General features: G+C 43.2%; 4 protein-coding genes across 4 annotated transcripts; 3 read left to right on the forward strand and 1 right to left on the reverse strand.

Moving 5' to 3' along the window:
* Positions 1-20,813: 20,813 nt before the first annotated feature.
* LOC128710981 (DNA excision repair protein ERCC-5) lies at positions 20,814-25,186 on the forward strand. Its single transcript, XM_053805848.1, has 4 exons — positions 20,814-20,901; positions 20,973-21,148; positions 21,212-23,089; positions 23,156-25,186. Exons 1-4 carry the CDS (start codon positions 20,814-20,816, stop codon positions 25,184-25,186), a joined length of 4,173 nt encoding a protein of 1,390 aa, XP_053661823.1.
* An 8,946-nt stretch (positions 25,187-34,132) lies between these two features.
* On the forward strand, positions 34,133-44,766 carry LOC128715962 (sodium- and chloride-dependent GABA transporter ine). The gene is made up of 10 exons (XM_053810886.1): positions 34,133-34,592; positions 34,678-34,906; positions 39,506-39,693; positions 39,780-39,914; positions 42,745-42,967; positions 43,030-43,297; positions 43,367-43,708; positions 43,782-44,123; positions 44,195-44,371; positions 44,452-44,766. The coding sequence occupies exons 1-10, from the start codon at positions 34,133-34,135 to the stop codon at positions 44,764-44,766; spliced, it is 2,679 nt and encodes an 892-aa protein (XP_053666861.1).
* Positions 44,767-45,758: 992 nt separating this feature from the next.
* Positions 45,759-47,226, forward strand: LOC128713765 (uncharacterized). The gene is made up of 4 exons (XM_053808631.1): positions 45,759-45,857; positions 46,014-46,526; positions 46,595-47,032; positions 47,098-47,226. The coding sequence occupies exons 1-4, from the start codon at positions 45,759-45,761 to the stop codon at positions 47,224-47,226; spliced, it is 1,179 nt and encodes a 392-aa protein (XP_053664606.1).
* A 1,549-nt stretch (positions 47,227-48,775) lies between these two features.
* Positions 48,776-50,338, reverse strand: LOC128713843 (solute carrier family 17 member 9). The gene is made up of 4 exons (XM_053808714.1): positions 50,271-50,338; positions 49,390-50,170; positions 49,108-49,324; positions 48,776-49,023 (listed from the first exon to the last, which is right to left on the reverse strand). Exons 1-4 carry the CDS (start codon positions 50,336-50,338, stop codon positions 48,776-48,778), a joined length of 1,314 nt encoding a protein of 437 aa, XP_053664689.1.
* Between the last annotated feature and the right edge of the window lie 21,751 nt (positions 50,339-72,089).

Raw genomic sequence — 72,089 nt, forward strand, 5'->3', positions numbered from 1 at the left:
TAGCGGCACCGGCCGCCACACGACAGGGTCGGTCCAAAATCCCATCCAAACTATTCGGTCTATTCGGCTACGTAGTTAAATTAAGTCTTCTTCTTCTTTATCGGCAACAACAACCTCGAGAGGTCTAGAAGCCTGCCATTTCTGGCTTTCTGTGACATTATTTACCCGTAGCTGGATAATAAGTTCTGCGTACGGGGGATTGGCCCGGATGGGATTTTGGTCCGGTCCGTTCGTGTGAAGACCAGCGCTGTTACCATTATGCCACCAGGCCGCTCTAAAAAATAAATTAAGTCTAGTAAATCTAAAATGGCAGACATGACCTACAAGGCGTTGCACTAAGAAGAGAGAGAGAGAGAGAGAGAGAGAGAGAGAGAGAGAGAGAGAGACTTGGCACTACTCGAGCGTATCACAAATGGAAAGATAGGAAGAATTTGTTTTTGGAAACGAGAATCGTTTTAAAACTTGAGAATTAATTAACATAAATTTTGTTCTATCACCTATAACTATCACCTATAACAATTAAAAACAAGAGTGCTGAAATGATGATGTTCTAATAGACGATGACTTTGATGTTCTGATAGACGTTTCCTAAAATTCAAACCATTTAAATATTTTCATAAAGGTATTTAAGAAAATATTTGAGAAAATAATGCTGAAAACTATATTATTAATTGGCTCACAACATGAATGTGTGATAATGGCGTTCAATTTTTGTTTCTAGCTTTACCAAGAATCATTCACGTGGTCAGATGTAAATTAACTAAAGTGGTCACAATGCATTTGTACTCCAAACTCCGCGTAATTATTCGTGATGGTTTTATTTGCAGGGTGCAAAAACTAATGTTTGCAAATTGTTAATTGTTTTAAACTACGCGTGCAGCTAGTTGAAATGACATGTGAGCGCGTATTAAAATGGATTGTATACGTGACACGCAAATACTATCGCTGCTGATACGCCATTGTTTTACGAGATCAAACAAAATACCCCCTGTGTTGATACGTTTTGATTACTGTTAATCTGCTAACTGTTGATGTTAACTAATACACTATGCGACCTGTTCACTCAATGCGTAATGCACACGAAACAATAAAAACTCTTTTCAAGCAAAAGAAATTGTATTGCAGTGACCCAAAATTAAATCTGATATAATTAATAAAAAAATGGTCGCCGAATGTCCCCCACTTTACCGTGTGTACTTTGAATCATGACAAATAAATACGCAGCACAAAATGTTAAAATCATGTAACCATGGTTCGAATGCATTACAAACGAACCCGAAATCAGCTCTCAATATCGTTCCTCTTATTGAAATTGGGCATATGGATAGGGTACGGTTCGCTTTCATCGCAAGGTACTTATAGCCACTCAGCCAACTTACCAGAAAGCGTTTCGACCGAACGTAAAATAAACCTGTGCAATAATTTTCCACCCATTTGACTAGTGGATGCCCAGAGCGTTTTCCCTTTTCCTTTTTTGGCTTTGTTTCACCACCAACATTCGGTTTGCTTAAATTTTGCGAAGCATGAAAAATCTCCCCAAGCACTGATGAATTCAGGGAAATGTTAAACGACTGGTCCGTAATTTACGCGACCGTCAGATGGAATAAAGTCCCCCGGCGGGGGAAAGAGGACCCAAGCTGTCCAGCCGTTTGAAAACGGAAGGCCGGAGTAGGAGAAAAAAAGCCTGATTAAGTAATTTCCCGGTTGATGCTGCCATTTTTGCAACCACAAAAAAAAGGTGTAAGTGGAGATTCGGTGACCTGGATTTTACCTTCGATTTTTTGTTGAGTGTGTGTGTGTGTGTGTGGGATATTTTTTACGACAAACCCCGACAAGAAGTATAACGCTAACGTACTGAACTTGTAGTCTTGGGTTGTTTCCTGTTGGAAGTAGATTTTGCAACTCACAGTGGAATAGAAATAAACAAAAAAACAAAAAACAAACGAAAGGAAGCTAACGTTATAGAGAAATAACGAATGGTTGGTTCTGAAGCTGGAAAATATGTGTGTGTGTTAAAACTGATTACGAGAATGTCTCTGTTCTTTGCTGGCCGTATAATGAAGGTTCGGGTTTTGATGTGTTGTTCCGTTCCTCTTATCAGGCATACGGCATGCGAGATGGACAAAGGGTTGGAACCAGGCTGGACCGGTGGGGGATGAAAATCCCATGAGCATGTCTGTGGCCATGACGGTAGCGAATAAAAGATCTGCAAATCTGATTAAGAGCATTTAAATTAATTTCCCGAACCATCCGAACCGATTGTGGGCGCCCGCGCACAGTGGCCCAGGCAAAGCGAGAACCCGCCAGAATCCGGTTCCGGTTCGATGCGATTCATTTGATTTGCATATATGTATATTTTAGCTGACCCTCCACAGACCTCCTGGGAGGGGACGAGAATATCACCGCACGTCCCGCCATACTTCGATACAGGGTAGAGCTTTTGCGTATGCCACCTATCACGGGCTCTTCACAGCACATTTCCATCACACGCATGCAGGCATGCGGTGCTGCGAAAGGGCAAGTCGGGGGGGGAAATAATTTTTCGCCAGCGGTAAAAGTGTCCATGGGCGAGCGATATGCCTACGGACATCGCATAAACATGAGCCGGGCAGGCACTGGCGCACAACCTTAATCCCTTCGTCCATATTTCCCATTTCCGCCGTAGCTCAGAATGGAGTGAACTCTCGAACTGAAACGATCACTTTTAAACGGATGGTTGCCATCTGAAGAGCGATTTCACAAATGCCGCGACGGAAGAGTAACGACAACGGCAATGGAAGCAACAACAACGGCAACGGAAACGGAAGAAAAAAAAGGACACCCACCCCGACGGAATGACTTGTGGATGTGCTGCTTCTGGTGGTGAAGTGGTTCGATTATCTGCGGCACGGTCCTTCGCAAATATTGACATCCCGTAGCGATTTTGCATATGCTATTTCAAACCGCTGCTAGCGTCAGTAGTCTTGCCAGGGTCTATCCTTGGTTCTTGGACGGTGGCTGTTTAGCAGGAAAGGGAGTGCTAACGGAGCAGACCAGCAGCAGAAGGACTTCAAGAGACGATGAAATGCGATCTAATGCAAACAACGGTTGCGCCGCTTTAACGATCCCTTTTTTTGAGTGAGGAGTGTTTGCGAGCGTGCGGGTGATAGTTTGTAGAACATATCGTTTAAGAAGCTTTTCTTGCGAAATCTTTAAGCTTTCAACATTTTTCAAACACTGATTGTAATCCGTCATAATTCGATACTGCGATGCGGTACTGGGGTGGAGCAAATGTTGTTCGAGATTCTAATAACAAGTTGATGCAAAGAAGGTAATCGATGTTAGAAGCTTTTAATCCGTTGTAGCACTTATTTTGTAAGTGCTTCTGTAGAATTAGTTTTAATCTATCAAGGTAAAATATCTATTCTAGACGAGCGATGTTCCAGAAATTGCGACCATCCCTACTTCATCCTTTTGGGGGTAATCTAGACAGCTCAATTTCAGTAATAAAATGTAAACTTTCCTCCCACGCCACACCACCGACGCGTGTGCAATGTGCTCAAACAAACAAACTCATCACAATGCTTCATTCTGGTCGCTCGTTTCACCAAGCATTTAATAGTCGAATGCGTAGACCAAAAAAAAAAAGCTAGTGAAAGGATCCCAACCCCGTTGCTGGACGTTGTTTACGATTGATCCGGTTTCATCCGAATTCGGAGAACCTGTACCGCTAGAATGTAGTGCTCAGCAAAAGGCATCCAACAGATTTCGGTACCTTGACGATGCCATGACCGTTGAGACCGGTCGTTGCATGTGGGTGACCGACGGGAGATACTGGCGGCCAAACCGCACACCGACAGCATTTGGCTATTTGAGGTAATCCTTTCAACGACCAACGAAACGAAAATGGTTTCCCATCGGTTGATTGTAGGCAAGCGTATGGAGCGTGCTGGGCCGCAGTTGGGTAAATTTATTCCTTCCTTCGTATGGTTAGTCTTGACTTCGACACCACACTACAGCTCGGGAGGAAGGAAAGAAGAAACAAAAAATGGTGGCACAAACATCTGTTCTAATGTACGACACATCCGGAAGGTCATCCGGGAAGCATCAAGCTGTGCTGATCGTACAAATTCTAATTCGGGCTTAAGAAGAGTTCCGGCAAAGACTCTCCGTGTCCCATCCCCCGGTCCGGTAGTGGCCGGGGTCGGTGCAATATATCGTTTAATAGCTTTTCGAAGTAGAACCGGTATCACAATTGAACGAACTAGCACGCCGTGGGAGAACGAGAACATGCCCCGAAGTGTCACGCCGCAATTTCATATAAAACCACCAGGAACACCTGCGTCACATAGTTCACCGGGCACTGGAGTTGCCTGCAATAGCGGTACGAAATCGCGAGACATCCTTCGAGCAAGCATGAGTATGTGTGTGTGTGTGTGTATATGTGCCGGTGGCATGGAAAAGGCCGAACAAATAGATTCGGCAAACAAAAACATAAAGCAACCCGGGGATATGTCACCATCGCAAGGATGAGTATCGATCGATGGAATTTGCTGATTTTCTTCGTTCACCGTACATCGGCACCAGAAGCCGGAGCATAAGGAGCGCTGTTTTTTTTTTCTTTCGTTCCCCTGGTGAGTGTTTCTTTCACCACGGGGAGTTTGCGGGAGCATGGCGAGACGGTGGGCGGTATACCTATTGGATGGTTTCTTCGCCTTTACTTTATCTTGCTCGCTTGAAGTGGTAGGTGAGTAAAATTGGAATTCGCACAATCCATACTCCTTAGAACCGGCGATGCTTTCGATCTATTTGCGTATCAAATTGTACAGTGGCATCCCAGAAAAAAGCTCCCACTCGAGAACTTTGTGTGGTGGTTTCGTGTTACTTTAGAGAATTGAAAGGAGTGGAAAATTATTTTCGATAGCTTACCGTTTCTATTCACATTTAAAGTTATTACTTTTAGTACGAACATCATCTATACAAGATTGACGGCATTTTCAACAATAATTTGTAGCAAGAATCGCAGGCACCAAGAGCATTAAAGGCAAGCAGCATCGTGTAGGAGCACACTCTACTCCGTCGCCAAATAAGATACCTCAAGCGAAGTTATTGATGAGGATGAAACAAAGTTAACAAACTGTTTGGTGAGCCTGTCTTAACAAACTTGTTGATTTACTGGAGGTACTTTGCAAAGCAAACAGTGTTGCTTGCTCGAAGTTTTGGAGACATCTTGCTGACATGATGATATCAGATTACTGGGTTAGTGTTTCGTTGTGTCTACCGTTGTCTGTTTGTTTTCAGTTTGTACGTTGGCGGATCAGATCCTTCATTTGGGCTTACACCGCAAACAATGTAAGACAAATCGCATCTTTAACTCTTGTACTCATCGATGAAATGCAAAAAATATGTAGCGAGTGCAACAGTTGATTAATAACATGGTACGAAAAACTCAAAGGAAGATGAAGCTTGAAAGAAGAGTTTAAAAATGAATATCATTAGTTGAAAAAAATATGAGTCAAGAGAGAGACAGTTAAGCAAGATATAATATAAAACTGAGAAGTCTCCAACTTCGTTTGGATTTACAAGATCAATTTTAAAAAAAAAATAGTTGATAGATAGGTGAAATAGGAGTGAAATTGAAAACTGGAAATACCTCAGAAAAGATGCAAAATCATTCCTAAAAACAATATTGTACACTAATTTACTTTTCAAAAAAGTTAAATTGTTGCAGTTATGCCACTGAGAATAGACAATTATTAACAAACAATAATAATTTGGAATATAACATACAATTTTAAATAAATTTCAACCAGTGTAATACAACTATTGTAAACAAATAGCAATTTCTTTTTATGTTTATTTTTAACAAAATGAATAGATGAAGTACCGCAGGTACCAACTTTTTCGTAGCTTTGTTTGCATTAGAACTTAAGAAAGTGTTCAGCATTCTTCGTTCAAGTTCAAGTAAAAACAAGTAACACATATTTACAAACAACTTTCCTTCACTGTGTTTTCTGCCCTGTGATTTCTGATGGGAAATCGCAATTTCGTCCTCCAAGCAATCAATCGCTAGAACAAGGAGCAAGAACACTCCAACAGATAGCACAACTTTCACGGCAGAACGACGTGGATCCTTCGGGAGCGGGAAAGGGCAGAGTTTTAAGTCACGAGATCACGTGCACCGCGACCCGCTTCCACGAACACAGGAACAGGATGCATCAGAAAAGTAGGTCAACCGCACCGGGAGCGGAATGTTCGGTTTACTCACCGAATCACGTTAGTGACCCCACGGAGGCCACACTTTCCAATCGCTTTTGCACAGTTTAGACTCCAGAAGGAAACAGAGCGTCACTTACTGTTCGTGGAATTGTTGAGCGTGTGTTCAAGCATTCAAAGCGGCCAAGAAACATCTTGGCGCGTACGCAAATGGGTCGTTAAGCTGCAGTTGGTGTGTGTGTGTGTATGTGTGTTTGGTAAACAAGCGATTCAACGATTACAAGTGATAAAAGTTGAAAGAAAAGCATTTCCCTCGCCGCAGCCGCGTTTCACTCGCGTTACTACTGAATTATTTTCCCATTCTCTTTTGTTTGGCTTTGCAGTCGAGTGGCAAGGAAAACAATTTACCGTAAATGTCAAATGGTAGATTTACTACTACTCGTTACAATACTTTACGTACCCTTTAACATTCGGTTTTTGCATCAGTTCCATTCTCCCAAGCAGCCAGCCCAATTGGCTGAGTGAAAAATTGGTTTTTGGTAGTAGTGTTGGTAGGGAAATATAAATGGAGACATTCTAATGCTAAGCATAGCTCGCACTAAAAACTAACACCGGAATGGTGAGCACAGGGAAGGCGAGGGGAAAACACAAACAAACACAAGTAAAAGGCAAAAGAAAAGCCAAAGAAATAAAACACGCTGAACCATGAATGCTGACAACCATGAAAACAGTCCAACAGCCGCTAACCGATGGGCAGGAGCGACGGGAGCGGATGGCGCGAGGTGACAAATCGTGGATCGTTTTCTGGTGTACGGGAGCGGGTTCAATGGGGTGCAGATTCGGACTATATTTAACCACTACCACACATCTCGCGCCGGTCGCACTGATGATGTTGCTGGTTCGTTGGTTCGTTTACGGCACGTCGGAAAAACACGCACCGGTCCGTCGCTGACCGTAACTGACACAAATTTTCCATCTTTTTCTCCGCTGCCATTAGAGATTCTGTGCTCGCATACGGCATATCATCCGGTACGGGGGTGTGACAAGGGTAGAAACATCTTCCCCAATGATGCTCCAGTGCACGGGAAAAGTGAGAGACCGAGCTAGCAGCTCGTCCGCCAAAAAGGAACATGTGAAAAGCGGGACAAGGATCTGACACAGAAAAGTTCAACAAAAGTTATCCGTGCAGCCCGTTAGTCTACTCGTATATTGCCACACGGAGGAATTGGAACGGAATGCAGCACGCCACTAGCAAACGTATACGTATACACGTATACAATGAGATGGAGGGGTTGTGTTGGAGGGAGGGGGGACCTGACCGATGTGCGATGTGTGTAAGCGAGCGGGCGATACATTGGACGGGGACATTCCTAAGCGGCATCATCATCTTCATCGGGTTCACTTTTCCTCAACCGTATACATACAGTGTGTCTCACAAATTTTGCGTACAGCGCAAAGATATAAATTATACTAGAAATGTACTAGTAAGTAATATGAGTAATATTATATATATATAAAATTAGAAAAATGACTAATGAATATCAAATTCATTAAATGAATAAAAGGTTAAATTAAATGGTTACAGTTAAAATTCAAATTATTAGAAATATAATGTTATATATATTAGTTAATGAATTGTAAACATTAAAACTGAGCATTGTTCTGTTCGCTCGTTAGATGTCGCAATGAAACTTAAAAATCTAATTATTAAAAAGCAACAAAAACGGGGTTTGAAAGCGATGTGTAATATAGATTTATCGTAAATTTTTCTCTCAAACGACTCGAGTAGATAAATTTTCCTGTAAAATATAATTTTAGCTGACGGATCAATAAATCTCAGCTGGTGAAACAATTAATCTACTGATTGCACTTTTGGGAATAAAAAGCTAAACTAAAGAACGAAATAATAATTTTGGACTAAAGGTGATCAGGTGCTTCAGTTGATTATTTAAATATTTACTGGAAAAGATTGGGATAAATAATGTGCTATACTCAAATTTCTATTTAATTAAATTTATTAATGGTATTTTGATATTAGAACCGAGTGACTACACGAGCATAGAAAGAGGAAAGAATTCGGAAACAGGTTCGGTAAAGTTCTGAGCCCTAACCAAAAAAGATTGAATGTTCAGTGTTTAAACATTGTCATTACGAGCAATAAATTCCTGATTTTACATAAAGTAAATAACGAACTACCCACGAAATGTTTCACTTTATAGATCCTTAAAATTATAATGAGAATCAAGTATAAAAAATAAATACTTTTTTTTCTACTAAAGCATAATTCAAGCTTCATTTTCTTGATACATTATAGATCAAATTCCAATTAACGATTCATTATAATTAAAACAACAAACAACAACGATTTTATACCAGCGCATTTCTTTGCACCACACTGTTAATGTGCGTGCGCATGTGTATCTGTGTATATATAAGAGTGCGTGTGTTGGAAATTGAAAAATAGCACACGCGCTCATGGTCAGCGCGATTTTGTGTACATTCTCCCTTTGCCTCACATTATTCGCCTGCTCTTCTTCTGTACCCACACACACACACATAAACGCACAAACACATGCACAAACATAGCAAAGCAGCTCTGCCTCCCGCTATTGCCCTTCAAGCACGGTTGCATCTCCGTCATTTGATCCATTTCCCCGAAACAGTTTTCCCTGACCTTTTACAGCGTCTTTGCTTCCTTCCTTACCGTTTGGTTCGCATACCACCGTTCGCTAGCAAAGCCGAGAAGAATTTATCGATAGTTACCGACTTTGCAAGGATTTTGTCCGCAACCAGACGATCCTTGCAGGTGCACGCGAGCGCAAAAATCGGAAGCAAAGGTCACTCACTGAAAGGGAGGTGGGAAACACGGGATTGTGTATAGCCCCCCCATACGACGTCGTATCCGACGACGACAGTGTTAGCGCGCACTGTATCGAATCGTCGTTGGTACGTCGTCCAAGCAGTCTGACAGATGCGAGATCGACCTACAACAACCAATACTGCCCACACGTACGAGTAGTAGATCAGTGCGGCGCGTTCGAACCGAGCCAATCGGGAAACGATGTGTCTTTATCGTTTCTTTTTTCGTACCCGTCACGCAAATAAAACAGTTGGCAATGTATCCATTTTCGCAAAAGGGCTTTCCCTAGGAAAGCGTTTCGCGCTCATACATTGACATACACACACATCGCAAGGAAAGCGAGACAGACGGTCTGACCGTGAACAAATCGAGGGCTTTGAAGTTCAAACTGTCACTTCCCTTATTTCTTCCGCAACTTGCACTTGACCAGCGTGGCAGGACACACACACCATCGGCACGAACATACGTACGGTTACCTTTCAAGATTGTGCCAGACAGGAAGCTTTAATTGCAGATTAGTAGCCACACGGTTCGCGTCACCGAGTGTGTCGCCGAGCGCTGACTGCACATTCCTGCTGCAATGGGTAATAATTAATTTTGTGATTTTTTATCTTTCCCACCACTGTACCCGCAGGTAAGATGGCGTTCCGTTTTTCCCCCGATTCATGCCCGAGTTTGTATGGGTAAGCGCCATTCGGTCGTGTTGTGTGTAAGAAAGGCGGGTGACCAACATATTTATAAAAATAAAAATAATCCCCGAAAACAAAAAAAAGTGCTGCAAGTCAACGTGCCGCCCGTCCGTTTAGCTGTGCCGTGCATGGTTGAGCACGCGCACCAGACAACCTTGTTGAGTCGGTTTGACCATAATGCTCACCGAAGAGTGCCGTACCGTTCTGGTAAGAATCCGCGATGATGAGCACAGCGATAGGTAGTAAAATTAGTATACCATCGCCGGTTCGGTTCGTATGGCTGCCGACCGACCGAATGGCATTGGTAGACAAATTTGCTTAATGATCGGCGCCATCAACCAACCATACCGAAGCGCACGGACGTAAGCCGGACGGGTTTGTTGCGTACGTCCGTGGCCAAAATATTACCAAAATATTGCCCACCCAGTTTTGACACCACATCTGCTCAACCTCAAACACAAACCGTGGGAAAGACCGAACAAAATGGGGAGCAAAAGAAAATGGGAGTAGACATGACAAATCTCAATCGCTCGGTCGGTGGAAGAAGCGATTGTTTGATGGATTTTGTGGAGTACCGTCGAGGGTCTTCGGTTACGTACCGCATGTTTACATTGCTTCCTTCTCTATCCCGTAGCACTGACGCCCGCTGGAACGGTGGCTATTGGGCGAGAACCTATACGAACTCCAGAATTTAATCCCAACCGAAGCTCTAACACGTAGAACCCGTATCCTTGCGTGTAAGTTGTCTTTTTTTTTTTAGCTAGTACCTATCACAGCTCACATATCCCCGACACTAGACGGGCATATTGTTCCAGAGACTACAGCACCGAGGCACGATGTCCGCTGTGAGCGCTCAGCAAACACATCGAATGACAAATCTATTTGTCCAAACCAAACAGTCGCGTCAAAGGCGAACGTTAGCCGTCGCTGGAGTTCCAACGTATTTCATCGACGGGATGTCCACTCCCGGGGGGGCCGGGACCGCTTTCACCGGCGATAGTGTCTGGCATAATCGATGGACTAAAGCGATTGACAAGCTAATCGGTCGGGATCCGGCGAGGGAGTAAGTTTGCGCAACGTGAAACAAGTGAAAAGCGTACTCTAATCGTCTGTATTTGGAATCAATTTTGAAGGGTCGTTTTTCCAGTGTTGTACACATGTCAGTGTCAAATTGATTTTTGATGCTTTTGCGTAGAGTGTACAACAGGAGTTTACACAACACTAATGAGCAGTACTTAACGCTTGCTAGTTTGTACGCGTGTTTTTTTTTAAATCTCTCTCCCCCATCTCCAATGGTATTGGGAAGCATTCGTCTTAAAATATTAAATTTGACATCTGCGTCTGCGTGTCTGGCTGGTATGGTGTGGGGTTTTATTTATCCTGCGTCTAGTCCGAAACCTTTTTTGCCTGTCAAAATAATCTTTTTCCCCTTGCTCGAATCTCTCTTTTGGCAACTGAAGCATCGGCACGTTATTTTGATCCTCATGACATTACGTGCGATCGCGAAGAATAAGGCGTCATGCGGTGGAGAAAATAAAAACACGAGACATGCGAGTCATGAGCACGGCCGAACGGAGGAAAACCCGATCCAAGACCCGACCCAATCCATGACCGCTGCGAAACCTGGGGCTGGCCATGACCGAACCGATAGATCAACTTTCCGCCACGTTTTCCGCCGGGTGTGTTGGCTCACTGTTTCCATGTAGCTCGCAACCCGCGCTCGTCGCGCTTCAGGTACGCTAATGAGCACATCATTACGCGCCAGGGCAAACCAGTAATGAACCAGGTGGGAATAGGCCGGCTGCGCCGTACGTACATTGAAGCAGACGACGCTCGTTTCCGACGCTCGGCAGCCACTGCTTTAACCAATAAACGGCTCTGCTCCTGTGGCGGTTAATGTTCGCTTTGGCCTTCCGTGCAGGTGCTCCAAGCTGCCCCCAGCAACGGCGGGGTCTTGCTATGGCTAACACTAAAGAATTGAGCATATTGGCGTTCGAGATGACAGGTTTGGGGATGATGTATGTTTTCGGAGAAGCATCACTTTTGCTATGTCTTAACGCGCATAGACAATCTACCTAGGTCGTACAAACGGTCGAACGAGCGTCAATGTTAACCCTTGGGTGGTTAGCAGGTAGTTCGAAAAAGATAACAGTCATTTTTAATTTTTGTGATCCATAAATGTTAATAACTGATTTGAACTTCAATAAACTAGAAATGTTTTTCAATAGTAAACAATAGTAGTTGCTATCAAAAATAAATTACGGTTGAAGGTATAAGATGTTCTAAATAGGAACAAAAGCCTTGAATGTTCGCAATATACTTTGAAAATCCTAAAATTTGCTAAAATTTTACGGTACTAAGATTCGTACTGTGCATCTCCAAGGATCTTTAAGATACAACCCCTCTAAAGTTCGTGTACTTCAACCTCTCTAAAGTGTCGTACGCTCTCTGTATATGAATTTCTCTCTGAAGTTCTGCTTCTATAGTTTGGAAGCCTTCTAATACCATATTATAGATAGATTAGTGCTTATTCAACTCAGACTATATGTGGGCCACCTGGCAGTCAACGCCCATCTCATGATGCTCGGCTTATGTTTCTTGACGTGTAATAATTCTACGATATTCGTTTAATGGTTCACCAAATATCTGATGATGGCCTATTTACTGGGAGTATTGACTACCAAAAGGCTTGATTTATAAGCTCCTACAAATCCCTTGCGATCTCGACCTTTGCCTTCCTTCCTGAAGCTTCCTGTAGTCGCATTAACCGTTATTATCAACGTCCACGGCTTTCAATGGAAATGATTTAACTAATATTTATAAATATTGTAAGAATTTTGAAGAGTTAGATGAATTATACGAAGGATTCGATTTCGAATGACAATTTGGGAAAAGTGCTTGGAATTGTAAATACCATCACAAACGACAAGCTGTAGCATGCCGCAGTAATTTAAGGGTTTAGCCTTTCCAATGGTCAATTTGTTAGCGTCCTCAGCAAGTACCTTCAATTCCCGAGCAAACAAGGCAGATTTGTTTGACGGCAAACGCTCGGAACCGCTGTGCATACAAATTCTCGACCCCTTCGACATATTCTCGGCAGAATCGCATTTGCATCAAGGCTGACCACACACGTCTGCAAATTACATAAACTCGGTACCAGCTGAACGACGCGAGAAAGAGTGCGAGAAATGGCGGACGAAGTGGACGGAGAGGTTAGCAAAATTTTGATGGATGCGCTTGAAAAAATATCCGAAGGCCGCTTGGAAAACTGAACATAATCTGATTGAGCGTGGCTCGCAGCAACGGCGAACCAGGACGAATTCCCGCCCAAGCGTGACCATCTATTCATCTTTAATCTTCATGAATCTATTCTGGCGAACCACATCTTGCCGCACGTCGATGCCGCCCCATGTGTGAACTGAACCGTACCGCACATCCCCGGTGTTGCTCGAGAAGCGCGGTTTTAGCCCCCAAAGGGGCGGGAATCGTAAAATTGGAACGTGAAGGAAGAAAATGGCCCAGGAAAAGAAGAATCAAATATTGCCTCTCGCATTCTTGCGGAGCATGATGCTGGGTGTATGTGTGTGTGTGGCAGCAAAAGTGGTCATACCAGCATTCGAACTTCAGCAGGATCACTCATCGTTTGTACTGCGCGCCGGGTTTCGATGAAGTGGTGCGGTAGGTACACGGTAGCATAATGTTTAATAATAGACAGCCATAATGCGGATGATGAAAGGATATTTATTTACTTTTATTACAGTTTGCGGTCCAACTGAGCGGGGTGGGTTGCGTCGTTGTGCACCCCAGCAAAAAAAAGGGGGGAAAAGAAATAAAGGGCATCGGCCACACGGAACCGGGCTGTCGAACTCGTACGGCACGGGCAATGAAATTATCCCTTCCAATTTTGCCGCTTTACTATTTTCCGTTCGTGAGCCCATTTTTCCTTCCTTCCCGAAGCACACCGGCAAAGAACAGACGGCGTACGGCGTTCTTTGTTCTTGGCCGTGCTGGTACAGAACTGTTGTGTTCACTTATTGACCTCCGTCTTCTTATGATAAAGGATGACATTTGAACCGAAAAGTATGTCAGAGTCGTTCGGTGGGTAGATGAAGCCACTTCTGAAACTTTCTGACAATGGGTGAGCAGAATCTAAGGCGGTACAAGCTGGAAACAACGGTCAACCTTCTATTATGGCTCATGGCGAAGCCTCATCGTTCGTTGCTTACCGGGAACAGTTGTGCAACGATCATTAATGTTTATGTCGGAAGGAGTGAGTGCTCTACGGGAATGGGTGGTATGGTATAATAGAGATGGATTGAAGACACAACAGTGGTACCCCCCTCTTCCCTTTTCCGTAAGTGTTTTCCTGTGGGAAGGTTTTACAACGTTTTAATCATCCTTTTAAGGAGCAACCGTCCTGTTTGGCATTAATTTACTGTTCCTTTCCATTGTTCTACCGTTGTGTTCCGGTAGCTTTGCAAGGAACTCAACAAGCCAAACATAAAACGGGAAAACATAATCGAACATGGGTAGAAAGGGAAATTAAAATTGAAAGACGGATACCAAACGTCAATCAGCCAGAGCCGTGCAGCTTGCTTAATTGTAAAGTTGATGCAAAACCCTTATAACTGTTGAACTCACGCTTCGGAAGAATATGTTACAGTACATAATTAAAACCCGCCCCCTGCGAGCAAGTCCGTCCGTCGGGGGAATGAACGGTAATTGTAATTTCATAATCCGCTTCAAATTAATTATTGGCGATGGATCGACAGAAGCGAAGGAAATGACAGCTGAGTGGTACATAATGCTTGAAAAGTGATTAAACAGACAAGCGGCTGCATACATGCTCAACACATGCAAGGCATTCTGTGTCGGTTGCACGATGACGATTCCCGATGATGGATGCATGCTCGAATGTAGATTTTTTTTGCTCTCTCTCTCCCTGTTTGTTGCATTTATTCATTTCCATCCGGTTTTCCCCATTGCGGTACCGCCACTGGAAGGGGGCTTTCCATGGGGTAGTGCTCTCAGTAGAATAATTAAGCGCATGGAGTGGAACTGAAGTGCGGAAGACCAACATTCGTTCGGAATAGCTAACCTACAGGGCGTTTGCATAATTGTTAGCACCCCCGGTTAGATATGCCGGGAAAGCCGCAATAATGTTGGAAATGCGTACGTACCCGTGGCTAATGATACTAACGATGCTTTGCGCCCAGGGTAGCGGTCGTGTCTGTTTCAATTGAAGCAACATGAATAACACTCTAGCGTGCTTGACATGGATTAGAGAATAAAGGGGGTGCACGAGTGCTCGTTTTATTGTATTGTAAAACGGGGAATGATTTTTACGAAACACTAGGCGCCTCCATGTCTTCTTTGCGTGACTGTATGTACTGGGCGTCTCCATCGCGTTTTCGGTACATTTAATTGATTTGTTTTAAATGGATAGCGTAATATTATACCGATGCAAATATAATTATTTACTCCCTGTTTTAAAATACTCCTTCTGAGACGATATTTAAAATCATCCTTCAAATAACTAATGATTGCCTACAACCTGTGAACCCTGTTCCTGTTTGTCATTACCGATTTTAAACAACATTCTTCCTTACTCACCTAATTTATTCAGCAGAACCGTAGACAACAGTGTGCCAGTGTGTGAAGCACGAAACGAGAATTTAATAGCAGATCTCGTTAAGGTGCAAACCGAAGATGCGTCCTTTCGTTCGTACGTCCGTTTTTGGATGACGTTAGTGTTGGTGCCTCGATTGCACTTCCAGCGAAAGGACACCGACGAACACGTACGTTCGTTCTAGGTGATGGCTTGATTGATGGCAAAATTTCATTTCTTCACTTTAACTAATTTTCACCCCTCGGAACCTTCACTTCCATAAGCAATGGGGCTTGCCCGATTGGACCATGTTAACCTCTACACGCTATTGGTATTTTAAACACAGAGACACACACACTTCTCGGGGATGATGGTACACGGCATGTAAGATGAAGCCGATGATTATTATTATATTTCTTAAGAATTTGATTTAATTTACTTCCCACTTTTCAACACAGCTCTCGGTCGCCGGGCAACCGAATACCGTGTTGGTATGTTGGTATTGCTGCCGATGCCTTTTGCTCCATTAGCTTCATACGGGCGGTTTTTTTCTCTTATTTTCACCACTACCACACACATGCAAGCACGCACACACTTACCACTACTTTCGACCGGTAGAGCAATTTGTGGCGAACGGTTACACAGCGGTGAATACGCACCCGGTAGCACATAACACACGTTTCGCTAGCACACCAACGCCAACATATTCCGTGTGTGCACACTTTCTACAAACGAGATTTTAAGATTTTTCTTTAGCTTATTTCTTGTTAGGGGGACGGGGGAAGTTGCTACTTTGCGTACCCTAAGATTCGCCTACACACTCGTTTCGCGTAGCTCGCGCTGCACCTCGAACAATTTGCCCGATCGTCGTTATTATTGTTCACACATCATTGCACGGCTTACCACACTTTTCATTGCCTTTTCGCACTCTTTTTACATCTTCCTATCAACACTCACTCAAGTACACACAAACGCGCACACAGAGAAAGAGAGAGAGAGAGAGACACATTATTCACCACGGTCGTACGGTAGAGGGCTTACGGTGGTTGGATTCGCTTCGCTGAAGAATTATTCATAATTAGAACATTAAAAATCAGCACTGCGGTGAACTTTTCCACCGCGACGAGGTGATTCTGCTGGTGAGCCAAAACTTTGTACAATAACACCCCGAACAGTGGCGCACGTTGTTGTTTTGGTTTCCCCAATCCCACGTTGATCGTGATGTGTTGTCAATGCTGAATGAACTCAAAGTGCTCTGTTATGCTGTTCCTTGCCTTCCCAACAAAACACAAGATGTCGCCCTCGCATACAGCACGATGATGTGCGGGGTTCTGTCCTGTTTTGGTTTCGTTACATAATAATAATCCAAAAAACGCGCGCCATGCCCGCCCGACTGTCGCTTCCTGCCCGTTGCGCCCAAGTGAAACTATTTTCGGTCTCGCACACCTAACCCGTCGTGTGCGCGCGTCAAGTGGATGGCGCTGTGCAAAGAATGAAGGTGACAAACGGGGCGAAGCTGTGATGTTGTGTTTATTCTTTTCCCATCTTCCGCCCTGCTATATTCTTCCACGCGGGAAAAGCCTGCAGCGTGTGTTCTACTGTCGATCGGATAGAAGAAAAAAACCGTTCAACAGAGCGATACGGCCAGGTGTTTGAAACATTGATCTTAAGTGAAACATTGATGATCAGCGCAATCTTTTAGAACGAAGTTGTAAAATAGAATTTGAATTAAAATGTATTTGCGAAACGAACGAGATTGGTAAAATGGAAATATGTGCGATGAAACGTTGATACACATTAACGCTAACGCATTGTACTGTCTGCTTAAGTACGTGCAAATGGCCAAACCATACACCCTCACTTAACACCTGCTGAGCACACCACCGGCACTAACCGGAGCTAAAAACCGTTCCACCCATCGTTGTATCGCGCCCGTCTCCCCGTTCAATTACGCCTTGCTCCATCAGACTAACAGGTGTCGAAGGACCAATCCTACGGCCTTTAGTTGATTATTTTTCTCCCTGCCTTGTTTTCATCGCCCATCCCGCCACTGCCAGCGCGATACCTCCAAAGAATACGTAATCAGTAGGAAATTGATCATTTGGAAACGTTGCCGTTCGCCCACCCGGCAAAGGAGAGTGCCTTCGCCGTTGCCTGCATGTTATATACGCGCCGGACTGATGAAGAAACAGTGCGCTCTGGTTGTGTTGCGATGGATGGGACAAAAAAAAAACAACACACACTATGATGATGATTCCATCATCCCCAGTCCGGATGTGAAACGCAGATTGACGGACGAAATGTCAACAGCGCGTCAGTTCCTGTGACAAGATGGAATATCCTCCGGGTTTTTTTTTCCTGTACTTCTTCTTCTGTCGCTGCTTTTATGGTGCACAATACTTTCGCGAAAGGAGAAATGGCAGTACGAACCGTGCGGGAATATAACGAGAGCTTCAACAAAGGTAAACATCTGAGAAGAGGTGAAAAATGGCACTTCAGGCGTTCTTTTGAGGTGATATTCTTTATACTGTTTCTTCGTTTTCGTCTTTCTGCCACTCAGCGAGCTCAACTGGGGGAGGGATGGATTAAAAAGTGTTCTGGGTATTTAGGGGGTGACGAAGAGGAGGGGGGGGGGGATACATTCTCCATTCCTCACCAGACAAGTGCGCAACGGAAACAAGAGATGCTTGCGCTCGTTTGCGTAAGTTTTGCGCGATCTCGTTCAAATTGCTGCTTACTCTTGCAGTTTCCAGCGACGGTTACCATGGAGACGCGCGAGAGTAATAACGTGAAGGTGTCTCGCTACAGTAATCTCTGATGAAAGGTACTGCAGGCAGCAACACAAAAGAATAACATCAGATAAACATGAAGGTACTCCAGCGGTGGACATCCTTGGACAGGATATTGCATTATGGCGTTGTTCCTGTCATCTACGGCACTGGGTTACTTTTATGAAGATAAAAAAAATTACAACAAAATGGCGCTACGAGGATCATGCTACGGATTAACGTAGGATAAAATTGTCCAGTTTTGCCGCAAAGCAGCAGCACCTTCTTTGTGATATGGCACGCGGGCATCGTTAACATGTTGGCAATAGCCAAACCAAAAAAAAAAAATCACGCCCCACAACACAATAGCACAAGGGATACCGGACGGAAGCTGTTAAGATTAGCTCTTCCGTTTGATTTTGTTCACCGATAGTGGCAGATTTTATATTCAAAACAAACCATCCTCAATGTCCGGCGCGGTAGTACTTGTGTTGTCCACCGACACGAACGTTGGCATTCGATTTCGATCTTCCTTTTACGTCCAACTCTCCCAAGTTGCTGCGGGGCATTTTGTGTCTCTTTTTTTTTTGTTAATATTCCGTCCACATTCTTTTCGGTCAACTTTCCACACGCAATCACCGCACATATCATCATCAGCAAGCCATGAAGTTGACACACACCGCACCATTATTAGCTTCCGCCTTTTTTTTTTGGGAGCGAGGTATGGGTAAGTTTCTTCCGACTTTTGCTGCCGTGTTGGTGCGCGGCCGCCTCCCGGAGACAGATCGTACGTACGCATTAGTAAATAATGATGTTGCTAATGATGGCCCCACGCTGGCAGTGCTACTTGCCACTGTTTGGAGATTTACACACTAGCATCAAACGGCGTTCTATTCGGGTTTCGGTTTCGCTGTTCGCGTTACGTTTATTTCGAGGCTAGCACAACCCTGCTCCCGCCATTCCGTGTCCGCCGACGGATGGATGCTGACCTCTCGGCCTTTTTTTTGCGAAGAGGAGGGGAGGGGGGCGAGAATATTAACCGAAACTGTCATACTCACTCTCGCCCCAAACTGGTGTTCTCTCACCGCACAGCTCACACTCGCGCTCACGTCTCAGGCAGCGGAATAGCGTGCGATTCTAAAATAAAAAAGTGGATACATTTTCTCGCTCGGACACGGTCACCACTCGGATTGCACACGTTATTGGTACGTTTTCGAGCAGAAAAATGGAGGAAAATATCACTGCGATTACTTTAACACACCAGCGAGAGGGTTGTTCTAGCTTGAACAGTGTTTCACTTGCCACTTGAATAAATAGTTCAAAATGTCCATTATCTCACTAGCGTTGTAATGCGCTAATAGCTGGACTCATATTTTATTCTGCATTTTTAATGCCGTTCACTGTAGCACCGATAGTAGACACAATTAAGATCCCTTTTTCATGACACTAAATACATTACAATCCACCAGGGCGAAACAACATTAGTAACTGGGGGAGATTTTTGCTTACTTCACCTATCCATGCACTTCTGTGTGTTGCTCTCGCACGGAAATTTGCCCGTGTTTGTGTTGTGCCCAGACTACACACCAACGAGCACTTGTGATTGGTGCTGTACTGGGACGACAGTGCCGTTAACGTTAAGGACACACAGCGTCTACTTTCCCGCACGAGAGGCTATACACGTCTGATAAATCAAGACACAGCCGGACCAGAGCGTTTGTGCTTGATCTGCTCAATCGCAACAATCTCTAGCTTTTGCACGCGAGAGGAGAGGATGCTGTAAAGTAGCAGCTGTTTTTTGTGGGAAATGAGCATCCCTTTGCGAGAGTTGTCATGTGAAGTTAGTTGTATTGGCTTGGTAAATATGGTTTCGTGTGTAGATGAGATTTTCACTATGCAAAAGTAGATTATGAAAATGGAATTTATGTTTTAATATATAAAACAATTTATTGAGCATAAAGAGTCGCATCTTCTCTGCTGCTGCAGCATTCTAAAAGGATTTTTGCATGTTATCAATGAATGTGTTAGTTGAAACAATGATAAATGCAACGTATTTTGAATGATGAGGATGAACGCATGAATGAGATCAAAGAATATTAATTAAAGTTACTACGAATGTTACACCCACCGTAACAATTTGAGTTGATACGCATTTTAACGTTATGAGACCTTGGTTTACAATTTATTGATTTCCATTTGTTATATTATATTGATTTTCATTTTAAGTTCAGGTAAAAACTCATCGTCATCTCTTGAAAGTGTGCTCTCATTTGAATTTGAAATGTTTTGCATCTGTTATCACTAGATTTTGAAAATATATAAAGATTTCTAAACGATAATGAAACGTCATAAATGCGTAATATTTTCTAAAAACGAAAAATAGAAGAACAATCAAATTTGTAAAGTTAATTTATAATTGAAACCAAATCGCTTGTCCACATTGGTTACAGGGAAGCCCACTGTGCATGATTTCAAATTGGACACAATTGCATCACTCAACGTGTGCGTATAAACGCATGAATGTGTGTTTCACAACGTTTGTTTATTGTGTTCGCCGGTTGCTGTCATTCGTGAATATTCCGGTGTTAGTGCCAGGTGCGTGAAGAATGTTTTACAACGAGTCGACGCGAAAAACCTATCTCAATAAATTTAACGAGTTTCTTTTGCTGGATCGTGTGTAAAATTAAGCAAATATGGGAGTTTTAGGACTTTGGAAGTTAATCGAACAGTCTGGTAAGCCGGTTCCGTTAGATACTTTGGAGAACAAAGTGTTAGCAGTAGGTAAGTAGCGCTTTTTGTTATTGCGTTGCTGTATCGAGATCGATTGTAAATATTTCGTTGTACATCGGCAGATATATCGATTTGGTTGCATCAGGTGATAAAAGGATTCCAGGATTCGAAAGGTAGCGCATTACCGAATGCTCACGTGCTTGGTTTATTTCACCGTTTATGTAAACTGATGTACTATCGCATCAAACCGATCTTCGTATTCGACGGAGGTGTTCCAATATTGAAGAAACAAACCATTGTAAGCGGATCTAGCGCGATGCAAAGAAAATGTTACCAATCTAACCCACTCAATTCTTTGCAGGCAAAGCGTCATCAGAGCAAAAACAATTACCAAAATGAGGCTGATCGTATACAGCAACTATTGCTTGAAACACTGGCCAAGGAAAAAGTTGTCCAGCAAGCCTTGGGATCGGCTACAAACATTCTCATATCACCTTCAAAGAAAGCAATCACTAGTGGTGGTCCTAGCACTAGCAAGCAACCCGATCGTGAGGAGGATCCTGATGCGATATTCAAACTGCCACCGTTGAAAGCACCCGAAGAACCGATCGACTTGGATCGTAGCGATAGTTCGATGGATGAAAAGTCATCCCGGCACTATTATCATCTGAACTTGAACGCAATCGATGTGACCAGTGTATACTTTAAGAATTTACCGGCCGATGTAAGGCACGAGATTCTGAACGACATTAAGGAAACTCGCAAACAGTCTTCTTGGGGTAGGCTTCACGAGCTACCAGTTGAAAGTGATTCGTTTTCGTCTTTCCAAATGAAGCGCTTGCTTAAGAGACGCCAGGTGCAGGTTGAGCTCGAGGAAGCTGAGAAGGAAATGGGTGGAAAGTGTCTTTCACTGGCCGAGTTGGAATCTTTGCTGACCGAAGAAGGTGTAGAAACATCTTCGAACAGAGCAGCACAACAGATCGCATCGGATGAAAATACCCGTTTCTTGTTGGTGCGCGACGTTCAGAAAGCAATCGAGAAAGCAAAAGCACGCGAAGAAGCTGAAAAGCTAGCACCAAAAGCACCGAAATTGCCAAAGCTTTCTAAAGAGGATTTGGCGAGACAAATGCCCACGGACGAAGATGACAAAGAGATGGATGAAGAGCTACAGCTGGCGATCAAAATGTCGTTAATGCAGGATGAAAATCCTCACGCTGTAATCGAGCTCGACGATGATGAGTTGCGCATGTCGAGGAAACAAAAACAGACACTGGGAAATGCTGCACAAAGCTTAGCGCGTGGTTTTATGCTCGAGTATGGTGGGATGACTAATGAAGAGTTTAACGAGCTGTTGCATCAAACGCAGGATGTCGATGGAGGGGACATTAATGATTCGATGTCGCAAATGTTTGCATATAATGGAGATTCCATTGTAAAACATACCTCCGTGACTATACATGAAGTGGAAGACGAGGTTGAAAAGATAGCGGAGGAAATAGAGGCTCCAGAAAAGAATACCAGCGAACCTGACACAGAATCCGATTCGGACTTTGTCGATGTGCCGGAGGATAATCTTAACGATTCGCTAGAAGGTATTTCACTGCCGTTGAACAGTACCAACCATTTCAAGCCGCACTACAAGCCAATCGTTGATTTTACCATTGACGACTTGAAACAGTTATCTGAAGCAGGTCCATCGAAAAAGAAGGAAGTCGTGGAAGTGATCATTAAGCACGAGGATATAGGAATGTGCGGTAAGGATGATATATTTGCTGATATTTTTACAGCGAAACAAGAAAATTCGGCTGAAGCGGTAGATGCTGAAAAGAAAGGGTCTTCTTCGCAGAACCAACACACTCAACCGATGATCAGTATACCGAAGCTACAGGTGAATGATCTTTTGCAAGAAGAAGATAGCTCAAATAATATCAAACAACCGAAAGTTAAAGAATCAAACGTTCCGAAAGCGTTTTTGGGTTTAAAGATAAAGAAAGTAGATGATATAAATGCGCAGCTAAAGGAAGAACTAGAAAATCTAAAGAAAGGTCCATCGGTAATTGATTTGGAGGATATTGCTAAAACACCAATCTTGTCCCAGCCTGATTCAGTTGCGCCTAGTACAGATTTGAAAAGTATTAATGAAACACTCAAACAACAGCTGGAAGAATTGAAATCGAGTGCAAATGCTTTTAAATTGGATGAAATTAAACTGGATGGTGTGGTGGATCTCGTCGGGGAGGTAATTTTAGCTATCCAGATAACTATTCTTCAATGAAAAGTAATGTTGATGTTTCTTCTTTTGCAGCCCCAAGCATGCAACAACGATGAAGATGCCGATAGTGATGCGACGATTATTTATGATGCTGATTCTAGCATCCAAAAAACTCCCACTAAACAAATTGTGCCGGACAACCAACAAAAGGATGAATCAAAAACTTCACCGAAAGTTAGTGAAGGTGCTACGGTAATTGAAATTCTGGATAGTCCTGCCAAAAAAGGAACTTTGGAACACTTAATTGTTGCACGCACACCCGGAAAAGATTCACAAAAATCGAACGAACCGGAAGAATTGGTGCCACACGTGACGAAACCATTCTTCGTGAATAAAACTCCTCCTTCGGCGAAGCAATCAAACCAAGAATCTTTCACAGAAAAGCAAACTACTCCAGCGAAAACTGTTTCGAAGGAGTTGTTCCCCGAACCCGAGCCAGTACCTTCAACTAGTAAACAGATGCCACCACCGGATCCGAAACCTGTCAGCGCGGAAAACCTCATCACCGAAATGGCGGACACACTGAAGGAAACTCACACGCCGCTCGAACTGAAACGAATGGCGCTTAATCTGGCACAAACGGAACGTGAGCTGGAACGTGAAAAGAACAAACAGTCACGCTTGGGCGTATCGATAACCGACCAGATGCGTAACGATTGTATGGAACTGTTGCAGCTTTTCGGCGTACCATACATCGTGGCACCGATGGAGGCGGAAGCACAGTGTGCGTTTTTGAATCAGATCGATATGACGGACGGTACGATTACGGACGACAGTGATATCTGGTTGTTTGGTGGAAAGAAAGTGTACAAAAACTTCTTCAACCAGCAGAAACTAGTGCTTGAGTTTACCATCGAGGGTATCGAGCAGATGTTTCACATGGATCGCAAAAAGCTGATCCAGCTGGCGTTGCTAGTGGGTAGCGATTATACGACGGGTATTCATGGTATCGGTGCAGTAACCGCACTGGAAATATTAGCTTCATTTCCACCGACACCGGAGCAAGCAGGAGAAACATCCGAGCTGATGTCGATGTTGTCGGGATTGCGAAAGTTTCGTGACTGGTGGCAACACGGTAGGACGGGAGCGTCCGGAACTAGGATGGCATTGAAATCGAAGCTTAAAAACATCGACATCGGTGATGGATTTCCAAGTACGGGAGTGGTCGATGCGTACCTGCGTCCAACAGTTGACTTTAGCGAGGAAGAATTCACCTGGGGTTATCCAGATGCGGATCGACTACGTGATTACGCACGTCAAAAGTTCGGCTGGGCACAAACGAAAACGAACGACATACTGTTGCCGGTGCTGAAACGTTTGGACGAGCGTAAATCGCAAGCATCGATAAAGAACTACTTTAAGGTGCAGAGTGCCATCGGTCAAAGCAGGCTGAAGGTCAGCAAACGAGTGCAGCATGCCGTCGACACGATGGCGGGCAAGATCGATCCAAATGAGGGGATAAAATCGAAGAAGAAAAGTGCAACGAAACCAAAACAACCTGGTGGTCGGAAACGGAAACAACCTGTCGGGAAGGGCACTATTGAAACGATCGAACTCGATTCGATCGAAGAAGACAACGAGAACGGAGATGAAGAATCGGGGAAAGTACTGGACGGCGCAGAAGAAAATAATGTTGTTGAAGCAACAAAACCGACCAAAAAACGTGGCTCTGCTCGAAAACAAGCAACTGGTGGCGCAGGTACGTCAGCAAAGCCAAAACGTGGTCGTAAAAAAGCATTAGATGGTGGTATCGTCGATACGACCTCGACTGATGGCAAACAGCAGTCCGATCCGGAATCATCTCCTTCACAACGACCCACACACTCGCTGGCAAATATTGGTGGAATCATTGCCAACATTAACCATCAATCAGCCGGTAGTATGGAACCGGAGGTAGACAACTCCTTGGAAGCACGAAGAAAGCGAATTGGAAACAAAATGCCGGACTTTAATCCGGCCATACCGCAACGGGTGAAGGACGAACAGGAGATGGTGGAACGAAAGCGACGGGCAGCCGAATTGTTCAAAAAGCTGAAAGCTAACGATAAGCAGCAACGGCAGTAGGAAGGCAGTGTTGTACACAAAAATATACAATTTTAAATTGTTTTGTTTAAGTTAGGTGTAAGCAATTTTTAATATTTGAAATAAAATTTTGCATTTGAAGCTCTAATTTCGAAAGCAGAACACATTCCATTGGAAAAAAAACGAATATAATTAGTTATCTTAGGAGATCCAAACGATCTAAATCATTTGTAACTTATTTTTTCTGCGTTAGAACGGTCTTGGCCACGCAGCCGGATAATGAGTCCTTGCTACGGTCCGTTCGTGTGAAGACCGGCACTGCTTCCATCATGCCACCGGACCGCCCCGCAAATCACTTATAACTCCAACACCAGCAATCAATGGTCGAAAGGTCAGCTTATCAGCCTGTACCGAACGCAAACACCAAGCGTCTCCATGTAACAACACCGAAAGGAAGGTAGCAATTTGTAGTAATCGGCATTAGTATGACTTTGACAGTGCCTGGCAGTACACGGTACGATAGAACCGTGATAGAATGGATGACACAAAATCTACCCACGTTGATACCGACCCCGCCATACCTTCGTTTGCCTTTTGCCGGTTGGATGAAGGAAGAAGCACGATTTGAATTGTAGATTGCAGAAAATGAGTAACATCCGAAGACGCGAACGTCGGCGTATGATGACACGGGATGAGCACATTCTCACATTGTGGTTAAGAGTTTGAACGCCAAATGTCTCTATTACGTCGCACTATACAAGACCATGACGCAAGGTTTTTTTTCTCCCCCTGCTAGTCCATTTACCTTCCCATCCTACCGTCTGGCTTAATGGGGCGTATGCTAATTGTTCACCGTCTGTTTGTGAAAAAGGAAAATGGCAATTAAGCAATTTAAAAAGGAACAGAAAACTTTTCTCCGTTGACTGCAGTGACTCCAGCTTTGTGTATCAAATGGAGCTGAAAGGGCAGAGAGAATGCTGGGGCATGTTTAACGTATCCGCTGGCAGATTTACTTCCCGACATGATCGGACCGTTTTCTAATGGAGATTGATGAGTTTCCTTCGTTTTTCTTCTATCCACCTCGAAGTGCAACTTACTCCAAGCGTTAGTCGTTCATCTTACATAAGTACTTAATAATAGAGCAAAGTAGGGTTTTTGTATTTTTCGAAAAAGCTTTATCAGCTTTGTATAAACTGTTTTTCATAGTGAATAAATTGACTGCTCCTCGCAGCTCAATTATTGCTTTTAAACGTAACCTTTAACAAACGTTCACGCGCGAAAAATAAAAGCAATGTATAAATTGATAATAATGACTTTATTCACTTTGCTTCAGATAATAAAGACATATTTGCGCTGTCTCTTGTCTTGTCTTAAATAATCAAAATTGAAATGTTTTGCTGTTATTTATGGTTTTAAAACAACGCATGATAAGCAGCCAAACTGTAGCATGTTTGTTGGCGATTAACTTATGCGAATCTGCAACACAAGGCAAGTCAAACTGGACGATCGATCATTTTTATAGCAAAACAGTCGAAATGAATTTCATAATTAAATAGCCAATGGGCAATAACATGGTATGGGAGATAGTTAATTTTAATGAATTTGGTGATAAGCGAACTGTATTAATTGAAGCTTGATTTTTAGTGAATAAAATATAATGCCATGCTAGTATTGGCATAAACGCTCTAGAGTCTGCAACGGTCCTTGCAACCAATTACACAAAGGTACTATAGTACTACTATAAGTACTATAGTAAATGATAAAGAAAGAGAGAAAGTTATGAATAGTGAGTGAGAAGAAGAGAATCATGTAAACAGCACAATAAAACATCGACTAGCATAGAACGGTGCAACAAACAAGCAAGCGGTAGAACGAGAGACACTTAACCTACTAGAGAGTGATCGGGGGAGAAAAGCACTAATCAGATCATGTGTCATTACAGTGCGGGTTGCAAAAAGGCAACAGACGATGAACGATGTTTAGCATAATCATTTATATTTTGAGAATAACACTTGGGTTAAAGTTGATCGTGAAAGCATAACAATGTGTTTGAAGTGAGTTAAACGAATTTCCTATGCAACAGAAATAATACAGAGACTATTGATCCTCGAATAGAAATCTGAACGGATAACCCGATTCACTGGAGAAGGCAATTTGTCCGCTCCGTTGTACGCGGCCCATCGGACTCTCGCGAGGAGTCCGTCCGGATGCGTGAGAATGATGCGATCAGATGCGGTTGCCCGATGCGAGACCACCTTCCTCGCGCACGGTTTGGAGCGGTTGTGCACACTTGGTCGGCTGTTGCCGTTGCGGCTAGTCGTTCCGTTAGTCGATCGTTTAGTAGCGGCTGCCAGATAGAAGCGAAAGCCCGGACCGAACGGTACGCGAGTGCGCTCATATAAAATCCCAACTCATTGCGGCCGACAGAGTGCGGGTAGGTGTTCGATGTTAATTAACACACTAACGCGTGTTAATTAGTCAGTTCCTAGCGGCATCCAGATAGTGTAACAAACCGGAGTTTGGGAGACCGCAAAGCACGGATCAGTTTGAAATTGTCAATGGAATTTGTGACTTCTGGCTGTAAATCGGTTAAAACCCGGTGACATACGCGCACACCCGAGCATGATTTGATAAGAACCCGATATCTGGCGGCAGTTGTCACCACCAGGCCTTTGCACACCTCGATAGGTGGCTTGATAAGCGGGCAAGTTTCTCACAAGACGTATCCATAAGTATGAGTCAAACGCAAATGGACCATGTGCCGGTGGTGGGCATTGATAAGACGGTCCCGAAGTTCGCAGGTTCGATTAGATAGAGCCACTCTGTCAGTCTCGTGTGTGATGCGCGCTGTCGCAGAATTGCTCTAGCTGCACGGCAGGCTCACCTGACCCGTGTGTGTAAAGCGGCCCGTTTATAACATTAGCTACTAAAACTTAGTTTGCGCTGATATGGTCTGATGCGACAATGGTGTCGGATTTGCCACTTTGCGTGCGGTGATACTCTTTTATTGAAGCCAAATTCTAACCGTGTGTGAATTGTGTCTGCACGTTCCTTTCATCGTATCCGGCTGGTAAGCAACAGGTAGCCGACAGAATGGTTTGGTGCTCGATAGGACACATTCACGTCCAGGGTGAGCCTGTCTCAGCTCTCATCGCCAGTCTCGTCGGCGTCTGTTTCGTGGTTCGCTTGCCTTAGAATGTCTCTCTTCTCGCGGGACATTATTTTTGTTTTATTCTGTTCTTCAGTTTTTGTGCATGCGTGCGCCGATTATCATCGAGAGACCGATTTCACGGTCGCTTCGATGTCCATCAACCAGTCGGACCAGTCGGAGCTGACGGACGGCTGATTGCGTCGGTCAGTCTGCGTGATGCGCTCACGATGATGGCATGACATTGTGTCACCGGACAGTCGTACGCACACACCCCCACAGCTGGCGGGTGGTTCGGGAAAACTCAAGCGCGCTCGCGTGTGTCTGTGTGTGTGTTTCGGTGATTAATGTGCGCGTGCGTATGTGACAATTGAAAGTGCGCGATCGTGGGGGAAGAAAATTTGAAAAGTGAAATCAAAATCAACCCGGCAATACCCACTTCAAACGATGTAACGCGCGAACCGACCGCGAGGTTCGCATTCTAGCATGATCGGGTTAGGGAAGCAACAGCGGGTGAGAAATGGAGCGAAAGTGGGAAAGATAACAAAAAAGAAAAAATATCACCCCGCAATTTAATAACAAGGTTCGTAAAAATAGGAAACAACAAAACATATTGTAGTGTTGGGAAAGGAGCATCGAAGCCAAACGGAGAGTAGAGCACCAGGGGCGGTAGATCTTCATCCCCTGGATGTGAAAATTTGACAGATGAAAAAATACAGCGCCTACTAAAACCGATGCACAGTGCTCACATCTGTCAGCTGAGTGTATCAAGTGATCGTGTTATCTGGAGCATGTGAGAAAGAAGTCATCAAACAGCTCATAATACCCGCTGTGCGACATTTAATATTGAAACAAAACAAAAAATGAAATAAGCAATATAAGCGAGGTACCACCGCCAAAACCGCACCTCGTACGTGTGCCGTGTAGCGCCTGTGTACCGATGTATAAATTAATGTCAATTATGGCATGAAAATTAGTGACCAGCGAGTATTTGTTTTACAAAAGGTGCATATGTGTTGGGGTTTACCATGCGACGGTCGCAGGAAACGGTTCGCCCCAACTGTTCTTACAACCTCATCATCGTGAACAACAGTGACATCGGAATCGATTCGTAGCGCGGCGGGGCATTGCACGGGTGGCAGAATAGTTACACCACCGCGTCATGTCATCAGCAGCAATGTTCTAATTAATGGTGCTTCTTCCTCCTCGTTTGAACCGTGCGTGGAGGTCCCCGGTGTAGGTGGGTGTGTGTGTGTACGGTGTTTGTTTGGTACTGGTCCGCTGTTCGAGCTCCGGGGAATGCTCGAGGGTACGGGGTGATATGCGTGCAAAGATTAATGCGAACTTTAATTCCAAACCGTCCAGTCACCGGCCGAGTGGTCTAGGGCAATGATTAATGATAGATCTGGACTGGTCACTACAACGACAATGGGAGAGGTTTTTGGGAAAATCGTTGCATTCCTTCGTCTTAAAGCACCTGTCGACTTCCAATATTTGAGTTCCAATACACGCGGACATTCATACTCAGAGCCGAATATCAATCAACTTCTGCCACGGGTGTGATGCGTATGATTCGATTAAAGTCTTCACTGTCGTACTTATCGCTAGTTATCACTGAGAAGTGCTCTTATCATCCGAAACACTCGCCCGTGTCTTGTAAGACCTGTTTGGTTCACCTCTTAAAGACCTCAAGTGCAAGTCTGCACCAGGAACGCTGATAATCGCTTGGCCCACCTGTACCAAGTTCTTCCAACAGCGTTGGGTCAGTTTATGCCAGTTTGCCCAGTGCCGTGACATGAAGTATCCGTAACAGAAATCAAGTTCCCGAAGCAAAAAAAAAACCGTCTGGTCCGGGATATTGATAGCGGCGTTGATGTATTTTGCTCTCTTTTTTCCCACCCCCGCCGGGTGGACCATTTGTTCTCTCCCATTTCTACCACCCGACAACGTGCAAGGCATTGTATTTCACTTTAAAAACACACAAATTCGCTTCCTTGGTTTATCCGTTTTCCCTCAAGACATTCTAAAATTAGCCAATCTCTTCTGCTGCTGCTTCGGCTATTGTTATGGCGGAACGGTGTCGCGCTACTGCCGCCGGATAGCGTTGATTGGTGTTTGGTTGCGGTTTGCGGAAAGCAATGTGGTCGCCACCGAACTTGACACGGCTCGCACTCGGCTCTTGATGGGTCTGACGGATCGTGACGGAAAGATTGTCTTCCGAGCATGTTATAGACCACTTGCGAACTGCCACCGATGTGTTAGTTAACACCAATACACTGCTACGGTGCTATGCACGTTGGGTTTGTCAGGATTGGCCAAGAGTTTGTTTTTTTTTTTTGGCGGAAGAATATTTTTATCGATACAGTATCTCATATCGGTAGCACGGCGTTGTCGCACGCGTTTTCGCAATATACAATTAGTGCCGTTACTGGCGCATTTTGGGCTACATAAGTGAGGTGAATCATCGCGCAGTGACGTGTTGGAGTCATGCAGATAGATGGAGTCATGCAGATACTGAATACAAAATCATGAATAGATGTTTAGAAATGAATTTGGACACTTATTGAAGGACCTAGTTATTCAAAAAAAGGTGTTCGTTTATTGGGAGTTATTGGGAATCCACCAGAAAACACGACTGGAATCTTCCCAAGATTGTCCCAAAACGAAAACAATCAGTGATTGTGATAAATTACAAGGCAGATTGCTTTTTCTCGCAAATAGACCATGGTCATATAATCGTCGTACGTCATCTTCTGCTAGGATCTCCACATCTTAGGCATATAGACATTGAATTATGAGGGTTACAGTATAGAACTGATCGGATGAATATTCAGGTGGTAATTTCGTCGATCGCAGATGTGGCTTTATTGTCAAACAAATAGTTCCAGTACTAACATTCTCTATTGAGACTTGAATTCAACTGGAGACTTTATTCAAAGCTGATATTTAATAAAAAAGGATGAAGTAGCTTGGAAATATATGTTGACCTATTTGTGTTGAAGATCATGCTCTGCAAACTTTACTTCGATATTTTTAAGTGCGCTGGAGATGCCCTACTTTAAAATTTGTGAGTCACATCAGAAGAATGACTTCGAACGATCTGCTTTAGATAAGTTCTTTTAAATTATCCACAAAGACACATAACACTCTGGAGGATTATTTTTGTGATTAAATCATAAACTAGTTTGTAATATATCCTGCATTTCATTATAAGGTTGGGATGCCTAGTCAGGCTATTTTCATTATATTGTGTTTTACTTAAGCTGTGTCTCGTAAAGTACCGAAGCCAAACAAACCCCCAGTTTTAAATGTTGTTCTAGAATGGTAAGACAGACACATGGACAAACGACAATAAAACTTAAAAAAAAAACATTTATAACGTCCGTTTTATGTCCCAGGATTATATGAAGGTGAACGCCTAGCGGGTTGTAAAAAGCTTAGCTTTTATACCAACGTGATTAATCCACTCTAGATGTACTGGCAAATGGCATAGTTGCTGTAGATAGTCGCTTGACCTGGACGCGGATTCCAGCAATTTTTTTTTTACGTAACAGTAACACTTGTGATAAGCACAGCTGCGCTTCATCGTGCTCGTTACACGACCGTTGCCAGTGCTGCAGAAAAGTGTGCCAGGCGATGAATCAAACTACACCGTCAGGCCGACGGCAGGCAGCTCGTGCAAGAAGCGCAGGAAGCGTCATGTTGCCGTTAAACTGTCCATCAAACGCCAACACCGATCATATATTCCCAACTCAAACACACACACACGTCACGCCTCAATGCCGTTGGCGATGGGATTCACGTGCCCTTTAGGTTTGAGTGTTTAAATTCTTATCAGTTAGCGGCTAGTGGGGGTATGGAACTGATCGCCCCAGGAATACCATACACAGGACGGTTCCCCGGCGGTTCTTAGATTAGGTAAAACAGAGTGCGAATGTCCGCCTAGAGCCAACCCCCAGGGCAATGAGGAGCGGTAGTAGTAACAGTGTTTGGTCGCCAACCATCTTCACCAGCCCGCTTGCACTTGTGCCGAACCCCCGCTAGTGTTTGTGTTTGTAAACATTGATCCGGAACAACACGCGACACGGGATGCTACTCGGGACAACTTCCGAGTGGGGGGATTTTTTTTTTTGGCAGCAAGAGTGTTGGTGTCGCTATTTGTTGTCCCCAGGAACCCGATCGTCATCACAGCCATGTCATGTTTGGCATGTGTTCAACAACGGTGTCAAGCATGGTGATCGGCAATGTCTTACGAATTCGAAGCGATGCACGCGATACAGCTGGTCGCGAAATCATCTCGAACTCGGTGGTCTTCGGTGGTGGTTTTGAGAACATTGTATTTCACACCAAAATTTATCTCCACAGTTTACGACGCCGAACCGGGGGCGAGTTTTTCAATACCAAATTTCATTTACGGCTGTACCGGTTCGTTTGTCATTGGACGAGATACCGCCGAAAGATCTTATTGGTGTGGTCGGTATGATCTTCCAATGTGTAGAAGAATGTTTCGGGGAGTCGAAAACTTACTTACTCATTCGATCGTAAAGACAACGAGAATCTTGTAAGAGACGAAGATCTTTGAGAGATGTAAAATAGAAGATTTCGGGTTAAGTTTGTATCGGAAAAGTTGACTTATAGGTTAAGTCAAAACAAACAATTAGAAAGTGAAGAGTAAACATATTACGTACGTAGTTTATTTTTTAAATTTTTTAATAAAATTGATATAAGATGAAAATAAGAAAGAAAAAAAGGATTAAAACCAAGATCGCAATAAATATCCCAACTCGCGAATACTCTCAATATCCCGAACTTCACAACTCACCACGCACATAACTGTACCCATTTCTTAGTACATCTTTCCTACATTATTTACTTCACCCGTTTGAGGGTATCAATTTAAGAACCGCTAATAGATACTCGTTAAAATCGCTAATACTTGAGCATCAACGAGTTCGCCACAACGAAAGATCCTCTGCCCGGCTTCCCATCCATCCCGTAGTCCCTTCAAACCGCGTTTGTTTTGAGGATCGTTTGAGCAGGATTTGTGGCGCTGATTTACGATCGCCCTGTGGAAAGAATTTTATGTACTTGCATAGCGGCCCGAAGATTGCGTAGCGCCGGTGGCAAAAGTGACCGAACGCAACCAACACTCAACAAACGGATTTTTTTCTTCTTTGACTGAAGAATTTTGTTTGAACGCTTGTTGTGGTACTATATTGTTTTTGACTGCTTTTATTTTATTTACATCGGAACCAAAAAAAAAAAAAACGATGGACGGGGATTAGAAGGGAACGGAGTACAAATTTGCGTGCACATTATGTATGGTTTAGTGTTTTTTTTTGGGGGCAAGAATGACGATTTATGTTGATGTATTTTTAGCAGCAGAACTGTTCTAAAATGAAAGATTTCCCCTAAAATTATTGCTTTAGACATACGATAAAAATATGTTGGTATGGAGCATACAACCACAGCCGGCTGGGCGATTTTTACGCGGGTGTTGAAGAATTCGTGTGTAAACAATTGTTTTTTCGTTTTGTGCCAACTGAGTGATACCATTTGTAACAAATTAATTATGATTTGTTTTTAGTTTCATATATTAACGCATCACACTCATATAATGGGCGGTACGCAGCAAAACTGCCAACGGAAATAATGCTGATGACGGTCCGTGAGTGCATTATCGATCGAACTCAATGCGTGAGAGATCAATGCGTGCTGTGATATAATACTTGAAGATCGGTGCAACTGTGAATCGTAGTGCGCTCCGTGTGCCAGTGTGAGCGTGTGTGTGTGTATGTGTGTATCGCTGCCAAAGTTCCTTTACTCACACCTGTGGTACGATGGATTCGCAGGAGCAAAACCAGGTGGAAATACAATCAGTGAACCCAGTGCCCAATCGACGTCCCATCAACGATCTGCATTACAGTGCCATTAACAGCAACTACAGGCAGCAGAACAAGCTAAACAGTAACAGTACCAGCAGCCCAACGAATGCGACAACGGCGAACAGTGCCGGTGGCAGTGAGGAAACGAAGGCACTCCTGCCGACGATTGGTCCAAGCGGGCGCAAGTTTGTGATCGTACCATGTCAAACGGGTGGCGCTGTAGGAGATCCCGGTGGGACGGTCCCGAGCGCGAGTGGAGGACCGGGAGGGGGAACTCCGGGAACGAGTGGTGTAAAGGTTGAACCCGGCGAGGGTTCGATGTCCAGCGGACCGAGCTCTATAACCGTTCCGACGGCTCCGGTTGGATCATATATGAAGCCGAAATACTTCAACAGTCTGCGCTCGGTACGGTCAGGTGAGATTGGTTCTACTTGCTAATTCCGCAACGACTTGCTTCAACTGAGGCAATAACTTACACCAAACAATAAACTCTTCCACAGCGAATGATCCGCAAGGGTTGGCGAATGTGCAACAGAATCAGGCCTCGATCGTGCGCAGCGGTTCGTACATATTCAGCGATGTCGGCGGTACACCGCGCCTCTTTTCCGATGCCACCTCGATCCGGTCGCTCGCATCCATCGGCATGGGATCTACCGATGGGCGGCGAATGGTCATCCGAAGGGTACCGAACTCTCCGAACGAGCTGCTCACCATGATCAACCCACCAACGTAAGTGTCCAATTTCGGCGTAACAACTGAAGAAGCGCATAGATTTGTATCTCACACTGACCCGGGCGTACCATGCGGAAGATTGGAAGCTGGAAGAATTATTCAATTGAGCGAATCCTCCGGTGAATCGGTACTGCGTTAAGGGAGGGAATTTCCAGCGAAAGTGATTAACGCACTGACACGCGATCGCACGCATCAATTGTGTGGTGGTTCGGTGTAAAGCACTCCAACCAAGGTAGTACTACATCTGTTTTGTTAATAATGACCCAGTTATCTAGATCGGGCGTTATTAAATTGCGCAATTTGGACGGATAATGAACTGAAATTGAATTAGCTATCACTACAACGCTCCTTGCAAAGACTTGGACAGCGCCTGATAGGGAGCAGTGCATTCTTTGCTCATTGAGACTCGGCCCGTGAGAGTTCGAGTGAGTAGTGAGAATGGGACTGGAACGCACCGGAATTCAAGGTAGATTCGTACCGACTGGTATTCACACGAAACGAGTCAAACAGTTGCAATTACCGCACGCCGTTGGCTGTGGTTTACCACAATTCCCCAGTTTATATAAGACACAATGGGTTAGATAGAGACCCAGGTGGCAGCTGACAGTGATGCATCAATGTGCGTCGGGCACCGTCCTCCGAAGCCACCACAGGCGTCATCACCGTCAAGCCCAATCTCATGTCACAGCCACGACCCGGTACGTTGTCGTCTGATATGAATGCTTAAATTTGTCAACCCACATTTACGCGTCCGCGACTGGACGGATGTCACTGGCCGAGGGACCGATGTTTGTGGCTACGGGAAAGTGGACCGTCATCATGCGCGTGCGGAATGGGGTCAATTCTACGCTCGGGCGGTGAATTGTGCGGATTAAATTGGCACCGGCTGAAGCATTCTTTGGATTGCACGGATTTTGGTGCGTTCAGAGGGGACCTGCAATGGTCGCCCCTGGATGGTTCTAATCCATTCGGGCCAGTAAACGATGGTGCTCAATTGAGGAAATTGTTATCATGGGGGATGGCAGTAGAATTTCGTTCGATTAGCACGAGTCCCCCGTCTCAGGCATGATGGTGACAGTTGGCTGGAGTTGCTGCCATTGCGAAAATGGGACTGATGGGGTGAAAGTGTGCGAATAATATTACCTTTCGGAAGCGTTTAAGTCTAAGACTATAAATTCCTTGAAGAAAATCGCTCAAAGAAGTTAAATCAGTACTTTGTGTAGGCCTTTTCAGCGCTTTTAAAGATGGAAGAATGTACAGTTGATATTGGTTTTCATTCAGAGTTACTAAACTTTGCGTTAACTACCCAAATATTATTAATATGACGAAATTATTCAATGTGAGTTTTTTTTTAATTTAAAATGTAATTAAATAAAAATGTAATGGGTTTAATATTTTATACATTAATGCACCTTTCTCGAATTTTCGAAAGTTCAATCGAAGTTCAATATAAATTTTACTTATTTTAATACCAATTTTCATCAAAAATTGAGTGCAAAATTCTATAAATAAGCATTTAAATAAGAGGAATATGCTTTATAATACACATAAAGATAATATTTTAAAATATTTGAATTCCTCTATCTGCAACAAGAAAGACAATCAATTATACAAATATTATCTAACCGTATAACTGCCAGCAATAATTTTGCTTCCACGCTATTAAACTCTCCCGGCAAGCATCCTTATTACATGCCATTAATTCAAATAGGCCTTTCCTCTGGAATAAAACACTAAACTCATTATTACCCCGAGCGTTTTGGTATACGCCTCGGTCCGCAACACGGTACGGCCACCGTGCGGTCCGGTGTCTGTTGCTCCAGTAAAAAGGCACACGAATCATCCCAGCCACCGCGGTCGCACGGAAGGCCGTGAATTTGGTGAACAAATATTTAACCAGCGTCATAAACTATCTCAACCATTAGCGTGTCTTGTGCGCAAACGTGTACTTGACGTTGCCGCCGTGTAGATACCGTGATTCGTTTCCTGCCGGCGGACTTCCACAGCCTGCTTGTTGTTGTTGTCTCGCAACAGCCTCCTCCGTGCAACAGGAGTTTGCATTGCCGACGATTAAAGTGTCCGGCGGAATGATAAATATCGGATATAGTGCGATAACGAATTGCCATTGCGTGCACGAGCAATCACAGTGAGCGGTTTTCGCTGATAGCATTTGTGAAGTTTTATAAATAATTTTTCTATAAAAGATGCATATAAAATGAACAATTTTCTTTTATAAATAAATGTTGCAAAAGGAAAAAGAACCGACATATCAACACCACTTATAAATGCTTCAATTTGAAATGCTGTTTCAAAGTTGACGAATATCCTTGTACGTGGAACTCACGATAATCCACAAAATGTAGCAATTCACGTGCATTGTTACTTATCAAACCGTACCCTGGCATACGATACAGATTATCTTGCTATCCACCCGAGCAGGGCAGTGTTGCCACAAACGATTATCACCTGTCCTGATATGACGTAGATCTGACGATGGCTTTTGTCAAGTTGACCGAAAAGCCCAACTGCCACGGGATGTTGCCACGGGCCAGCTTAGATCGCTCAGTACGATCCGGAACGTGAACCGGTACGAATCGCTTTGCTTGATCCAGTTCGAAGGGATCAAGGGCTTTAGCAGCATCCGTATCCGAGGTTTTAGTGTCCAACGATCCCGATCGTACTGTAATTATCTCCTGGATTAAGTGAGCTTAAAATAGAACGGTTCTTAAAATAGAATTTCGCGGTCTGGTCATTACAGTGGTGAATATGGTGTTTCTAGTGCAATAGAGTTTAATAAATAGATACACACTATTCTCATTGACAAAATGAGTGTGCAAAGTGCAAAACAAGAACCGACCACTAATGGAACCGATAAGACAAATCCTCACCCGTTGAAGATCCCTGTCTATCCGAATGGAGCGGCGGGTACTACGGATAGGACGCCTCTGATGACGTCGCTGCCAAGCTATCCGAATAGCCCAGTTATGATGCGACGGTTTATTGGAGAGTAAGTGATATGTTTTGTGCAGATACAGAACTACTCGAGATATGGAAGAAGTGACCATGAACGATTGCGATTTAGTGATCAAAACTGGACAAAAAGATTGATTGAAAGTTTAAGTGACGAACCGGATGTAATGACATATGAGATAGTCACAAGATCATTGAAGCAAAATGATTGTGAAATAACTTCCAAAAAGTAGTTTTAAATTAAAGTAAACAAAGTAAACGAAATTTAAAATGCTATAAGAATATCTCCTCTTGTACACCTGATGGTATAATATTGTGTAGGAGATAAGCAATTTAATTTTTGTTCAACAAAAAAAGACATGTAACTCACGAACATGATCGTCAGCTCATGCACTGTTTGTGGCCCTCCATCATTTACGCTCCGCAAACCGCAACCGTTCGGAGTTCCGTCTTCGGACCCGTATCATTTCACATGAGCCGACCTTACGCAAACCACTTCCTGCCATTCGCGGTTCTGCATTCCGCCATTCATCCGATCGCTCTCAGATTGGATCGCATTCATGTGTCACGATGATAGTTTATTTCCATACCCATCATCATCAACCTATCAAGATATGGTTGATGAAGAGTTTAATTGTCATATGCTTATTGTACGTGCATGTTATTTATAGTTCCCTACTGATAAGCATTCAATTTCCAGGGAATCTGAACGGGGTGAAGAAGAAAGGGTTTAGTTGAATGAAGTCCAAATAGATAGTAATGTGCAACTTGGAAATTATTTCATATCCACTTTGAAGTTAATCGTGTACGTAATCCAACAAGCATCAGATATTTCATGTAAACATCACCCTTTGCTCACGTTGAAAATAGCCCGATCATATTTGAAAGCTATCCTTGGTGACCATGATAATGATCGTGTGATTCGTTCTGTGATATCAACGCGACCGATTAGCACTTTTGTTAACATGCAAACGAGCGACGGAATGTTTTTGATAGACGATACTTTGCTCTTGAGAATGAGATTATATGGAGCTGGGCTGGTTCTGCTCCGTAACCTCGTTGGTGCTCGTGTGAGTTCGAATGATGTTAATTAGTTCCAACAACAGCACAGGGCGCCTATAGCAAGAAAAAAAGAAGCTTAAAATATGTTATGCTATCCCGCATATCAGGAAGTGATTTTTAAAGTTGAGGAAGCAAAAAAAAAGGAAGAAGGCACCATTTCCGTTTATGGTTATGTGATAAGAGGCATTTTTGGCACCTAGTGCCGTTCAGCATATTCTGATCGTCGTTCGACCTGGTTGTGTTTGTTCATAAAATATCGTATGTTTATGTGTGTTTACTAATGCTTTAGCTCACTTAACTGAGCTTTACTTTTAGACTTGTGGTGCTAAATATATTTGTCGTTAATTAGACTGTGCGATAGATTAGAGTGGTATAAATATTCTAAATTCACTGTAGGTGGGTCACATTAGTTTTTAAACCATTGTTGTTACAGTTGAACGATGGGCCTTTTAGTGATGAAAATATTTTAATATGTGCCCTCAGTTATGTTATAAAAAATGAATAATCTAATTGACCAACCATTTTCTTCACAATAATAATTTAATTTGTATTCCTATTTTGTAGCCCACCCGACGAAACGTACGAGAATGAAAGCTATGGGGGTTTGTCGGATGACTCCGACCTTGATAATCTCAAACCGCGCAAGCAGCACTGGGCGAACAAGATGCAGTTCGTGCTTGCCTGCATCGGATACTCGGTGGGCCTGGGGAACGTGTGGCGATTTCCGTATCTGTGTTATAAAAGTGGAGGAGGTATGTTATTCACACGACGGAAGATATTCCAACGCATCACAGCGCTAATAATCACCGGCTTACTGTTTCCCGTCGCTCATTTGCAGGAGTATTTCTGGTGCCCTATTTCATCATTCTGCTGATCTGTGGAATTCCCATGCTGTTCATGGAGCTGGCGGTCGGTCAGTATACGGGGCGCGGACCGATCGGTGCACTGGGGCAACTCTGCCCACTGTTCAAAGGTACGTGCGATGTATACAAACAAACAAACCCTCTGAAAAAAAAGGTTCGTCGCTTGCAGTCCATCCCGTAGAGCCAAATCTTTTGTTACTCAGAAAGAGAGAGAGAAACAGTTAAATAAGCCCAATTAACCTTTTTTCCAAATTAAAGTATTCTTGTCAACAGTGTTTAGTGACGGTTATAAAATATTGCTGCCGCTTTTATGAATGAAGCGGGCAGCCTCCAACCGTGCCCAGCCCCTGCGAGTATTGGAGAGGAAATCTAAATTGTGAATGACGGCTCAATTCATTAATGACACGCGCAGAATAAACCCGCTCTAATGATCGTGAGTTCAGTGCACAGCTGGGAACGTTCTATGGCCAGACCGAGACCGAGGTCAGTTGGGTCATAAATCTCAAATTCCGCCCTTTCCATTCCCGTTGGTACTATTTGCTGCGAAACACAATCCGTAGGCACACAGTTATGTCAAGAGAGAAGAAATACTGAGCTTCCTGACTCGCGATCGTGACTCGTGTGATTTGCTAATGGTACGACGGTAATCAATTAATAATCCGGTGGGCAATTCGCTTTTAATAGCATTACCCAGGTAAGCATCGTCAGACATTCGGTCATCTTGATTCGAGTGTTCTTAAACGTTGCGCTTGGCGAGAGCATCATCGATCAGACTTTGTCAACACCTTCAACACATGTTTGATCGATGACACGGTGATGAAGAAGAATGGCAAACATCAACACTCTTTTGTTCCGCCCGAATACATCCTCTAATGCACCGCGATGCAACCCGACCGTCGGTAGCTAATTTAGCTGTCGTGACGATGTCGCATTTATTTATGCTAATGACTGGCACCCCATCCAGGGCACTTGTTTGTACGCGTTGCCAGCGCTGATAGGTGTACAAACAGAGTGCTGTGTGTGTGTGGGATTTTTTTTCTTTACGATGCACAGTCAATGAAGTGTCAATCATTAATCATTTACCGCCGGTGCCGTTAGTCTGGGTCGTTACAGAGAAAGAGTACGGAGCAGTACGGGTTGTGTGCACTGCTCCGTTTTAGCATAATCGGTGCTTAATCATGAACCACTTCCAATGTTTACTGGTGGGCAGTCAAAGCAGACAGCTTGGCACCCGCGATGGTTGCGAGAAGAGGAAATAATTACTAACAAGAAACAGCTACTAGCCAAGCTCGTTGGACCGCCCAGTTGAGGTTTTACAAGATGGCGATCATGAGTGTATGCATAAATCATTCATTAGCACCCGAAACCCGAACGATCGTACTTCATGCATAGCTATTGGTATTGATTAATAATGCATATCAAGGCACCGATAGAAGCATTACAGGCGAGGGAAGTAGTTCCAGACATGATCCAGTGGTGCGAGAAGTTAAATGCTTATTTGCATTGTTTTGCGTACCCACTGTTTACGGGGAAAGCTGTCGCAATAAATCACGAAAATTTAAATACCACTTAAGTTACAGTGCCGTATCGAGCGAATGGAACAGTTCGTACGTAGCTAGCAGCACTACATTTAATTTAAAAAACCACGTTTCTTAACCATTAGATCATCTCTACGAGTTGCGTTCATCAATTAATCGATTTATAATGGAAACTGTTCTGCGCAACCCCTGGCATTCTGAGAGCACATCCAAAAAGAAGCTTTCTGACGATAATTTAATAGCATTCCCATCGCCCTTTTTCGGTGAGGGGAGGATGCATTGTGCAGTGTATGCATGGGGAGGTCTTTTTGATTTATTACACTGCAATGGGACGCATTAATTAGGTGGCATGCATTTCCGCATACAACGCCACCCTACGGTGGCCATTACACAACGGCATAACGATCGTACCGAATGGTGAAATAAAATGGTACATCTGTAATCAGAGCTGGATGCACGTGCGGTGGCCAGTTAGAATCGTTCGCAGTTTCATAACAATAATGCAAACGGCAACCTGTACAGTTGTCATTCAAATCCGGCGTTTTTTTATGCATTCATGTACGGCGAAGGAACGAAAAAATTGCATTCGAACTGGCATTACATCACATCAATTGTTTGCTGTAACGGAGCGACGATGGTTTTATTGGAAGGTTGGCACATGGCACACTCTGCTTATGGTGTGTGTTTTAGCCTTCTGTGATTGCATTCACATGGTGTGGCAATGATAATGGGACAAATTAAATAAGTAGAAAAAAGTAATAACTTAAAATGGTTAAGTACAGGTAACAATGGTAACGTGTAACGTCTAAGTAACGTGCTTTCGACCAGACACATCACCAGTGATGAGATCGCGTCTGTACTTTTCTAGAAAGACTATGAAACGGAGTATGAAAACAGACAATACTCTCGATTAAACCGTACGGATGATTATCCTAACGACAGAGTGTAAATTACTGACAACTTTTAGTACTTGTTTCTTAGTATTTAAGGTCCTCAAACGGTCCTCGTGTGAGATATTACTAATCGGAAGTTCAACACAAAAGAGAGTAGATAGTTTATGGACAAACCATCGAATTTAATCCCATGTGACGCTGTATCTTATCCTAGCCTCAATCTACCCTTACCCAATTATTACTTGTTTAGTTCGCGTTTTTGTCTCTAGGTGGCGCTCTTGTCGCTTGAAAGGTATAAGTATTATATTTTCTTACTTGTCGGTGTCGTAGTAGACTTCTCTCTGTTTCTCAGACATTCGAAACTCTCTACTTCTTTTCCTACAATTATGTTCCCAGTTAAGATAATTTCTACCCTTTTGGATTGCATCGCTAGCTGAACTGTAATTAATTCTAGTTCACAGTCGTTCAATGTTCTTCATCATTGTGGTTACTTTTACCTTCCTGCACAGGTACCGGTCTGGCGAGTGTGGTCGTTTCATTCCTAATGTCCACGTACTACAGTGTGATCATAGCGTATGCAATCTACTACTTCTTCACCTCGTTCCGGCCGGAGCTACCGTGGACGGATTGTTCCCACCGTTGGAACACACCCGACTGCTGGATTCCGGAGCGCATGAAGCACAATCTAACGCGCCCCGATATGTCCCGCACACCGACGGAGGAATTTTTCGAGTAAGTAGCACCATCCGTCTAGCGAAGTATATCATTCACTATTGTTCTTCATTAATACACAGAAATAAAGTGCTGCAAATTAGCCACGGTATTGAATATCCGGGTGCGATGCGATGGGAGCTGGTAGCATGTCTAGTGTGCGCTTGGATTCTGGTGTACTTTGCCATCTGGAAGTCGATCAAATCGTCGGCAAAAGTACGCTACCTTACGGCAACACTTCCATTCGTGCTGATTGTGGTGTTTCTGGGACGCTCGCTTACCCTGGAAGGTGCGGACAAGGGACTGCACTATTTCTTCCGTCCAAATTGGGAAGAACTGGGCAGGGCCAATGTGAGTACAAGATGAACCCTGTACCGATATGGACAGACGCTCTAATAGTTGCTATTCTTCCGGCACCAGGTTTGGATCAATGCTGCAGCGCAAAATTTCAACTCGATCGGTATTGCGTTCGGTTCGATGATATCGTTCGCAAGCTACAACAAGTACAACAACAACATCCTGCACGACACGCTGGCAGTGTCGTTCGTCAATGCCATCACGAGCTTGCTGGTCGGTATCTTTGCATTTGCCACCATCGGTAATATCGCGCTGGAGCAGAGCACTACCGTTGAGGACGTGATCAGCGGTGGTCCGGGATTGATCTTCGTCGTGTATCCACAGGCGTTAGCGAAAATGCCTGCCGCTCAGCTGTGGGCTGTGCTGTTCTTCTTCATGCTACTCTGTCTGGGATTGAACAGTCAGGTATGTGGAGTTGGAATGGAATGAATGTGGTGAAGTATTAAGTTTGAAAGTAAACCCTCATATCTTCACGCAGTTTGCCATCGTGGAAGTAGTGGTAACTTCGATTCAGGACGGATTTCCTCGGTGGATCAAGCGAAAGCTCGTATACCATGAGCTGCTGGTGTTGATCGTGTGCGTCGTATCATTCTTTGCCGGGTTGCCCAACCTCATACAGGGCGGCATATACTTCTTCCAGCTGATTGACCACTATGCGGCCTCGGTATCGATCATGTTTCTTGCCTTCTTTGAGACGATCGCGATCGCGTGGTTCTACGGCATAAACCGACTGTCGAAGAACGTCAAGCAAATGACGGGACGATATCCGTCGTTTTATTTGCGATTCTGTTTGTTAATCGCCGTTCCATTGCTGTTGATCGTAAGTGATGCAACGTAGGAAGAATGCTAGCTAAGATGAAGTTACTGACGAACTCTTTTCTTACTTTCCAGTCCTTGTGGATATTCAGCTTGATCAACTATGAAGCCCCAACGTATCATAATGGAAAGTACCACTATCCGGGCTGGGCGCACGGACTTGGATGGACAATAGCCTCCGCTTCTCTGGTTTGCATTCCTTCGTATGCCGTGTATCAGATCGTTCGTGCCGAGGGCAACACATTTGGCGAGGTATGTGATCGAGCCGCCCTTATGGTCTGAAGAACGAAAGAACACGATTTATTAATGTTAACAACAACTTTCTGCTGCAGAAACTGCTGAATACTTTGAAGCCGAATATTTACGAGTGTAAGATATGTGGCGAGCATCATTGCGATCATGACTTTCCCGAGGAAGAGCTGGGACCGGAAATGGCCATCGTTGAGTCGACATCCGGCGCTCCACTAATACTGCAACCACCTCCACCGGGACATATGCAATACACGCAGCAGCCACAACTACATCACCACCAACAGCAACAACAACAACAACATCCACAGGAAGAACCGATGCTCCGTAACACGCATACTGTTCCCATTAACAATGGTGTACAGAATTCAAACTCAAACGGTGATGAAACACGATGATTTGAAGCTGATCCGTGTACCGTGAATGGTTTAAAACAAATTTTTAGTTAACGGTTTTAGCATTATAAAAAGCTATAATTGCAAATCAACCCATCAAACATGCGGATAAAAGACAACTCAATAACTTTAGTGCAATGTCACCAACTTAGTTACCATACCGAGCGTGATAGGAAACGAAGGCGCGCACCTAACCAATTAGTGTAGTCGATACCGTGTACTAAAACGAAGTGAAAAACAGAAGAGGAGAGCGCTATATTGCCGTGTTCACGTGTTCTTGAGCAGCTAACGCTCGACAGCGTTTAGTGTTTGGCCTTTAGTTTCATTACCAGTTTCTTTCCTAGCTTGTAATAGACCGTAGGCTCCAAGAGCTCTCCGTCGACGGTTGTGCAGAGAGTTCGAAATGGTTAGTTTTGTGACGCAAACCGATATAGTTGAGGATCCGGACATTGGATAAATAAAAAGAGAGATGTACGATATTTGTAAATCCTTTGCTAGGTTCGTTTCTAAAGTAAATAAAACACGAGTACTAAAATAGTTGTTTTGGTGTACTATTTATGCCCAACCAGCATCAGAATTGCGGAAATTAACGTTTTGGCAATATTTGGTTATTGTCTTTGAGGTTTCTGGTTTGTATTGCACATAATTGTTGTAAAATAAAAACAGCAAAATGAATATCGAATGTGATTCAAAAAGCAGGACAAAATGCGCCAAATTCCTATTCCGCTTTACCACTGTGCCACTGTTTGACAACCGTAAATGTGCTCTAGCGGCAAAAAGATAAACTATACAAGCGTCAACATACCAGGTTAGCTCAATCGGCATTGTTTACATACATTTTCACAAGCAATATTGCATTTGCAAGCTCTTGCATCCGTGCGCGAACAACAGTTTCCTCCGTACTTAGTAGTTCTTTCTGGGTGGTGGAAGTGAATTAGCTGTGAGTTGCAGACGAGAAAACAAAACTAGCAGCAGATAGTTGAAGGTGCACTGTGATGGCTGCTGGATGCAGCAAGACGTTCACCTCTAAATACGAGGAGGAGCTGTATTACGATGTGGAGTATGAGGAGTTTTGCAAAACCTTTGAATTTTCCGTAAGTAATCGTCGCTTTTTTGTTGCTTACTTTCCCTCGTTTTGTCTACTGAGAGTCGGGCAAGAAACTTTCTCCCTCGAGAGAAGTTGGCAATCATTCCTACCCTGTTTCGTACCCTGCGTTTGCGTAATCATTGTTTGTGTACATAATTGGCAGAACTCATCGACCTGTTGGATTTGCAATGGGTACTACGGACCGAACTATGAAGAACCGCTGTGTGGTACGTGCCATTCGTTCATTTTTCCCAACCATCCACAAGACGAAGCCGAAGGGCTGGCGACCGAGGTATCGGACGATGAAGATTCCGGTAATGATGAACCACCGGAGAATGGTTCGGAAGCAAAGGATCGATCCGACGGCGATCAGGATTATGACCATCTGGATAGGCCCCGGCCATCGGCACCGCGTAATGTGAATCAATATCTCGAGATGCTCTCACAGCCACGGGAAGCGGATGAATCGGAACGGCAAATCTGTGCCCTACCGGTGGAGGTACTGCTATCGATCTTTTCCTACCTAGACGATCTGTCGCTGTGGAATGCGAGCGAGGTGTGCAAGCAGTGGAAGCGAATACTGGAAGTACACATTCCCCAGCAGATGTGGAAGAAGTACACCAAGGAACGGTGGCCACTATTTCAGCAGATATCAACCATTCCCAACTGGCTGCATGTAAGTGTGGGGAGCTTATTGTAACATGCATTGAGGTTAATAGAAAATCTTTCTTTTTCTCACCCAAGATGTATGGCGCACTGATGAACTCGTGCTTCTGCCGCACGTGTTTGATACAGATGGCCCACAAGGCACCGATGCGCGGACGGGTCAATCACATTCGCGCGAACCGGCTTCGCAACGACATTCGTTCGCTGGATCTTGACGCGACGGAAGGTATCGATGCGGTCGCACTGGACAATCAGCTGTTTCACTGGCAAGCATCGATACTCGGACCGGCCGGCAGCCCGTACGAGGGTGGCAAGTTTTTCCTGTACATCGTCATACCCTGCTCGTACCCGATGTTACCGCCGCAGGTGCGGTTTCTCACGAAAATTGTGCACCCGAACGTGTCCCGCCACGGCGATGTTGGTATCGATATCATACAGCACAATTGGTCGCTGGCACTGACTATCTCCAAGTTGCTCCTGTCCGTGCAGAGTCTACTGACGGACCCGTTTACACAGGTAAGTCAAGGCAGTTTGATAGAATGAATTGAATTGAATATCTTTCATCCTTTTTCCACGACTAGATTTGTATGGAACCAGAATTAGGCCGTATGTATGAGAACGACAGACCAAAATTTGAAGCGCTTGCACGTCGTTGGACGTGGAAGTATGCCATGTACGAAGTGTTACCACCGGTTGAGGGTCTGATATAGACACGAAGACGAGCACGAACGCGAGCAGGCGAGATGATAACTAAGAACTAGTTCCATATTACATCCATTATTACATGGGACATAGATTGTAGTGTTCCCTACTGCAGCGGGAATTGCGTTCTTACTCTATCGACTACCACACTATGTATCCCTACACCGTTGTACATTTGTATACCCCAGCTAAATGTAGGGTGTTGTTTTAAGTAGTATTTACGTAGCGTGTGCTTTACTGTAATTTCCTATTAGTGTTGCTTTCGATGTGATCATTATTCAGAAGAAACCTTTTCTGAACAAAACAAAAAACAAAAAGAAGACTTGTGAACTTGTAGAGTTAATCGTGTGTGTCATGGAATACGTCCACGCGGGAATGCATCATATTGCGTTCGTAAGTTTACGTTCTACGATGTCGTTCAGTAAACGTCCAGTGAATGTCTCCTTGTAGGATTTTTACACTGCTCAAATCAATCGCTAGCCCTTATGGCAACATTTTCCCCAAGAATTCATTTAAACTCCATGACAGAAGGTGTTGCTGTGGGTCCAAGGTTTTGTTTTACATTTGTATAATCGAACGATAAGAAGGACTTATGAATGAATTTACTAAAAAGAAAGCAAAGCCCTATTAGCACAAAGATAGTGGTAGCGATTGTGGAGGTAAATAAGTAGCGAGATATTCCTAAGCTTCTGTAAGAACTTGTAAAAAAAAAGAAATATCAAAATGTACTCGCAGAACGCGCAATGGACAGTTCCTCGTTCGTGTAAGAAAGGGGCAAAAAGGATGCAAGAAATTAAATTATTTTCGAGGAACGCGAATCAGCTTTTTTTAGCTGTACTTTGACGTAAAATACATACCGGCCAAAAAAACGGGAGAATTTAGACGGAAAACGGCTCGAGGCACGGCTATCAAAACAGCAACAAACACAGACGGAACATAATTGGATAATTTTGACGTTTTAAACATTCATTCATACCCGCAGTATGATTCCAACAGAAATGCCGTGCTTGTGGGCGCAGTTTTGATAATAAATACAATTTAAGATGGTTTTCTCCCTATCACCCCACACAAACTGCATATCTCGGTACATCAATGATTTTGTTTTATTTGTTCTAATATATTTTTTGGACAATATCTAACAGATTTGCAGTTCGACGTTTAGCTACCTCTTCTACCAGCTCTATCTCTCTCGAGGAATGCGGTTTTTGAATAGCAAATTTGATTCGATTCCATCCCAACCTTACGAGCCTCCTCCCTAACTCGAATGACGCTTTTCAAGCGGCTACTTGCCTTTCGGGATTCGATCACTAGCCACATCATTCATTTGTTCGATAGGATTATTAGACACATTCTGGTGGAGGATCGAAAAGGACGTGGTGTGTGGAGTGCTTTGGAGAAGAAGAGCAAAAAGGGGAATAAGATTTTTGTACACCTATCTGTATCGGTAGCGGAAAGAGTTTATAATCTAGAGAGTTTTGGTTTTGGCTTCCATTGATCATCCCGAAACCCCGAATGAAAGGTTTGATTTAAAAAAACAAACCCCCCCCCCCCCCAACTCTAAACAATCGTTTCAGCGGAACCGAACACGGTAAAGATGAGCCACCCGAACGTATTGATGGCAGCTGCCGTACTGAACACTGCCGACCACGATTGCGTCAGTTCGAGTATGTGCCCGGCAAGATAAACACCGAGAAAGCCCGGTATTGCACCGACCGTATTCATCAGCCCGAACACGCTGCCCGAATGGCTCGGTGCAAGGTCCTGTGGGTTCACCGTCACCGCATTATTATGCAACCCAGAAAGACCTACAAAAGAGGTGGAGCAAAAACATGCAGTAAATGGCGATGGTGTTTTGATAAAGATGGAATGGAAAAGTACGATTTACTTACCGATGATAATTGACATGCAGGTAAGTGCCATATTAAAGTCCTGCGTTCGGCACATAACAAAGAGGGCACAGTTTTGCCCCAGAAAACATAAGCTCTGGACTAGCTTACGGATGCGCGTCAGTGACCACTGTTTCGCGAGTAGATGCTCGGTAAGTAACTTTCCCATGAATGTCACCGGTGGAAGAGCTAGCCAAGGGATCATGTTTACTACCCAACCCTGAAAAAGAAACATATTAGATCATTCGATAGGAATTGATGCTCCCCCTCCCCCAATGTACGTACCTTAGCTTGTGGGAAATTCTCGTGAAAATACGTTGGTAACCACGAGAGCAGCACGAAAAAGCAGTTCATTTCACAAGCGTGTGCCAAGACACAGGCCCAAAAGCTACTTCGTTCGAACAACCGTAACCACGGTACGGTTTCGGGCGTACCAAGCTTCGTGTACATCCGGCTCGGCATGGAAATGTTAATGATCCTACTCCGATCCGATGCCATCGTGTAGTACCGTAGAAAGAGCGTCCACGAGAGGCCCAGGAACCCAATCACCCGAAACGCGGTCGGCCAACCGAAGTAGTCGAGCAGAAACGAACCGACAATGCCGGTTAGCAGCGTCCCGAGAGCTGACCCCGAAGTGAGTATGCTAAAAAAGCTGGCCCGTTCGCAGGAGCTCAGATTCTGACTAGTGATGCTTATCATGCTGGGAAAGTGGACACCCTGGCAGGCGCCGTTGATTATTCTAACGGTAACGATAAACGGGATCGAATAGGACGAGAACAGCGTTGAGGAGGTGATGATGTTCGGCATCCAGAACGTTATAAGCGACCAGCCGATGGCGGCCAACAGTATCACCTTCTGGCCACCGAACTTATCGCTCAGATAGCCGCCGAGCACCTGCGTTAGCGTGTAGCCCCAGAAGAACGAACTTAGCACGGTGCCGGAATCGGTTTTACTCCATTTGCGTTCGGCTGCTACAGCCGGTACGAGCAGTGGCATCGTGGTACGGGTTGAGTAAAGCATACATGTCCCCGTCAGGAGAGTTAAGAACCAGGTACGCTTTTCATTTCTGGAAAAAAGTTGAACAGTATTTATAGTTTACACCGCTTGTATACGAGATATTGATTCGGTGCCGTTATGACACCCGCCTTGGGAGACAAACAACCTACCTAGTCCATATACTTTGCCCATCGTTAAGATCGCGCAGGAAGGAATATTTAAGCTTTTCTTCCATCATTTGATACGGCTATTTTATCGGGTTCTCCCGCGCACTAGCTGCCCGCGCTGACGTGGTGCGCCTGGCTTGAACGTTGCTTCGATTTCCACCGCAACAACAGCGGCCAACCAAAAACACCCTCCGGAGCACTAGTTTAGTAGAAATCGACACGGTATTGGCATGTTGATCGAGGAGATGTTTGCTAGGTTCTGTTTCCGCTGATGTTTTCCTAGTTGTTTCAGCAGATCCGAAAGTGAAAAGAATGTTTTCGTTTTTACTACTTTTCTAGTGAATGGAAAGTGGGGAGATCGATGTAAATAAACAAGTTTTGACAGCACGGTGGAACGCTGTTAGCGCCATCTGTTTTAAAATTTTGAAAAGTACATACTGTCAACGGTGGATAAACATAGATTTTAAATTGACGGTTGAGTGCTGCTTTTAAATACGTTACACGTTTTCTTTGCAGATGTGGAAATGTGTTGTCTATGTGGGTGTTAACAAAATGCAGCGTAGTTTTTAAAAACTACGCCCCGTCTTCTTTTGATATTCTTCTATGTTTGTTCGTGTCTTCTGATCATGTCACACAATTTCTACGCATCACACTCATTCATCTTCGCACATACAAACGAGTTAAAAATGGGTCGGGGTCGAGACCGACAACGCGACAAGACGGGGTCACTCAAACAAAGCTTCTCACAAATACATTCTCAGAACAGTCAAATTCTATCCAACAAATTTAAATATTGCTCTAAGGCAGGTTATAATAACCGACCCTCCCACTAGATCTAGAATCGGGGTATCACGAGTATTTCCTATGATTGCGTGAATCCTTTGGATTGCGTCTAAAAAGGAGAGCTTTGTGGCTTCGTACTCTACGCAAATCTTGGAATTTGATTCCACGGCCTTGCAGGCGACCTATCATGTAGGCTGGAGATGTACTAGGCTGGAAATGGTTAGATCTAAGCTTAGACATCGTTGGCATTATTCTTCATAATAATGTGATGAAATACGATATAAAAGCGTTAGAAGTTACGTATTTGTTATCCTTAAAAGATTGAGTGAACTAAATATAATATTTAACTTTATTCCGGTGTTTAAAACCGGACGAGGAAAAGGTTTAATTTATGTCACGATTCCGGCAATCCCAGATTGAATGTTAATAGTAATTGCAATAATTCAATTTTATTTCCCATAACCTCGACAGCATCAACTAGCGGTGGAAAACGTCGGTAGAGTAAAACAGTTCGACAAAAATGAACTAACCGCCGGTTCAGTGGTTTATTTGCGTTAACGCACCGCTGCAGATGTCAGGGAGGATTCATTGAGCGAACGAAAAACATATTTATGGCCCACCAGCCGAGGGTTAACTGATGATACCCTTTTCTGGGACAGGGCTCGAACAATACATTCCACCTTCACGCATTATCCACCAGTGTAGGTGTCACATTCGGAATTGATGGAAATGCATCATGATGCACACACCCACTCTCGTTGCACCGTTGCATAACATATTTGTTGACGGTTCCCAGTGCATGCCATTGTGTGTGCCCGAACGGACCACCACCGGGGGTTGATTTATGAACGGATCGTTTGTCACGGCAACCGTCAGCACTGATAGTGCGCACCCTGGCAAGTGGCAATCGGCGGAACAGCTTTTGTGGCCAAACGGACGCGCCACCCCAAAATGCCAACGGTGAATGCGGAAGATGATGGTACGGTGAAGATAGCATGCATTCAGCGGCAGAATAGATAAACTTTCGACCATTCACAGTTGCGCCGTACAGGAAACGTGGGTTCCGGAATAATGTGCGTGTCCTTCGGTTTCCTGGCGGTCAGCGCTGTCGGTGCGTACCTCGGAAAAGGGATTTCCGGAAATGGAACTGACAGCATCGAGTGCACACGGTTTCGGGGACTAAACACAACACAACAGTACAATGCTAGGGTATTGAAGAACTCATTGACACTTATTTACTGTTCAGGGCGAAAAAAAACCTATAACCAAAGTACTGTCACAACGGCTTTATGGAACATTGAAGTTTTAAAAGTTCAAAAAAGAAAAAAAGGCAATCACACTCCCCAATAGCGTCCAGTTTCAACCGAGGGTTAGAGTTTGGAAAGGCATCCGACATCGGGTGCCTCCCATTAATTTGCTACAAATTCCATTTGTCGGGAAAAGGTGTTGTTGCATGATAATTTATGATTACGTGCGACGCCGTTACGGCTTGCAGTGAGCAACGCTTTGCACTTACTTTTGGGACCTTCCCCTTAACCCAATGCTATGTGCGCCAACTCGACCCGGAATGTCACATCCCCGAGCAAACAGACAGGAGAGTTGAAAAAGTGAAAACCCGTACGTGGCTTCCTGGTCATCGTTGTCCCCGACGGGAATCAGACAACACGGTTGGGGGTGGAAACCCGAAACGGACAATTTTTTTTTCGTGTGGAATGCTTTAGTTGTTTGTGGGTGCTCAACGAGGACACTCGCATACCGGACTGGGGTCGGATCGTCGAAATGAGCGGCACGGAGTTTGGGGAGTTCGTACCGGTAGATGATTTATTAGGCGCAGAAATTTGTTCACAAATGAAACAGAGATTACCCATCGGGAGGAATTATGTCGTGTAGGCACGTTTTTGGGGGGGAAAAAGTTTTCCAACTTTACCGTCCGATCGTGTCAGCGAATGTGCAATCGTTAGGGATGGCATTATAAAAGTGGAATTTAGGCAAGGTAGAAGATAATGTGTTTAAATAGTCAACTAGTTCAGACACTATTTATTTTATTTGATCAAATTGGATAATAAAACACTACAGTTAACTATTGCCATAAATTATCAGTAACAGAAAACTTATTATAGCATGTGCACTTACTTTACTATCTATTAGCATAGTAAATATCTTTGTGTCCTTCGAGTGTCCTCGGAAATATATCTTTGTGTATATATTTCAGAGTATTAGAAAGATAACCGTTGCATATAAGAATTAGTAGCATTAGAAACACCTGGTCGTTCTCTTTCAGATTTATTATTGACTTGATTTTTGATAATTTCATGATATAAAATATTTTGGTATCGGTCGTTATCTTTCTTTTCCTTTTTATTTGAAGATCATTTCGATTCGATTTAAGCAAATTCTTGTACCTTTTATTCAAGATTTTAAATGTTGCAGATTTCGTACCATCCAGTTCATTCTACCTGTTTAGATAGCCATGATGAGGCGAAATACATTAGCTAAAACTCTCCAACGTGTTTGAGACCTGGCCTAGATATAATTGTTATAGGTTATTCTGTATTATACAATGTTTCACTTAATCTCAAAAGATTGCACTCTCTGAACCGAACAAACGAATACGTGAAAAACATAGCTTGCCTAATGAAACTTCAATGCTACAATCGATAGGGAGCTTTTACATCTTGAAGTGACCTATAGCTGCAGAAGCGTCCTCTAACAAAGCCTTAGTAATTCGAATGACCAAGTGATACTTGGTACAATCGATCGTGTTTAGACAAAGTAGTAATTTTCAAGATTCACTAGATCAATAGATTCGGCCCAAAATGGTGGAGCTTTTCGAGGGGCCATTTTGTCCAAGAGGTTATCTAAGCTGTAAATTATATAGCTATGTGTAGATTTACTTTAAAACATAATTCTACAAATCATATCATAAATCACCGTTCCAAAAACTGCAAACTCACCATGTCTACTCAAAAATCAAACTTTTTGTTTCTTGTTGTTGCTCCATTTTCTTCCCTTTTTCTTTTACTTTCTTTTCATTTTTTATTTTCTTTTGTTTCTTCATTTTTCTTTCTTTCCTACCCAATTTTCTTTTTTCCCCTCACAGGATTCCCTGCTTCATTGTTGTCAGTGTTATGTAAACTTATTTTCGTTATTTTCGTTTAGATATAAGTTATTATATAAATTGCCAAACCACTGAGGCACACAATAAAACATGCATAAAATGAAGTGAAAAACTAGATCTTTCAACAGATCCAATGATTACAGAGTTTTTGAAATGTAGTGTGTAAAAATATAACAATTTCTTAATTCTTTTCATGTTGATGTAAAGTATGTAGATGTAGTAGATGTAGAATTTTTTCAACTTTTGTGAGCTTTTTGGAAGGTAGAATCGTTTTTGTTCAAATCCTTTTCGACCATGAAGGATGTGTCAGATGACAAAGTTTTGTGGAGAATCAATCGTATTTTGAAAAATAACCAGGAGTTGAATAAAATCTAGAATTAGCATCCTAATCTAATGAAATAGAACTATACTGAATAGAACTATACTTATATTTCATAAAAGCATGCATAAAAGCATTATGTTGCATCCTCTTGCATGCTGTTTTTCCCCTCTTATCATAAAACCAGCTCCAAGCCCGTTAGACTATCGTTAGATATCGTCACAATCACCCACCAAACATTAAAAAAAATTCTTTAAACACATGTTTTAAAAATCCGAAGTAAAGTCATAATCATACAATCAGCTTAAAAATACTAAAACCACGCGCATAGAAGCTTTCATCGGCAGTAAAACATTATTGCCAAACTATGCATACAAAAGCCGGCGTTTTCATGAAGTTTGAGAGTTTGAAAAAAAAGCTCTCTTTTGCTCTTCAAATCCTATCACAACACCAAACACTCCATTGACCGCATAAAAGGGTGAACAAAACAAAAGCGGCCCACCCACCGGTACCGGTGGGTGGGCAAACACATTAACAATCGTGTACGAATCCATTCACCGAATCCTTTTTTAGAGTGTGAGTGCGTGTGTTTGTGGATGCAGGTGCTTTTATTTCCATTTAGTTTATGGTGTCGCACAAAAACACCTCTAAAACCTCAACCCCCCTCCCCGTAAACAGATGAGGTGCCATTCCGCGGAATTCCACCACCTCTGGCCACATACCGTGGAAGTCAACAAATTAATTAATTTGAAAAGTCAAAAGTTTTCCCATTTTCTGCCCTCCGGTCCATGCATCATCATCATCATCATCACCATCATCATCTCTTTTTCGCCCTGCTCCACACAATCATCAGCTCCTTGTATGCACATGGTTCATAAATGCTGGCGGGCGGGTGGTGGAACAGATGGTTCCATTCTTCAGGCACCATTCTTATGCGCCAGTGGCTCTTTTTGCAGTTTACATTTATGTTTTGGCGCATGGTTTCTCTCTTCCACACAAAAACCCATGATGGAGTGTGCTTTTTTTAAATGGTGCAAGGGTGTAAAGTGTTGTTTAGATACGATGGCGAAGTAGGATTAGCTGAAGTAGCCGATGTTGGAATGAGTTCTGTAGCGAAATGAATAACATTTTCCAGCTGAGGATTTTAATTAGAAACCTGTTTAAAGAACAATTCTGTTTGCTAATGTACAGCTAAGGCACAGAAATATACTAAATTCAATAATACGTTAAGTGATTCCAGCGGAAAAGCTTCGAAAGCTTAAAAAAGCTCCACCATACTTTTGTTTATTTGCACTACACACTGTTACGGTACTGTTCTTAATTAGTGAATCTGAAAGTAATTATGATGTTTGAATGCTACACTGCTAAAAAAGTGCCCCGTTTCAACGAGTTAACTTTTACCATCAGCTGTACCTAATTAACAGTTGGCAAACACATACACCGATAACACTACATCACACGCGCTACCAAAAGGGAAAGTGATTTGTACCGGAAAATATTTAAATTGCATCCTTGCAGTGCACCCATGCCTTGTTTTTTTTTCCAGCACCCCTTTCCATAACGTTACGCTTATCAGGGAGGAGCAGCATACTCTCCGAGCAAATGAGCAAAATGGTACGCGAAATCAGTACCGAGTGCCACATTTGCTACAACCGTACCGGCTCACGTGAAGCGCAAAGCGTAGAATGTCCATTTGAGGTGACTTATTTCCGGTTAGAGTGAGGGTTGCGGTGTGTTTTTGGCCCTTTTTACTTCCGCCAGTGAACCTTCCCCTCTCTCTCTCGCTCTGTGCGAACGGTTCCCAGCGTGACACCCTTACGTGACCTGCACAAAGCAGCGATGTGAGTGCTTTGTTTTCCTATGAATTGCAAAACGGGTAATTTATGGGCACCCAAACACATCCAAACAGGGGCCGGTGTGAGAGGGAAAAGCACCGATGGTGACCACAGAACCCGCACACCGGTGGAGTTCGGCGAACGGTCTGGGTCACTACAACAAAAGGGACAGCGCCATTTATCTGCAGTCGTGGGGCGCGCTTTCCGAACCGTAAGCTGTCACCTTTCGCTGCTCGTGGGAAGGGTTGAGTACGCGTAACCATACAGCACATGGTACCGTTCGACGCGCGTAAAAGCATTGTTTTCCCCTGGGTGTAAAGTAGCGACGAGTTGGGACAACAACAAAAAATTGAAGAAGAAATTATGTTAGTAGTTAAACACTCGTACAGTTTGTGCACAGTTTACGACTTTGTTTCGGTTCCTTTGTTTGGTTGCCATAAATACGCGTACACCGCCGAGCAAGCGCATTGATTAATGTGTAGTTGACCAACCGATGGTTTAAGGTGGGCATTATCTGACGGGCATCTTAATTGAAATGGAACAGAAAGAATGATGAATGCATTACGATTACAGTTTGGTGAGGTTTAAAACTTAACGTTTGATTTTGTGCGATAAATCAACAAACTGTTTACCGAGGGGTATTTCTGTGGTATGATGGAAACTTGACCCCCAAAATTGGCCTTTTCCTGTGAATTAATTATTGCTTCATGGCGGTATGATTTATACCGATGAATTTTTGGTGTATGGGAGTTATGTGCTCGGAATGTAAATGACCATTTTGGTGCTAACAGAGATTGTTATCTTTTATCTATTGTATTTTCATCATAATGTGCTGAGGTCGTTTTGTAACATGGTCTGGTATCTGGCCCAACCAGTCATGGGATTGGCATTTGGAGAATTCGATTCTGGTAAGAGAATTAATGCATCTTCAACAGTTGCTAATCTTCAATGAATTTCTCAAAAATGGATTTAATTGCTTCGGATTTTGTTTACTTTGAGATTAATCAATCTTTAGTGAGTCATGCCTGTGTAAAGATGAATGGATTTGTTAAAAGATGATTCATGACTCAAATGATTCAACGATATTGGGAAAAGCTCATATTTACAGATTTGTTCCATAATTATGTCTGCCGTATGGCTAAACATCATAGTTATTTAAAGTATCCTTAAAACTACTTCACAACTCAGAATCTTCAACTTAACCGGTACTAGTTGATCAAGAAGTTGTAGGCAAGAATTCAAGAGAATATCATAAACTGAAGAGGCATTAGGACAATTCAAGATGGATGATATGAATGACGTTTCCATTTTGAAACCCGCAGTTACTTCGAGAAACTTGAAAGATAGAAGAAGTTGTTAATAATAATTTAAGTTCAATATGTAATATTGTTTTTTTAGTTATTTTCTCTGGAAAAAAATCTTGAAAACATTATATCGCTTTGATCACACCAAAGACGACTTAAACTCCTTGACCAACCTGATAGGAACTGTATTGGAATTTGTTTGATGAACGATCGAAAGTGATCTCAAAAGTTGGTCTAGGACAAATTGAACAACTCTTCGGAAGAGTTGAAACTACGAACCGCTCAAAGTGGCTGGTCTTAAGGCGCGCCTACAGACGCACTCAGGATACTAAGGCTTTGCTGAACCTATTTTCTATAGCAGTACCATACATTTGTACTTGATTCACTCACGCTTTTGCGCCAATACCGGAAGTATATTTAAGTGTAGAGTAAACTTCGAGACAGGATAGCAGCCTCAAACATCGCAGATCCATGAACTCGCATGTTAGATCCACACTTTGTGCTAAAAAACTTTAAACTAAACAAAATGCTTCTTCACATTCAAACACCCAGTGAAGAATAGGGTCCTGATTTTATGTTTTACAATCATTCTAAATTCGATTCAATTTCCCACCGTCACCGACAGTACGCACATGACGCGCTGAATAATTAATACGTCATTGTTTCCGCTGCAAAAGTTGAACACATTGCCTTCCATTTGCCCAGTAATTGACTTATTTGTAAGCAGATTGTAGGTAGATACGCCGTCAATTCCCATCGTCATCCCGCGGCTTTCCACGACTGGGATGCATCTTGCAAGGGGGACCGGGAAACGTCGCGAAAATGGCAAACGCAAAATCGCTGCCAGATTCTCGCCCCGAACTAACACGAGCTAACTTACGGGCCCTCCGCGGTACGTTGACGCTAATGCAGTATTTATTCAAATCACCATCACTTCACCGCCTAAACTACTTTCTTCGATGCTACGGTTGTCCTTGCGGTGCCGTTTCTCTGCTGCACAAGTTTTCGTGTCACCCAGCGGGATGCACACAGAGCACACGGATGCAGCAAGGACTTGCAAGGACACCGGCCACCGGCCACGGTCGACGGGCATGGCCTAGGTTGACAAAGTTCCACTTCCTGGAAGCGATTATCGCTCTGGTAATAATAATAATAATCATCGTCGTCTCGGTGGAAATCCATTTTGCCTCGCTGCGGAACGCCGGCGGACGTTGGACGTCCACGCGCAACCAAAGTGGAAACCCATTACAGTGTGGAAAGTGGATGCCCACGCTCGCCCGAAAGTGGCTGCCCCCGCTGTGCAGGAGATCCCGACCGGTGGCAATCTTGGATGAGAAATGATGCGGAGATGAGCTGGGCAGAACAAAAAAATAAGGCAGAACACGCACACAACTGGCAAAAGTAAAGTCAACACGGGACCAAAACTACGATGAATTGCGAGAGGAAGGGACGAGATGATAAAGCGAAGGGAGAAAGAAATAGCAATCTCCGGAAAACTCATAGTGATGGCTTAATTTTCTTGTCGCACGTCCTGGGCCGGTGGCAGCGTTTCCGCTAAATAGCTGCATGAGACATCCCGGCACCGTTTGCTCAGGTAGGTGTTTATGCGGAAAAATCGTACCCAGGGCGGTTGAGATGAATAGTATTTAATTTGTGCTTTATCTGTGAGCGTAGATCTTGCTTAGAACAAAACCAGCTGTGAAGGAAGGTGAGAAAGTGTCGTTTGAATGTAAAACTTTCTATTGGACAAATGGAAAATAATAGCAAAATTTAAGGATACGTATTTCAAAATGCAACAACACGTTCCATTAATCACTTGAATAATTACATTAATAAAAGATTAGAAATTATGATGTTTTTTTATGTTTTGATATAAAAATTTTATTTAAAATATGCGAGATGCATGATCGCAAATAAGTCAATGAAAGCCCGGGAGAAATCTTAAAAACCAACGGAACAAAAAATTAATATTTAATAACTTACTTTCAATTTACTAAAGAGCGACACGCAAAACGCCAAATTTATTGAATAAATAACAAATAGCAAAACAAATAACAATAATTATGATCTTTCATAAATCAAAAGAGAGGATTGAAGGGCTGACAAGAGGATAACAATTTATCCTTGCACTAATGAAATAGAATCTGTCTATTTGTTACAAGTAATACAAAAAAATATTTCAATAACAGAAACTTTATAGAACTCAGAAATATCTTACGAAAAATTCAAGTATTTCAAGACAGAGATGAAAAAAAAAAGCTGCAGATCAATGAGTAAGGTCATTCTCAAGCATGTCTTCAATTTCCGGTGTCCAGAATTACAAGAAATCATTAAAATCGATTCGAAATCACTTTCTGTTGAATGTTTACACTTTCTCGCAAATTTTTTTGATTAGGAGCTTACTTATTAGGAAAATGTTTGTCTTCCCTTAATTTAAAATATAACTAAAATTTGTGATTAAACTAGGTGCGAGTAGCATGAGAAATTTCAATGTGCAATAAATATAATAATTTCCATAAATATCTCGCATCATTTAGCTTTGCTTTTACTGAAATGTGGCAATAATTACTAATAATGGCTTCCACTAATTCAACGCGCTAAAATTTACATTAATGCAATGAAAATTCATTTTACACAGTAAAAACCCATTCCCGCATAACAACGAACCGGCCACCCCAAATGATAATGTTCTCCTCCTGGCTAATATCGCTGATAAACTTTAACACCGTTTGACCACGTTCGGTCCACTGACCAGGAAACGGTTGGTGCGGACGATGGTTAAAATTTGCCTCCTTGTTTTCGGGGATTAAAACGCCACTGAAAAATGAGCCTCAGCGTGGAGGAGGAGGAGGACAAGGAACGACACTTGGCACTTCATTTCTCTCCCACCTCGAAAACACCGCCTCTACTCATCGGTCGGTGGTATTGAGACCACCGGACCGGAACCGAATGGGAAAAGATCTTTCGTCTGGTCCGGAAATTACGTTCCACAGGCTCCACAGGAAGGCTTACACTGCAGGCTGGAAAAAGCCGGCCCCGGCCAACTCAGCTCGTGGGTAACGATTGCCAATGTGGGCACGGAGAAGGGTCTAGCGTAACACCCACAAGCGGGGTTCCAAAAAACCCCCAGGAAAAGAGCGTCACAGCGATTGGTGTGCTGAAAAGTTTAAGTTGAAGATGATAAAAATTTAATCCAAGCAAAACCAGTGCTGCGGTTTGCTCTGCCCTGGTGAGGGTCGATGGGTGAGTTCCATTACCCCATCCGCTTTCGGTCTGTCGTATGGCCTGCTTAAACGAAGCGATTTGCGGTCATTTTAAGTGAAAGAAAATGAGCATTAAAATTTTATTCTTTTTTTATAAATTTAATTACCATTCTTCCAAACAACCAAACCAAAAAGCGAATGAAAAAAACGCTAAAAGCACAGCAAGCAACCGAAAAGAATGTGTACTAAACTTTGCCATTGCGTGCTTTCGCAGTGGGCCTGCGATGGGTTGCTTTTTTTCTGTAAGAAGGATGCTTAAACGAACGAAATTTTTGTGAATGGAAACTCTGAAACGGCTGGGACGGAAAACTGGAAGAGCGAGGGCAAACAAAAAAAAATCTTCCTTTTAAGCAAAGCCTATAACGATCCGTGATTCCGGCACACGGGGTGAACGACACGGAAGAAACTTTGTAGCGAAAATGCTGTCTTGACATCGGACGCGAAGATCAGTCGTTTCGCCGTCCCACTTCGGCTCGCTTGGCGCGCAAAGGGGTTTGTTCGCAGTACGCTAAGAAGCATTCGTGATTCGCTCATGTTTTTTTTCCCCGCTCAAAACATCTTCCCATCCTCTTGGGTAAAAGAAAAAAGTGTCATGTTCGGGTTAGGGAAAGTTTTGCTTGGAATTTAATTAAAAACTTTGTTTATTTTGAACTGTCGGCAAGATCTTTCGGTGTATGATTGTATGATGGCGTGGGGTGGGTCCCGATTTTTTTTGTGTGTGTTAGCTGCCCGTTTTGTTATTTGCAGTGCGCGTGTGTACTCATGCGAACATGATGATATTGGGTGGGGGGTGGTGGCAAATAATTATGTGTGCGCTCTCTCACCATTTGCCTCCCTTTTGCTCGCTCATTCACACTGCGCTTGATTGTTGTGTACATTCCGTTTGCTGCCTAGTTTGGTGAGAGAATGCAATTTTATCATCTTATTTGTGCATGTTTTTCATTGCAGTTGCTACTGTCTTGACGATGCATCACATCGCTTTTGGGAAGGAATGGCAGGAAACGACCGTCGAGTCGTGTGCGGGAATGGGAGCTAAATGATGCCTTGATGTCGTAGGAGCTTGAATGGGAATTGTTTGTTCATTTGGAAAACTAAAGCATCCAAATAGCACACAAACGAGTTGGCACATAGTTGAAACGTTTGCTTTCCTTTTAATGCTACTTTACCATACTCACTTTGTATTTTGCCCTCTTTCATCTTGCAGCACTCGTTCATGGTACTTAGTTTGACTTGAACTTAATGTGTCTTAATGAGAGGGATTTTTTTTATTAAATTACTTCAACCAGTTATCATTTGTATGGCCAATTAAGGAACATGAAGTAAATTACGTTTATTTACGCGCCGTCTGTGTTCCTAGGTGTTCCTAGAATTGAGATACCTCAGAATTTGGATTTGTTCTATGGACGAGAGCTGTAAAATTTAAGATAAAAAGCCAATCCATGTTTAATAAAGCCAATGTTTGGTTGAGACCTGAAATACCTCAGCAGAAATCCGCACCTTTTGATGGATCTGGGTAAGAAAACTGTCTGAACTCCAATATTTCCAATGCAGACCGAAGTCCAAATCTGTACGTTGAAGATTTTCGTAAACCCATATCTTCAAAGATCAGGAAGATGCTAGTACGGATTTTTACGAGGTGGGCCCCGTATGCATGCAAAGAAAATGGAAGAGCCGCTACAATGTCGAATTCTAAGAGCTGTATGTAGAGTTCACTATCATAAAGTGAATTGGACTTCGAAGTCTCCGGTAACTCATGAAAATCCCAAAGATGTTGATCTTGTCACACCAACTGGAATGATTGTTCCAGAACATCCATGGAATGTTGTAGAATATTTAGAGTATACGATCTTGATAACGCACGTACTTCCATCTACACCGAGGGTTGATGAAGTTAGTCGGCATTTAGTAAACTACTGTTCGACTCACCTCACATTTGTCTGAGGACATCAAAAGTGACTTGTTCATTTAACTCCATGATGTCTAATCGTTGTAAAACGGATGGCAAGTCCAAACCAACAACTGACTGCGATCTCTCAAGTATTGAAGACATAAATATTGCGTAGGACTTTTATATATATATATATATATATATATATATATATATATATATATATATATATATATATATATATATATATATATATATATATATATATATATATATATATATATATGACGAGGATAGAGTGGAGAGAGGAGGAGTTATACCACTATGACTCAATTTAAAGCGTGGTTAGGTATCCTTGCATTCTTGAATTCCTTCCAAAACCTGCTTGAATGAGATCCGGTACAGATATTCATCCGAAACAAGGACCTAAGTTGCACGTGAAATGTGAGATTCAATATTGATAGACATGGAAACATTCCAGATTTCATCAATTGGCTAGAATCGGACTACATCGGGGAAGCAGTAGAATAATATGAAGCATACCTAAAAACAATAGAGTCAGCATTACTTCACAGCACAACCGAGCCGTGCGAAGCAACAGTGAACTTTTAATGGTCACTTCATAAATCTTCCACCTTCTGTTGTAATAGCGTCGAAAGGGAAGAAAGAATCGAAATAAACCAATATCATTATCTGTTGCTTACCCGCTGGACATGATCCGCATTTCCCGCAAGCTTTTCCCCTCCCCCAGCCCACCACCACCACCCCCAGCCCATAGCCCCGGTCTTTCGATCCCTTCGGTGCGCTCACTTCATTAGCGTTTTGCAAATACGACGTGAAAGATGATGGATTGAATTATCCAAACCCGCAGCGTTACACCTGCACCGTGGACAGTGTGCGCGCGCGTGCAGAAACAAAACGCGCACTTTCTCCCTCCCGGTTCGCGTGGCGTAATTTATGTTATGAAAATTGACGGCTCTACGGGGTTCCGGTTGGATTAAACTAATTTACCCTAATCAGTGTAAGACGCAGGCGAATGGCAACGGGCTCATGTCCTGACGAGCCACAAAACGGATCGCTCCTTCGGTCCATCTGTCAGTCTGCTGCTGCTGGCTGTATGCGTGTGTGTGTGTGTGTATGACCCCAACCATTAATCTCCTAGACTTACGTGACTTTGGGCCGAGCTTAGCTGCCATTACGTTGGATAATTAATTTCGCTTTCTTCGCGCGCCCGGCAAACCTAATCAAACTTATGTGGTCGCCGGTGGAGAAAGTTGTTGCTTTTCGCATAATTTGGCAGGCGTTACGGCGTGCAGCCTTAATGTGTGCTGGATATTGGCGACCTGATCTTCGGTAAATCTTCGGTGCGGGAGAAGATTGTGTTTTGCTTATTAAAGCGCTTGCTCATAAATTATTCACATGGCTGGGACCGCGAGCTGTTGGAACACTGGAACATGGGTTTGAAGCCAGAGCACAAACGAAATGTGCTTATGGGAAAAAGAAATCTGTGTCTAAAACGGCAAATGGCATTCGGTTCGGAACCATTCATTTAACTGGATGATTTTTTCATGAGAAGCTTCTCTCATTGAATGAATATTTTCTCTCGTTCTGCTGCATTGATTTCAAGTTGTTATCTCATCCTTTTTTTTACTAAATTATGGTTTTATTTCTATTAAAGGAATCCCCTTTACTAAGCCAGATTGTTTTGCCTTGATGCAACAAGCAGCTTTAGTTCAATTTGCTTTTTGCTCTCGGCAAACCTCAAAACCATCAAAAACATCCCTTTGAGTCCCTTTTTTCGGTACTTTATCGTTATTGTGCCTGTTTGGTACAACCGACGAAACTCGCACCGTTTCCGTGGGTGGGTATTTTGCGAGCAGAAATAAGCAGATTATAATCAGATAATAAATATTTATGAGCCCGAAAACCCACGCGGGACAGACGCGAACTGTTTGCTGGTGGAATGCATTGTTGGCGCGATGCACAGCAGGAGTTCATCCATTCTGGCGGTATTGCCTTGCTTTTCGTTCGTCAATTTTTTTTTTGTGGTCGATAGCAAACCTTCCGGAAGGTACCTGAGACCGAGTTTTCCTTCCGCACCGTGCACGAGCTTGGGCTAAATGGGCTAAGGAAAACGGTAAAATTAAAAGAAACAAGCTTACAACCGCCACGACCCTTGCGGCAAAATAAGCTCTCTCACTGCTCGGGAAAATGCTCACTTCCGAAAAGCTTCAACCGGTCGGTGACATTTAGCCGCGTTCGTACCTTTAGGCACATGAGGTGTGCGCTTCGACCACTCGTTCGTTCGTGTTATTTAGCACACCGGGCACCGGGAATGCGAGTGCATTCCTTCGGCGGTTCGTGTGCTTGTGGGCAGGATGTAAGCGCAACGGGCAGGCCGTGATAGTGTTGCGTGGAATTTATGTTTGTATCGTTGACAAATGTTTGCTCATCGTACGGCAATAAATTGCATCCATCTTTTGTGCACGCCGGTGGGCATAATTAAGACAATGAAATGTACAATTAGCACGGATGCTGTGTCGGATGTTCGCTGCTCAGCATGCGTGTGATCGTCACCGAGGGCGCGAAAATGATAGGAAAGGATTATTTAAGCGGCGGTGTGCGTGATGGTATGAGCATGTGGTAAACTAAACGCTAAATGATGATGATCTTAATCATAATCGTACAGCTGGCAGGCGGTTCTTATCGTTCAGGTAAGTCATTGTGGGGTTTGATTTATTATTTGATATGCATTCATTGAAGGAATCTCATCCTTATCTTTATACATTGAACTGATTATATTCAACTTTGTGGCAGTTATAACTTCTTTTTTTGTTATTTTATCTCCTACGTAAGATAAACTTTGCTCATAACGATTCCTACTCGTATGGACATTTACGGTGTTCAAACATTTGTACAGTTAGAGGAGTTCGTGAAAATGAGTCCTCTAGTCGTACTGAGAATATTGATGTTGACGCGCTAGGGTGCTGGTTGCCAACCGGTATTTCTACAGTCTGAGGAAACTTCTCCACTCAAAACATCTGTCGAGACGAACGAAACTATATAGTTCCGGTACTCACATACGCCTCTGAGATATGGACTTTGTCCAAAACTGACGAAACCCTCTTAGCCGAGTTCGAGAGGAAGATGCTCAGAAGAAGGATCTTTGGCAACGTATGTGTGGAAGAATAATGGAGGAGCCGCTAAAACTACGAGCTCTATGAGCTGTACGGCGAATTACTGTCGTAGCTATTAGACTCGCCAGGCTCCGGTGGGCTGGTCACGTCATGAGAATGACACCGGACGACCTAGCCCGTAAAGTCCATTTAGGTCGTCCACATGGACAGAGGAGGCGTGGTAGGCTCAAACAGAGATGGAGTGATGGCGATGATACATTCGTCAGAAAGGCTGGGATACTGGATTGGCAGACGAGATTGGTGTTCGACCGTGAGCTGTTTAGAGGACTCCTGCAGTAGACCAAGACCGCGAAGCAGTTCTAACGCCGGATAAGTAATTAAGTAAGTCATACTGAGAGATTACTCCACAGAGAAGATGGAGAAGGAGTATCGAGGGTATTGATATGTGCGTATACCGGTATCAGGTATATTACAAAAGTTGTGGTCAACTTAGAAGAAGAAGCATTGTGAATAATTTAACACAGTCATCTGAAAAGAATATATTTTAAACTATACAAGCTTCAAATAACTTTATGGGTATATATTTTACATTCCATGTGTTTTATTCTTTGTTTGGATATCTGTTAACAACACTGCATCGTACTTTTTCGGTATTTTTATAGGCATTTTTAATGTTTCGTGCGCAATCTAGCATAACATGTATCTTTTGCAGGAAACGCTGCTACTTCCATCTGAGGTTTACCCTTTGCTCCAGGAAATTTACTTGACAGGGTAAAGATAATGCCAAAGATATGTTAAGCCCTTCGCGAAAGCTCGGTCCTCATATTCACCTGCAACAAGCAGTGATTATGAGGACAAAAAAAAAAAACAAAGATTACATATTTTACAAAATGTTTCAGAATAGTCAAGCCATCTTTGGAGAACAGTACCAATCTTGGCTATTTTGTTTAATGAGTGCTTTAAAGGAAAAGCTAACCGAAACAATTCACGAGTCAGTGGAGCCACCGCAATATTCTTCCCTAATGTCGCTAGCTCATGTAATAATATTACTTAAGGCCAGGTTCAGATAGCTTTTCAGTGGAAAAGAGGAGAATATTGGTCTGAAATTCAATATTTACCAGTAAGTTGAGAAAAAGTTGTTTAATTATTTATGGAAAATTCTTTGAATATATCTTACGTAACAATTTTCTACAATAAGCGTTGGAGAAAAAAGCTGGCAAATCAACGTTACACCCAATCTGTCGAACCTGTATCATTAACTTTACGTCCATTCATATCAACGCTTTCAATAAAACAATATTCCATAACAATACAAAACCCTCAAAAACAACGCAATTTATGTAATGTTGCAATAGCATAAAGCTTTGAAAGCTTAATTAAGTTATGATTAACATTCCGAATGGATAGTCAAACTGCTTTCAATATTCCACGTGTTAATGAATCGGATTGATTTTCGTACTGCCGTTCATAACTTCATTATGAATGCTTATTGGCATTGGACAACACGGCATGATTGATTCATTACGATAGTTTACTTCCGTTGCCGTTGTGGCTAATTATTGGCTGCGCACAAAGAAAACACCTTCCCTTCCCCCGGACCACCTTTTTCCTCCTGCAGGTTTGTGTGTCAATCAGTGGTAAGATTGATTTTTATTTTAATTATCCTCCTTCATCTTCTCGGGTGGCACCGAAGTGTGGTCGCATTATGTTTGTTTGGAATATTATTACAAGAGGAAAAAAATGGAACACTGTCCGAGGAAGAGAAAATCAAACATCGTCAGTCCAGTTCAGCAAATTAATAGCTGTTTCACTGCGTGTGTGCGTGTGTGTAGTAATTATTTCGCCTCATTCACAGCGCAACCAATCAACAAAATTGTTCGATCATTTCATCCGGAAGCAGACATCCGGTAGCACGGTGCGTATCGGCCATGGGGCAAGATGTGGTTTTTCCTTTTTTCCTTCCCATAATATGCAACATTTTTCATCTTTATGTAAACGGGATGAGTTAATTGCCTGGAATAAAATATCGAACGCATCATCGCGCACGCATGTCCACCGTACACGCGGGAACGTAGTTTGTTTGCAAGTTCGAAGTTACGAAAGCTCCGCCACGTTGACCACCACGTTGGTGGTAAATGATGCAAATTGCAACTCCACGCTTGTGCGCCGAAACTGCACTCGGTAGTGGAAATAAGTTTGGGACGAGCAACAGCAAAAAAAAAACAAGATTTCATAACGAAAACCAGTTAAAAACTCGAAAATGAAGCATAAAGCAAATATTATGACAGCAGTCAGTGTTGAAATGAGCGTTTTTCATTCGTTCTGCCGCGTAACGCTTGGATATTTTCTCATTAGCCCAGAGAACCGAAAACGGGAGAAATGGGAAGCTATATCGCCGTGGGTAACTATCAAGAGTGGGAAAATACTCGGTTAAATAAAGCACACTGCCAAATAAACTGATTCACGTTAATGAACAGCAGCCCCAAGTAATTGCGCTCAGAATGGACGATTCCGACGTGATGGATTAAGGTAGTGGAAGTAGACTTGTAGAGGAATCCATTATCGGTTTCAACAACCACAGCTTGAGGGGTACGCTGGTTTTCATCCAGCATTTTATGTAAATACTTGCTACACATTTATTTAACTTGTTTTAAATGCTTTCAAATTTGAAACGAATTCCGGGGAAATACTTTTCAACAGATTCAATACATAGTGTTATGCTAGATACGGAATGAAGGTATTCCACCTTCAAACAACCCAATTTTAGCAGCATTTTATCTCACATTTTAAACACGAACCAAACCAATAGCAGTTATGCTTTGGGAGTTCATACATTCATTCAATTGCATTCAAGACAAAAGGATGACGGAGAGTGAATGAAAGGATTTCCAATGTAAATTGTTTCGGTGTCGGAGATAAATTGTGATCGTTTTATCTGGATATTTAAGGAAAAATAACAGTTGCTGCACGGCAACTTTGCAACAGCAAGTAACTTTGGGTTACTTGGTAAGTTTGGATAATCTGTAGTTTAAAGTATAAAGTATGTAAGTATATAAAGTATAAAGTCGTAAATTAGAAATCAAGACTGAATTCTTCCTTCAGTCTGGAACATATTCGTGTTAGTGTCAAAAGTACATTGAAATATTCATTTGAATTGTGTGTTTTTTTTTGTCAAATTGCCACATTTTCATTTGAAGAGGTTGTAATTTCAATAAAATCCATTATCCTCAACCCTTTTCTTCCAAAAGCATATTTTTTAATATATTTGTGGTAAAACACCAAAACGCAAGACAATATACAACCTTGGACTTATGAAAAACGAACCCTCTCTGATGAAATGCGATAGCCACAGGCCCATCGTCGGGGGAAATCACTCGGAAAGTCTTTGAATGAAGATTATGATCTTTGTCAATAACAAGCAAACGACCGCATCGTAAACCCATCATGAGGTGGCCCGGACGGATTCCCACAAAAGCCCCACAACATCTTGGATATCCGAGCACATGAACGTGACAGCTGAGGCCGGCAAAAGAAACCCGAAGCAGCACCAAACGGTACACACTCATTTCCATATCTTTTGTAGTGTTTTTTTTTTCCATTCACATTTTCCAGCGTTTATTTCAAGCGCTGCCTCTGGTCGGTGCTGGTGGATGCAATTTTGTAGTAAAGATCTCTGGCACCCATTGCGATCGTCGGATTCGCTTCAAGCGATGAAATGAGGAAGAAACATGGTATTAAAACATGGTTGGCTCCGCAAGGCTCGGTGTGCCGTTGATTATCCCGTTTTCTTAGATGAGTTTTCTTCCCCCACCGTAAGGAAATGAGAACGATGCAAACAAGGCAGGCAGAAGCAAACAAAAAAGAAAACCAGCTAGAGTAATGCTTACACCCCGATGAAGCATCAAATGTTACGCAAAACGGCTACCGATGAGTGTTGGTTTGTTTTTCTTTGCTGCCCGGTAGCTAGCATCAAAACTTGATGAATACGGTAGCCGCCTGGTAGTGCCGCGTTTAGTGCTGTTGGTTAAACGAGGGGGAATAAAAAAAAGCACTACAGCACCGAAGGACGTTTTGCAGGGACGAGAAAGTGCGAAAACGTTTGCATTCTATGCACAAAACCGTACAAAGGTTTCGTTCGACATCAAAGGAAAATGGACCGATCTTCTGGCGGCAAACGGTACGATGCCTGTTTTCTTTAGATGCGGTAGTTTTTGTTTTTCGTTACTTCACAGAACGTACCATTTGAATGAGGTTTCAGGCTTGTGTTGTTTAAATAAATGCAATGTTTATGGGAAAGAACAGATTTCACGGCTGCTTGATAACATTTGCCCAGGAATGGTCTAAATCACCAGGCGCCTCCATCTAGCGTGATGGAGGCGCCTAATGCTTTATACTAAGGCGCGTCACAGAAGGGTTCTGATAGCAAACGATTGCGTAACAGCAGTTGGATATCTTACACCAATTCCCATGCCAGCATAAGGTTTAAAAATTATTTAAAAGCATTGTGTAGTAAGTGTACATTGTACACCACTTACAAGAAAATGATATCTAGACAAATTTATATTAGTCCTTGCTTGTTGCAAACTTTTGCTGTGAAATGAATTGGTTCTCAAAATGTTATTACACCAATTCGAAAAGAAGGAAAATAACGATTAATGTTCCTTTTATTCAGCAATGAGCTCATCATTAAGAGCATGGCGAAAGTAAATTTTTTCGCATGATAAAAAAATAATTTAAATTTTGCATCCATTTTAAACTACTTTCCACGGTATATTTTTGTTCATACAATGGCTGTTTCTTGTTATAAAAATTAATTTCAACAACAATTGCCCAGTATACAATTTTTTTACGGAAATAATTTAAATGATAAACCGCATTGGAATACAATTCGGTGATGCGTGTAATGTGGTCATGATATTTTTTCTGCTGCTGTTATATCCTTTATTGTTTGCATTTTCAATTGTTCTGCTCAGCACACACACTAAAAAAAAACCATCACGATTAATTCAAAATAACTCGGTGGCACACTTTTCAAAGTGTGGAAATACCTCCCAGCCGTGTTGTTGTGTTTTGTTTTTTTCATATTCCATCCCATTCAGCTTTTTCCACCATAATAAGACGGAAATGGGATCATTTATTTCATCCGTTGTTTATGGTAGTTCGGTTCCGCCGAGTAAGCATAATAATTCATCGCTTTGTTTTGTGCACCGAGCATCACACTTTTCGGCGAACGCACGAGCACACAGACAGCCACACAGCGAACAAAACAAACTGGACCGGTGCCATTGCTCGCGTGGCCATCTTCCCTTGCTATTCCCCCAAAACACCGAGCAGTGGAACCATTTGGCAGGAACTGCAACCGTGGTTGGTCTTATATCAAAAGTCAAACCAGCACACTTCATCCGACTTTCGCCCGGTCGCGTCTATCGAGCGGTCCACCGCCACGAACGCTTATGGCCCTGGGATGAGCTTTACGAAAGTGTTTTTGGGTTTCTTGGGAGGGAGCATTCGCCCGGTGCTGGGATTGTACGGCACTGGGACCCGCGAATGCACTTCATTTTTCTGCACGGTTCTGTCATTTGTTTGCCAGCCGTTGCCTAGACGCCGTTACGGGAACGGCTGCCACGGAAGGCATGGAGCTTTTGATATTTATTTTTCGCTTCTGCACGGGCTAGAATGGCCACTACGACCCGGAACTATGACTGGAGGTTGCACCAGGTTCGCAAGCATTTAATCTCCCGGACCTGGAGCGCTGCATGGCGGGTAGAATTTCCAACTTTCCCGGAAGCTGCCAGAATGGTCTGAGGCGTTGCAACGCGAGTTTATTGGTGCTGGGTTATTTCATGCTGACTGTCGAGTGGTGCTGCGTCTGCCGAGTGGGCACGCAATAAGCAAAACCAATTTACCTCATTTGAGATTGTGCACGGACGCCCGGACGAAAGGCACGGAAAAGGAACTCCAGCGAGTGAAGTTCGGTGTCGGTGATAAATATTTATTTGGTATTAAAATTACAAACGAACGCGAGACGAGGTGAAAGCCAGCATTAATTCAGTCCGAACCCGGGCTCGTAAATATAAAACGAGCAGAAGAAGGGTCACACGATTTCTTGCCAACTCGACCAAACTTCGGTGTGTTGCAGTGTAGCCGGGCCATACTCTATCACACTTACTTTCTG

The sequence above is a fragment of the Anopheles marshallii genome, chromosome 3 (genome assembly GCF_943734725.1).
Source record: "Anopheles marshallii chromosome 3, idAnoMarsDA_429_01, whole genome shotgun sequence".
Classification (NCBI taxonomy): Eukaryota; Metazoa; Arthropoda; class Insecta; order Diptera; family Culicidae; genus Anopheles; species Anopheles marshallii.

Excerpts from the sequence above, each read along its gene's own strand:
- LOC128710981 (XM_053805848.1), top strand. The coding sequence starts at position 20,814 with ATGGGAGTTTTAGGACTTTGGAAGTTAATCGAACAGTCTGGTAAGCCG. Across the intron at positions 20,902-20,972 it reads GAACAAAGTGTTAGCAGTAG|ATATATCGATTTGGTTGCAT; the intron begins GTAAGTAGCGCT and ends GTACATCGGCAG. Across the intron at positions 23,090-23,155 it reads TGGTGGATCTCGTCGGGGAG|CCCCAAGCATGCAACAACGA; the intron begins GTAATTTTAGCT and ends CTTCTTTTGCAG.
- LOC128715962 (XM_053810886.1), top strand. The coding sequence starts at position 34,133 with ATGGATTCGCAGGAGCAAAACCAGGTGGAAATACAATCAGTGAACCCA. Across the intron at positions 34,593-34,677 it reads TCTGCGCTCGGTACGGTCAG|CGAATGATCCGCAAGGGTTG; the intron begins GTGAGATTGGTT and ends ACTCTTCCACAG. Across the intron at positions 44,372-44,451 it reads AGGGCAACACATTTGGCGAG|AAACTGCTGAATACTTTGAA; the intron begins GTATGTGATCGA and ends TTTCTGCTGCAG.
- LOC128713765 (XM_053808631.1), top strand. The coding sequence starts at position 45,759 with ATGGCTGCTGGATGCAGCAAGACGTTCACCTCTAAATACGAGGAGGAG. Across the intron at positions 45,858-46,013 it reads GCAAAACCTTTGAATTTTCC|AACTCATCGACCTGTTGGAT; the intron begins GTAAGTAATCGT and ends CATAATTGGCAG. Across the intron at positions 47,033-47,097 it reads TGACGGACCCGTTTACACAG|ATTTGTATGGAACCAGAATT; the intron begins GTAAGTCAAGGC and ends TTCCACGACTAG.
- LOC128713843 (XM_053808714.1), bottom strand. The coding sequence starts at position 50,338 with ATGATGGAAGAAAAGCTTAAATATTCCTTCCTGCGCGATCTTAACGAT. Across the intron at positions 49,325-49,389 it reads AGAATTTCCCACAAGCTAAG|GGTTGGGTAGTAAACATGAT; the intron begins GTACGTACATTG and ends TTTCTTTTTCAG. Across the intron at positions 49,024-49,107 it reads CTGCATGTCAATTATCATCG|GTCTTTCTGGGTTGCATAAT; the intron begins GTAAGTAAATCG and ends CCTCTTTTGTAG.